Source organism: Sceloporus occidentalis, unplaced genomic scaffold (genome assembly GCF_023333645.1).
Source record: "Sceloporus occidentalis isolate IW3139 unplaced genomic scaffold, rSceOcc1.0.p SCAF_4, whole genome shotgun sequence".
NCBI classification, from domain to species: domain Eukaryota; kingdom Metazoa; phylum Chordata; class Lepidosauria; order Squamata; family Phrynosomatidae; genus Sceloporus; species Sceloporus occidentalis.
The window spans coordinates 17,706,176-17,778,264 of NW_028316984.1; positions in this window are offsets into that span (position 1 = coordinate 17,706,176).

Sequence of the window (72,089 nt, forward strand, 5' to 3'; positions counted from 1 at the left end):
TTGCACCATCCTCTATGCTGCACCAATGGTCTTCATATCATTGGCAATGACACCATGTCATTTCCTATTCTGGGGTCCAACCCAAGAACAGCTAATTTGTTTTCCCCCTAGGCTTGGGTGTAGTGGAGGGACAAAAAACCCCAACTGCCATATTTTTGTGCTGTTTTGAATCACTTGGGGACATTTTCCACAGGTCAAAGTTGGAGGGATAAAAAGGAGGTCTTAGAGCTGCACATGGTCCACAACATTTCCCTGAGTCTTAGCCTAAATGAACAAAATTATATATAACTGCCAGAGTTCCCATCTCTGCATAGCTGTTATAATCTGTAGTCCTTTTATCCTCTAGCTGTTTTTATATTGTTTTAAAAATAATTTTTAAAAGCCCTAAACAAGCAGGTCAGCAAATTAACAAGAAAATAGAAAATGGTGGTGATGTGACTGAAAGCTAAGAATTTTAGGCTATTATATGGATCACCAGTTGAAGACCAAGAGTTCATTGCTATTGTTGTTAAGAAACAATTTACCTTAGTCTTTTGCATTTTAGTAGGACACCCATCTGCTTGAGCCTATTAATATTCTTGAACTGTGCTGGCTGTGTGCCGTAATATATATATATATATATATATATATATATATATATATATATATTCTTGAATAGATCCCATTTTAGTTGGTTCTCTGCAGATTCTTAAGAGCAGTGGGTAACCTGCATACAGAAGAACACACTGAAATGCAGGTAATAAGCCGCTTTCCACATAGGACCCCTATGACATGGGGGCTTTGGGCACTGAGCAGCTACAGGATTGTGTTTTCAGTTCTATAGCCTCTAATTCAGTTATGACAAACATCCAGATGTGGATCTTGTACTTTCTCATCACAATGCACAACAACAGAGAATTAGTGTGATATTGTTATTTAATACTCAAAGTGGAAATGTACTTTGGCTTTCCCATTTCTGATGGCAAACTCTGGGTGATACAAAGTAATGATCTAGCTCACTTGGTTAGATTTTGAATGAGACAGTGGCTCGAGACCACCAGGGTTCAAATCCCTGTTCGGCCATGTAAGCCCACTGGATGACCTTTAGCAAGTCACTCTCTCTCAACCTCAGAGGATGGCAATGGCAAACCCCCCTGAAGAAACTTGCCAAGAATATCTCATGATCAGTTCACCTTAGGGTTACCATAAGTTGGAAATGACTTGAAGGCATACAACAATAACATTGCCAATGCAAATGATTGATAGCTTGCTAAATGTCAATGGGCAAGATTGCTTGTGTCTCTGCATTTCACTCATGAAAAAGGGAAATACACCATGTGCATTTTTTTCAGAATGGTCTTGGGGATTGATTATGAGGGAGTTGACTTTTGCTACTTAGAAGAAGTTTCACACCAGTGGGTTGTTCCTGCAGACATCTACAGGAGAAGTAATGCACCCACGGGGTATATTCCTTGTCTTTGATAAAGGGCACATTAACTTTTGGATTGTGCAAATTGCTTGCATAAGCTCCTTTACAATGCTCCCATGCATATCAGTTCAGATGTTCCATTTGCCTCTAAGCTGAGAACTCTCTCTGACAGTAGTTTCTGGATGTTAGATGTTTGTGTTAGAGCTAGGATGAAATGGGCAATCATCCAGGTAAAAACCTACCATCTGACAAGCCTATTCCAGTGTCACAGAGATCTTAAGGAAACCTAAAATTCAGAGGTGAATGACTGCCTTTGGGCAGTCACTGGAAGTGACAAGAATGGCAGAAGTTTTGGGTGGCCAGCAGAACCAGCTTCCAAGAGGCTCCATTCTCTGCCCCCCCCGCCCCACACACACACACACACTCAATCACACTGTTTCTCTCACTCTTTTTCTTTCACATGCTCACTCTTGCAAGGGTTTGTTCACAATAATTCTCCGGCCCACTGACCCATTTCTCTGGGAGGAATTTCTTTCAGTCTCAAAATAATAATGCTACACAGAATTACTTTGTCTCCTTGTCTGTGGCACACACAAGCCTCTCACTCACACTCACAACCACAACTGCTTTTTTTCTTTTAATTTTTACACACATACACTCAGTTCATGGTCTCCCTCCCTCCCTCCCAAAAACTGATTCACACACATTCTCAAACTCTCACACAAACGCTAATTCTCTCTCTCTCTCTCTCTCCCTCTCCCTCTCTCTCTCTCACACACACACACTGAAACTCTTTCTCTCACACAGTTGCACATATATTAGTTATTATTATTTACTTTATTTTTATCCCGTCTTTCTCCCAAGTTGGGACCCAAGGCGGCTTCTTTCTCTCACCCTCGAAGCCTCCCTTGCATGTGAATGACTTTGTCTCACACATTAATTCTCTCTCACACACACACTTAGTAATGTATTTTATGATACTCTCTCCCTCAGATGTGTTCATTCACAGTCTCACAAACAAATTTTCTCTCTCTCTCTCTCTCTAACACACATGCACATGTGCACTTGTGTATACTTGCACATACACAAGAAAATGAATGTTTCTGTGTGACTGTGTGTGTGGGAAAGTAAATGAATATGTGTGTGAGTGAAAGAAAGAGTGAAAGTGCATGAATGAGTGTGTACATATCTGTAAGCATTGTATATGTGAGGTGGCTATGTAGTTACATTACACATGTGCTAAGTACTGAATTTAAATAAAACTGTTCTAATTTCAATGATACTATTTCTTTATAAGTGTTAAAATAATAATCATCATCATCATCATCATCATCATCATCATCATCATCATCACCATCATCATCATCTTTATTTTTAGCCCGCCTTTCCAGAGATCAAGGCGGGTTACAGCATATCACAAAATATCAGTATATATAAATGTGTAAATGAAAATATACCTGCTAAACAAACAAAATGTTTTTATTCATGTACTACATCAAGGGGGGGTAGCTGTAATGTTTGCATGGAGGTGTAAAGTGGTCACAAGGCTAAAAAGTTTGAGAATCACTGCTATACAACTTTCAAAAGGATAATAGAACCATCCTAATTAATTCAGTATCTCTAAAAAGACTAAGGGTGGAAACAGACAGCCATACAGGGATGACCGCTGAATTGGGACCACAGCAACCACACGCTGCAGCCCCAATCTGACTTTTTGCCAGCTCAAAAAGAGACGGCAAATTGCCCTTTTTGAGCTGGCAAAAAGTCAGCTTTTCCATTTCTGCTGTGGCTTTGCAGCGCTCGGGCAGCATGCTGCATCCAAACACTATGCTGCCGGAGCACCATGAAGCCAGCCCATGTGTGGGTAGGGGGTGGCTTCTGGACTGCATTGGGACAGCACCGAAGCATGCATCATGCATACACCATGCCCCCACACCAACCACAAGGTGGCTTTTAGTGTTGATCTGTACCATCCCTCAGAAATTGAACCAAACCTCCTAAAAGCCAGAACTGAATGAGTTCGAAATAATTATTAAATCAGTCTACATGGAACATTTGTTAAAGTTGACAGATTTTTTTCATTGCTGTTTGTATTGTACAATAGCACAGCCCATAACCAAAGTATTTTGCATCCATTTTACCATACAGTATTTTTACCATAAGAGCCAGTGTGGTGTAGTTCCTTGAGCACTGGACTCTGAAGACTGAGGTTCACTTCCCCACTTGGCTATGGAAACCCACTGGGTAAATCTTGGGTAAATCACAAACTCTCAGTCCCAGAAAACCTCATATGATGACCTTAGGGTTGCCATAAATTGGAAATGACTTGAAGGCACACAACAACAATTTTTACAATAGTCCTCTGAGGTTAGATCGTTCTTTTCATTCCCATCCTCGGATGGGATATAACAGGATGGGATGGGATGAAGGGTGAAATTAAACATCACTTGGATAAGGCTACCTGGCACACAGATAGTAAAATCAAGTTTCAAATGGATTCATAGTGGTTTCTGAGCTGCCATGTGATGTCTTCATTGCTCTCAGGAAAGGAGGTGGAGAATCTGTAGGACTTTTGATCTGAAGCTTGAAAATGCTGATCCACACCTGCACTTTACTTCCTGGCTACCACAGCACTTACAAAGCAATTCCAGGTGAGTGTGGAAGAATCCTACCTAGCTAATGTTTTTCTCAAGCCAGGCCTCTAGTTTGGTGGCAACAAGCAGCATGAATACTGGGCAGGCAATACCTTAACAAAATTGTACTGAAACCTAATAACAGCTGCTTGTCAGAACAGGCACAGAAGAGAAATGGCTCATAATAGCTGCCACTTATATTATGAATGTTTCATAGTGCTTTGGCAAAGGCAGCTGCTTGGGTTCACTACATGTTTTGTGTTTTGCTTTGGTACCTAGTGTTGTGTGCTACAGGACAGTAGGCTGCTCAGAGCCTGTCTTAGTATATGAGCCTTACAAGTGAGTTATGTGTTAGGTTGCTTCTCTTAGAAACCATCAAATACCACTAAAACTGAAGTGCAGGGGTAATATTTGAAGGAATCTGAAAACTTTATCTAGTACAACATATCACTCTCCTCTTTTGATTTTCTAGCATGTCCATCAGCATGATTACTGTGTTTTTATGCCTTTTTCTCCCACTCCCCCACCAAAAAAAATATTGGTTGGGACTGCAGCAAGAAACAAAGGAGCTTAGTGCACAGGAAAATAAAGTGACTTACTACTCCCAAATTCAAGCCAAAATTGGGCTTACCCCTGGTTTTATCACATGGCTTTTGCCTCCAAAACTGCGATTCGGATACAGCCTGGCTCCAGTACTGGTCCCTGAACTTGCTTTGGCAGCCATTTTTCAAAGTTGGCGCAGACTGAATTTGGCTTGAATTCAGGAGCGGTAAATCGCTTTATTTTGCTGTGCACTAAGCTCCAAAGAGATGATGATGATGATGATGATGATGATGGTGATGATGATGATGATTATGCTTTATTTATATAGCACTGTAGATTTACTCAGCGCTGTATGTACAATAAATAAAATAGACTAAAAGAAACCTGCCTATGGCATACATTCTACAAAATGAGAACAAACGTCATCATAGAACTCCAGTAAAGGAAAGTCTAGGAACTGAAAATTTGTCAGGAAAAATCAGGGAAAATTGTCAAAATTCAGGATGATACTGGGAAAATTGTGTGAGTTGGAGGAGAATAGTAGAAGAATGCAAGTATAATTAGTAATATACACACATTCCATAATATAATTTGATTTTGAAAATGTTTACTGCCCAGAAAGTGCAAGCCTTTATTGGAATTGCATGATGAAATGTCAGTTCCCAAAACCACAATCTTATTATGCTAAAACAGAATAAAATGATTATTTATTGATTGATTCATTTATTCCATTCATACCCCACCTTTCTTTTGCCAAGGGGCCCAAGGTGGTTTATAAATTTAAAATAAACATTTGACTCAAATGTACTATTACCAAAAACTTTTTTTTAAAAACCCAAACATCCATTCTATTTTAAAACATTTTTTAAAATAGAATAGATGTTTGGTTTTTTAACTTTTTTTAATAATAGTACATTTTAGCCAAACTTTTATTTTAAATTTTATAAACCCCTTTGAATTATAATAGGTTTTCTCAGATTTTTAATTATGTTTAAAATATATTTTAAATAGCTTTTTCACCTTATTTTAAAACATTTTTAAAATAGGGTGAAAAAGCTGTTTAGGATTAAATGTTCTGCCTTGAACCTATTGATCTGTATCTACCCACAGATCCTCATAGTCAAACTCCAGGCTCCCCTGAGCTTGCCTAGTAGCAGACGATACTACAGTCTGGGTAAACATGTCAACAAGAAATTCCCATCAAATATTTCAAAGCAATTGGATTCAGGAAAAGTATCTGAATTGTATAACTATTTGGCATTTGGTAGGGATGTAGTGACTCAGGGGATGCAGTGGCTCAAGTGGTTAAGACACTGACTCTGTTGATTGCAAGATGGACAGGTTGGCAGTTTAAGGCCAAGGTGCTGCATGATGGGGTGAGCTCTTGTCACTTGTCCCTGTTTCTGTAAACCTAGCAGTTTAAAAGCATGCAAATGCTAGCAGATAAATAGGTAAAACTTCTCAATGGGAAGGTAAACAGTGTTCTGTGCAATCATGCTGGCCACACGATCACAGAGTAGTCCTTGACAATGCTGGCTTGTCAGCTTAGTAACAGAGATGAGCACCACCCTCTATGGTTGGACACAACTTGTTAACCTTGTCAGCAGGGAATACCTTTACCTTACCTTTACCTTGGTATTTGGTATTTATTTTTGTCAACTTAAGAAGTGATTATTATTCACCTATGCACAACACCATCTCTCTAGATCAAGGGTTTGCAAAGTGTGGTTCAGGGGCTATATCCAGCCTGAAACTGTTTTTATAGCCCTCAACACTCCAGAATTCCTGGACTGATCTTTTTCCAGTCAATAACAGAGGATGAAAGCCTCCAAGCGCAACAATTTACTTTTTAAGTTAATTCCAAGAGTTCCATGTGCTATTTTATACACCCACCACACGAACCAACACACACACATTTTTGACAACCAGAAGAGGAGTTCTAGGCATTTGGGAATTTTGTTTGTTTCACTGACTTTTTTTTTATAGGCCATGCAGCCTCCAGGAGGTCCCAGGACATAAAAATCATCCCCAAAGCTGTTGGAGTTGCCCACCCACCCTTGATCTAGATTGCCAGCTTTATGTTCAGTTTCGTATCTAATTTCTCACTGGATCTCTTCTAGGCATTTGGTCAATGGTTCTTTGCTACATATGTCTCTGTCTGTCTCTTTGTTATAGCTACTGTTTTGTGAACCTTAGAGCACCACTATCTCTTGGCCGAAACTGAAAGGATGCCCAGAAGCCTGTATATGCATTTGCTGTGTCCAAACTACTGAAATATAGGTTAGACAGGATCCAGACCACAAAATGCAAAATATTATATTGCTGTGTTGTATATACCATTACATTTCTGGGCAAGCTGACTGACTGGCTTCTCATGAGTTTAAAAAATTAGAATCAGTTTCAGTGCCTAGCTGGACTAAGTAATCAGCCAATATTGCATCCAGCCAGCTGTAACATCCCATTTTTATGTAGCGATTGAATCTCCTTTATCCAAAAGTGTGAAATCCAAAATATTCCAAAAACAAAACATTTTTCATGTGTGGCTGAGATAGTGACACTTTTTTTCTTTCTGATCCTTCAGTGTACACAAACTTTGTTTTATGCACAAAATTATTTAAAATATTGTATAAATTTACTTTCAGGTTATGAATATGTGTTGTATATGAAACATAAATGAATTTTATGTTGAGACTTGGGTCCCGTTTCCAAGATCTCATGTGCATATTTGTAAATACAATATTCCAAAATATTAATAATAAAACGTGAAATCCAAAACACTTCTGGCCCCTAGCATGTCAGATAAGAAATATTCAATTGGCAATACCATTATACCTTCAAGTACAGAGGAGTAAAATATAGAGATTGAATCTGAGAATAGGACCTATAATCTTTAATTATTTCAAGTATTTTGTAAATATTCAATTATTACGTAACTATGAAAAAAATCTTAAAAGTTTTCTTTCCAGTGGGCAAAATCCCAAGTAGTTTTGTGTGGTTGTTTTTTTTTTTAAAAGATGTATTTTTTGCAAAATTGTTACCAAATTTTTTTTGGTCCAAAAATGCATTTTGCTTTTTAACACAAAAAAGGATTTTGCACCCAAACAATGTTACAAAATCTTCTTGTGTAATTTTCACAGAAAGTTCCAATTGGTATGAAAATCTTGTGGCAGTTGACATTTTTCCAATAAGGTATCTCAATGTGTTTATGTATAGAGATCTTGTAGCTCCTTTGAGACCAGCAAAGAAAGAGGTTGACAGCACAAGCTTTCGCAGACCTAAAATCTACTTCCTGAGATACATTTGATTCGATATCTATATCTTTGAAATGTATCAATGTGTGTAAACATCCTTTCTAACCAAAGATCAGAATTAACATTCATGTTAATATACAGATTTCAATCTCTAAAAGAAATGCTTCACAAAATAATAATAATAATAATAATAATAATAATAATAATAATGTTTATTTATAGCCCGCTTTTCCAAAGGAGATCAAAGCGGGTTACAACAAGGATATAAAACAATTATACAATTTGAACAAACAGTATATAAGCATCATAAAAACATTCCAGAATTAAAACCACAATAAAACCACAGAGAATAAAAGGCATAACAAAAAACAAAGCTAAGCTGGAAACAGCATATATGATGGGGAGGAAACAGATGTCAAGACACATGGGGGAAAGCCTGTTGGAAGAGATAGGTCTTAAGTCTCTTCCTAAACAGGTCAAGGGAGGTAACAGAGCAGAGCTCATCGGGAAGAGAGTTCCAAACCTGCGGGGCCGAGACAGAAAATGCCCTTCGCAAGAACGAGGTGTATGTCATTTTAGGAACCCTTAATAATTGCTTCCCGACTGACCTGAGAGTGCGGGGCGGATTATATGGGGAGAGGCGGTCCTCTAAGTACCCTGGGCCCAAGCCATTTAGGGCTTTATAGGTAATAACCAACAACTTGTATTGCACCCAGAAGCAAATGGGCAGCCAGTGAAGATCTTGCAAAATAGGTGTTATGTGGCTAGTTCTGGAGCATCCAGTGACTAGCCTTGCTGCCATATTCTGTACTAGTTGAAGCTTCCGGGTTTGGTACAAGGGTTGCCCCATGTAGAGCGCATTACAGAAATCCAACCGAGAGGTCACCAGAGCATGTACCACCGTTTCAAGGTCCCCCCGGTCCAGATAGGGTCGCAGCTGGCGTATCAGCCGAAGCTGGTAGCAGGTGCTCCTGACTGTCGCATCCACCTGAGATGTGAGGTGGAGCGGCGAGTCCAGAAGCACCCCCAGACTGCGAACTGAGTCCTTCAGGGGAAGCGTGACCCCATTCAGGACAGGTGGACAAATCTCCTTTTCCGGGCCTGGAGAACCTATCACGAATACTTCCGTTTTCTCTGGATTCAGACTGAGTCTGTTTTCCATCATCCAGCCCATTACTGACTCCAGACAGGCATTTAGATGAGAGATGCCATCCCTGGTCACTGCATCAGTTGGAGACAAAGAGAAACATATTTGGGTGTCATCAGCGTACTGATAACACCACACCCCATGTCTCCGGATGATCTTTCCCAGCGGCTTCATGTAAATGTTAAATAGCATGGGGGACAAAATTGCTCCTTGAGGGATGCCAGATGTAAGCGCCCTCTTATCAGAACACATATAAATTTGTTGGTAGTGGGGTTTTTGTGTTTGTTTGTTTTGGGTTTGTTTTGGGTTTTTTGTAAAATAGGATTTTGGATTTATTTGCTACAAAAGGAAACAATAGCTTTAAAACAAGAATATGCAATCCTAACAAGTGTTAGCTATGATACCACTTCCATTGTCTCTGAGAGATCCTCCACCAGTGTCACCCTCCACTACTGCTGCTGTTTGGCACATTTAGTCTGAATCGTCAGCAAAAGCCTGTCTGACATGGGAGACCCTACCAGCCTCTTGCTCCCATAGCACCTTGCCTCACAGGAGCATGCAATCCCACCACCATGGAAAGAGAGTGCCATTGGTGGGATATAATTATTCCTAGAGATGAATTTCCTTCTTAATTTACATTGCGCAAATTATCTGGCACATGAGATTATTTCCTCCCCCCCCCCCCCCAATAATGTATTATGTTACAAGGGTACTTTTAGTTAGTGGCAGTGTTTGCCATTGTTGTTTAATACAATTGCAAATGCTGATCCCACAATATAGACTTTTTGACTTTCTGCCTAAGTCATGGAGGCAACATTTTGCAGTTATAATCAACTGTATGCCTCTCTTTCTGGCTATGGTATAGTAGTTAAGATGTGTGCAGTCAGTTTGCCTTCTTTTGAGCTTTATAGATTTTCACCTTGCTGGATGTGTTAGACTAATTGTTCTGTGCCTAGTCCTGTGTATAATTTTGTATGGCCCTGTGTATACTTTTCAAATGCTGCAGGAAATTACATTGCTGCTAATTAGTCTTGTTTTTTCCACAGCGTAGCTGACATAGATCAAGGATTGTTCACTCCTGAACAATCATGCTCCAAAATGAATAGGCTTATTCCTCAAGGGTTATTCTCATAATGTTTTGTTGTACATGTTGTTCTAGTGCTGGGAGTTCAATGGTTATTGGAACTGCAACAATGTAATCATGCTCAGTTTAGTTGCACCTTAGTTGTTCCCTGTAAAAAAGTTGTTAAATGTGGATTATTTACAGCCTGGACATGGTCATTGCATCAGACTTCCTATGTTTTTTAATAAAATAGCTTAAAGGTTCAAAGGGACTCAGAGGTAATCTTCTACGTTTCATATCCCTGCTGCATCAAGTATAGGACAGATAAAGTGACCAATAAAACAAATAATGTCTGCTGATTTAATATTTTGGCCTGGTCAGAAATGAGTTAAATTCAAGTACTTCGTAAAGTGACATGTGATCTATTTCAATTATTTTAAAAAAACCAAACTAAAGGGTCTATTTCAATTATACCATGTCTTCTTGTATCTATTGAATTCTTTGGTTAGATTGTCTATCTATATAAAGAAATGTATAATGCAGAATTGTGTAGGAATCACTAAAACCATTGCTTTCGGCTAGTGAGTGACAACCCATGAATAGGTCACAATATAAGGCAAGTGGGATACATCAGAGGGACACCACAATTTTTGTGCGGAGCTCCTAAAAATGAAGGGGAGAGAGAAAGATGATTTACAAAGGAGCACAAGCTTCTGTCTTCGATAGTTTAGATCAGTGGTGGCAAACCTATGGCACGCATGCCAGAAGTGGCACTCAGAGCCTTCTCTGTGGGCACACATGCAGTTGCCCCAGCACAGTTTGGCAGAGTTCATTACTAGAAAACCAGAGGGACATGGCACTTTGCAATAAATAAGTGGGGTTTGGGTTGCAGTTTGGGCACTTGGTCTACAAAAGGTTCACCATCACTGGTTTAGATCTTTCTCTTGTCTCAGGATCTGACCCATTTTTATTCCTTGGTGGTGAGAAGAGGAGAGGAGAAATCACAGGGCAATGGTGGTACCTTGAAAAGATCCCCCCCCCCTCCTCAGTGTGCTGCTATAGACTCTCCAAAGATTGACAAGGCCCTCCATCCCCATCAATTTTTCTCAAACTGCAGTTGGCACCAAGCCTCAGTGAACAGGAGTGGCCGGTTCTGAGAAATACTGAGGTGCCCTAGTATATGCTATCTCAGGAGTCAATGAATATGGCATTACATGATTGCCACTTTATGGCTTTTCTTAGAAAAGAAAAGAAAAGAAAAGAAAAGAAAAGAAGAAAAGGGAAGGGAAGGGAAGGGAAGGGAAGGGAAGGGAAGGGAAGGGAAGGGAAGGGAAGGGAAGGGAAGGGAAGGGAGAGAGGGGTGGAGGGTAGTACCAATGCTAATCCCCTTCATTATGCATAATCACTTGATTCCTCTCTCTTTTATTTCTTGATTTTACCTCTCTTCCTCTTTCTCTCCTTATCCCTATAATTCCTGTGTATACACATTTTCTCCCTCTTTCTTTACCCCCCCCCCCCCCATTTTTGTTCCCTTGATTCTCATTTTCTATTTCTCCCACCTCCATGAAACCTCTGGCTAATAGTTTCCCACTCCCCATGTGTTCTTCCTTTTCCACTTCTCTTTTTACCACAATCCTAGTTAAATGTCTTCTGTTTTTCTTTCTCCTCTCCCCATTCCAGTTACATTTGTCTTTTCCTTTCTGTCCCTATCCCAATCTCTCCTTCTGTTTTACTTCTCCAGCACTCATCATATTTTCCCCCAATCTCTCTCTCTCTGTTTCATGATCTCTTTGTCCCTACCCCAGGGAAAACCTTGAAACTATGAATGGGATATATTACCTTTTCAGTATATTGGAGTTGCAAGTTTAATTAAATTAAATAGGATGCCTTCTGAATAGATGTGTATAGATAGAATTCCCCTGCTGATTTGTCATCATAAACTTCTGCTCCCAAAAATTTTTGGCAATTATTGTAGCATTGTTATATAGTTGTGATTATTATTATTATTATTATTATTATTAAGGGTGAGAGAGGTTTTAACAACCTGATGGTAACAAAAAGAGAAATGTGATTATAATAATAATATAATAATAAAGTTTTTTTTATATTTCCTGCCTCTCCAAAGATCGAGGTGAGATTACAACAATAAAATAATACAAGATAATACAAATACTAATACAATCAATAAAACACTAATATTGAATTTACCAATTCCTATTAGTTCTCTAAAATCAATTTCAAAGGAATCAGTTATCATAGTCGAGAGTGGAATATTGTCATAGATTTTTTTATATAGCATTGGATGGGTAAGCCCGCTGGAAGAGATTAGTTCTGAGTGCCTTCTTAAAGGCCTCTAAGGTAGTGATACAACAGATCTCTTCCGGTAGGATATTCCATCAGTTTGGGATTGCTGCTGTAAACACCCTGTGGGAAGTTTGGAAAGCTTTGTCTTTGATTTGACTACTATTCTCGTGTGTTAAAACCTATGCTTCTAACGGTGTTTTAAAATTAGAGTTGGGGAAAGTTTGGATTTTTTAGTTCAAAGCAGTGAACTTGCTTTGGACAACTCCCAACTGGTTTTAAAACCAGTGCCTGGAAAATTGTTAAAGAGTGCTGGGGGAAGTTTGGATTTTTCTGTTCAGCACAGAGCTTAGAAACTTAATTTCCAAGCACAGGACTCTTTTCTCAATGTTAGGTATTGTGTTTTTTCTTTGAATTACATGCTCTGAGCAATTGTGTTTGATTTTTAATGCAGCGAGGGTAATGACATCACTGGGGCTGTTCCCAAGTCTCAGGTTTCGGCCATGACATCTCAGGGTCTGTGATGATCCTGACCTGCAACTATGCCAGATACAAAGTGCTCAGTTACTGTTGCTGAGAAATAATAATAATAAAAAAACTAGAGGGGAGGAAAGTGGAATGGGGTATCCTGGAAGAAGGCATGGTTGACTGGCACCATGGATAGTAGCATTTCACACAGCAACCGTTTGCTGGTTGCTTTTGAGTTTAGTAAAAGTAAACTTAGGTGCCAAGCTTTCTGACCACTCCATCGTCTAAAAGAGAGAGGTGTCAACATGCTCAAGGAAGTCAAGGTGCTTGCTGAAGTAAAATTAAAAAAAAAAACTTCCAGAAAAAGAATCTGTAAGGAAAATAGAACATTTTTCTTTGGGCACAGCATGTCTGAGTATCTGTTGGAGGGAAATCCAGAATAATGCAAAGCTTGGCCCTAGAACTTAAGAAATCACATAGGAGAGCATTGCTATACTAGATTTATAAGGAAGCATAAAAAAAATTGTGTCACCTCAAGTTCAACAGATGGTTTTCTGAATGGCTATTATCATAACTACATGAAAGCACACATATGAAAGCATGCAGCTTCTGAGATTCAAAAATGTCCTTGAATCATTAGCCTGGGAGAAAGCAAGATGGGTAATCAGAGACCATAAAAAAAATTAAATCAAGCTGTTCTATTTGTTCCTTCCCTGATGTATGCATTTCAGATGGATTAAAAAAATATGACGACAGCATACGAAGAGCTTGATGAGATAGAACACCAAGAAGATTAAACCCTTTGCTGTCTACAGCTCTTGCATGGATACACTGCTGTTCTTGTAACCACTCATGGGCCTGATGGAGGTTTCTGTAATTCAGCTATCTATTTCATAAAGCCATGGTTCTTCCCTTTTAATATAAATAAATTATGTCAGTGATGTTCCACAGTTGAAAGTGGTAGATCTATCATTATTATATGCAGAATATTATAGAGAACTGTGTGTTTGTGCACTGTAGACAGCCTGGAGTCAAAGAAAATTATGAATGGGAACATGATGGTCTGAACTTATTGTATCGGTCTTAAAATATCTGTCCAGTATATTGCCAAGCACCATCCAAGGTATTCCTTTTGATCTTAAAGCCTTAAATGGCATAGTGCTGAGATACCAACCTTTTCCCATGTGAACTTACTTTGCAGGCCTGTTTTATAGATTCAAAGTCATTTATTGATTCATTAATTAATTCATTTATTCATTCCCCCAATATGGAACCAAAAGTGGTTCACAATCTGAGTTTAAACAAAAGATGCTTGAAAAATGTATAATGCAAAAGTTTAAAGAATCATATTAAAATCATCACTTTCAGACAGTTTTTAGCCATTAAAATATAATAGATGATAAAAATGATAATGCTTTTTTAAAATCCCCATCTTCAATCATGTTATGAACAAGGAAAGTGTCTGCCAGTTGCATTTGGCTTGTGAGATACTTCCTCAGGCAGATCTGTGAGGAATCAACACTGCTTTCTTTTGCATGGCAAATTAAGACCATTTTATTCTAAAGCCCTATCTTCTGGAACACAATTTTGGCAGAGAAACTAAACATACAAATAAGAACTCCACAAGTGGGAAAGAAACAAAATCTTTCTATGCAATTTGGTTTCACTTTATGGAATATGTAAACCAAGCAGGGTGGAATGACAAATGACTAATTTCATATGGCCTGCCATAGAAGGACACTTGCATCTCCAAGTTGCAAAAAACAAAACTAATATATTTCATAAACTTACTTTTCTTTATATCATCTTGGATATTATTCTACACTAAGATCTGAACTATCAAAATGTTTGACTGAAAGAACTTTATTAATTTCACAGTTATTTATTTTTGTACTCCCAGTATTAATGAAAATGTGTGTGATGTGTGTCTGTGGCCCGGCGCTGATCCTAGAGTTCACAGAGGAGGCAGTTTTCGGGAGAGGAACACATCCCGAACGTGATGGGAATGTCCAGCAGCAGGGGCAGCATTCTCCCTGTGCTGTAAGATGCATTCTACGCCACCTCCCATCCCCATCATGTCCCCTTTTAGAATGCAACAGGCCCGTTCCAGGGCCTGTGCGATAAGGTTCCATGTTAGGTGAAGATGTGAGGTGATAGTTACTCTGAAAGCAGCACTGTGCAATAAAGTCCTGGGGCTGCTGCTCCCATTGTGCTCTTTTCTTGACTCCTCTTTAGCCCCATCTCCTTGCCCTATGCCCTACCCAGCATGCCTTTAACTTTAATTTAATTAGTTTCATTTTATTTTATGTCCCATTTTTTCACACAGTTCCAGAGCTCTGCCACCGCGAGTTAAGCTTTGAAAAAAGAAAAGAAATTTTAAAAAATAAAGGAAATCTGACTTCTTGGGAATAGTGGAGGGGGGACAGGAAGAGGGGGGACAGTGACACCACATGACTGCCAGTAATGCAGCTACCCCAGCAGCGAGATTTCATACCTTGGGGCAGGGGTAGGCAACCTGCGGCCCACGGGCCGGATGCGGCCCGGCAAGGCCTTGGGACCAGCCCCAGCCCCGTCCTGCCACCGATTGCCGCCAGAGCCTTTGGCCTCTTGCGTGAGAGTGTGGGGCCTTTGGCCTATCAGGAGGAGGCAGGCAAGGGGGGCAATTGTCTATAGAAGCCTCCGAAACATGCATTTATATTAATATTTTTTAAAAAATCAGCAAATTTTTTCGCGTGTCCTGCATGTTTTTAAAAAACTGTCCTCCATTTGAAAATTTTGTACTACATTTGTCCTGGTTTATTTATTTATTTAATTTTTTTTTTAATTATTTAGTTATTTATTTTTTTGCTTCGGCCCCCCAGTTGTCTGAGGGACAGCAACCCGGCCCACGGCTCAAAAAGGTTGCCTACCCCTGCCTTGGGGCTTGTGCAAGTGTGAGTTCATTGATGGGTTTCCCTCATCAGTGAAAAGGGACACAGCAACTATGACTGGGCACAGAGCAGCCATGAGTCAGAGTGCAGTAAGCATTGCCAAAGCACTTTTTTCCTGGTCTAATCATGATTTAAACACTGCATGAAATCTCCAAGCATTTTGTCTCAATCACTACGTATTTTTTTGTCTTTGTCTTCACAATCCCTTAATCCCCCTTGTGTTTCTGATGTTTGCCTTGTGGGTCCCTGCACTGCTCTCACTCATCCAAAACAAGCATTTTTGCTCGAAGAGATGTACCCTTTCTCCTCACTTCCAGCTCCTCCTTCCTAAACACTGTCTCACCTCTGCCATTCTCCCTAATCTTGTCTCACTTCTATTGCCCCTTTCCTCACCAGTTGCCACCTGGTCTTCCTCCTTATTTGCTCCCTTTGGAGGCACATAATGTTATGTCATCATGAGGGGGATGAGGATCAGTGACTGCCTCTGTCAATGGCTAGAAGAATAACATGTACTGGCAGGTCTTTCATGCTAGTATGTATTAGTTTTTTGTCCACTTGCTGCTGTCATCCTGCCATATCTGGGGAGCTACTTATATTTGTGTGTGTGTGTGTGTGCGCGCGCGCGCGCGCGCAGAGAGAGAGCTACACACACACATGGAGCACACCAAGGAATTCCAAAAGAAAAGGAGCATATGCTTTATAGGATATAGCAACGCCTTTGACTGCATAAATCATGAAAGTCTATGGAATGCTCTTAAAGACATGGGAGTGCCAATACCTCTAATAATCCTGATGAAGAAATTGTACTAATGACAAGAAGCAACAGTTAGAACAGAACACGGAGAAACAGAATGGTTCCCCATTGGCATAGTGGTCAGACAAGGATGCATCTTTTTACCCTATCTTTTCAACTTGTATGCAGAACATATTACATGAAGAGCAGGCTTGGACACAGAAGAAGGAGGAGTGAAAATAGGAGGAAGGATGACAATAAGGAATAAGAAGGAAGAATGTAAGATATGGAGATTACACCATATGATTAGCAGAAAACATTGGAGACCTATAGCAACTACCGAGAAAGGTCAAGGAAAAAAATGTAAAGGCAGGCTTACAGCTGAACATAAACAAAACAAAACTAATGACCATGTAAGATCTTCACAAATTCAATATAGACAATGAGGAAATAGAAATAATAAAACAGTTCCTATACCTGGGATCTAACATAGATCAGAATAGGGACTGCAGTCAAGAAATCAGAAGAAGATTAAGAAGGGGAAGGACACCTATGAAGGAACTAGAAAAGGTCCTAAAGAGCAAAGATATACAACTAAGCACAAAAGTCAGAATCATACAAGTAATTGTATTACCCATTACGATTTATGTATGCGAGAGCTGGACAATTAAGAAAATGGACAAAAAGAAAATCAATTCATTCGAGATGTGGTGCTGAAGAAGAGTGCTGAGGATACCATAACAGCAAAAAGAACAAATAGATGGGTCCTAGAACAGACCAACCCTGAAATTTCCCTGGAGGCAAAGATTACTAAACTGAGGCTGTCGTACTTTGGTCATATCATGAGAAGACGTGACTCATTAAAAAAAGACAATAATGTTTGGAAAAGTAGAAGGAATTAGGAAGAGGGGAATCCCACATGTTACTCACTAATTTTGTTATATGTTAAAGGGCAAGTCTTAAGAGATAGAATAATGGAAAAGCAAGCTGAAAACTGTACTTTATAATTTTGAAATCTGGAGATGTCTGTTGTCTCAACTGAAGAAGACCTTGATGTTGAAATGGCTGTACAACTCCAGAGGTAGCCATCTTGCCACCTGTGTTAGCCTTGGCTGAAGAGCGGGGTATAAATAAATAAGTATTATTATATTATTATTCCTGTCTTGAATTATTGCCATTTATTTGAATCATTGCCTCTTATTGACTGCCATTGATTAACAATTTGTCCCATAATCATATTTGATGACAAAGATTCCAAAAAACTATATGTACTCTTTGAGAAGAGGATTTTTTCTACATTGAGCTGCTACCATAATTAGCTTACAGCAGAACATTGAAAGACCTGGACTTATTGGACTTTTCATTAGCAATTTCTCTGGTAGCTATATGTATGGTGATTAAATATTTCTCTATCTATCTTTGGATGTTGATGTTAACACATATTAATATATTTGGATACATAAAAGTGTTTCTAGTATCTTCATTAGTTTTTAGTACATGTACTTTGGGATACATAGCGTTGAGACACTTCATCATTTCACCCTGTTTTGATCCTAGGACACTCATAGTGGAAGCAAAAGCTCTGTGATGGCTGGGATGCATTCCCCTCCAGGCAGGCATATCCCCACAGTTTAGTCTTTGCTCAAGTCACTACACACAATTTTACACCAAACATGTAGATAAACTATGCACAAGAGATCCAGAGGAACAGTCAGAAGGCAAAGTAACATAGTCCTACCAGCAAGCCAAGGAAAACAAGTGAGGAGGATCCAGCATCCTACTACAACAGCATTTTATGGCCCAAGACCAATGATTTTCAAGCACCAACTAGGGACAGGCAGCCCAATAGCCAAGGCAAACATAGTCCAACATTGGCACTAGCAAATCAGTCACAAATGCCAAAACATGCAGCATAGAACAGCTGCTAAAGTCTAGAGCTCAACAGGCAGCTTGCTTTCAGCTGCCTTACTCTTTAGGGACTATGGCTTGCGCCTCTGAGCTGCCTGCCTCCCTTCCTAGCTCAGCTACAAATGTTTCAGCAGCAAATCTTCCTGGGACAATATCCTTCCCCTGAGAAGACCCTTAATCAAAAAGAGTTACCTACTCCAGAGGAACCTGTCCTTGTAGGTGAACATTTCTCCTGGTAGCCTCAAGCCAAACCCAATCGTTCCTGTAGGGTCATTCTCATAGAACATGCGAGAAATATGGTCTCTTCTTCTCATCCCAGAGTTGTATTGCCCCTAGATGGGTGTGGAGCCCCCTGTACCCCAATGGTCTGGGGTCTGCAGGGACAGTCAGTGCATTGCCATCCTCAGGCTCTGGGGGGTTTGAACCTTCCTGGAAAAATCTGCCAGTGGAGGGCATGACATCCTCCTTGCCTTGCCTGCTGCCTTTCTGCCCACCTACTGATGCATACACATTCCAATGAAGAATGTATTGATGTTCCCTGATATCGCTACTACTCACCTCAGTAAAATAAAGACTGCCCATCTAAGTGGGCATAGACCATGTTCTCATGCTGCTTCTCTCTATTTCAGTGAGACTGGGAGACACAACAGCAGCTACTGCCTCAGGCAGACACCGGAAAATGTGCCTCTGTGCTGATGCTGTCTACTTGAAGATGAGAGGCTGGCATTGTGACCTCATGTTGATGCTGTTGGTCAGAAGGAAAGAAACTGGCCATTGTGACCTCTGATGCTGCACACCTTGAAGGGGGAGAAAACAGTACATATCCCATATCCAGTTTTCTGGTTGAAAAGTAGCCCTCTCCCATCACCACAGCTTGCCAATTACACAAGGGGAATATATTTGTTCATTTATTTAAAAAAAAAAACCCTTTGCAAAGCTGCATATTATCACCCTAGTTATTTAATTTATTCAATTTATTCTACATTCAGAGAATATCATATGTAAAGCGAGCTTGGACTCAGAGGCAGGAAGTAGGAACATTAACAACCTAAGATAAGCAGGTGACACAATACTACTAGCAGAAACAAAGAAAGACCTGGGGCAATTACTGAAAGTTAAGGAGGAAAGTGACATGTTTGGTTTTTTGTGGATTTTTAAGCAACATCAGAGTGTGCTCAAGATGACAAAAGTTATTAATGTGGAAGAAAACACAAGCTTGCAGCAGCTTGCTTCTGCCTGAACCTCCTGGGAAGAATAAGATTCTGCCTCCTCCTCTCTTCTTTCTCCTGCTGACTTAACAGAGTGCAAATTATTTTTGCACTTCAAACCCAGTTTGCAGCAATCGCAGTAAGATGAGGACAAAGGGGGGATGTGGGAGGGGAAAGATAATCTGAGACATTTTAAAAACAGCTGAAAAAGTGGGATGACAGAGGATTTATTGTGACTGTCCTTGTGAAATCAGGACAATTGGGAGGTATGCACATGCACTTTTTATCATTTTAAAATCTGCTATTGGATTCATTGCTGTTATGCTACCCTGACAGCCTTGTCAGCAGAACAGCAGAGGTAAACATGCCTATAAATAAATAAACAAATCCATGAGGAAGTTAGGACCGGAAAGTCCTGAAATGGGCTACTAGAGCAATTTAAAAACAACAACAACAACAACTTCAAGGTATTCAACCATGGAATCCTATGGGGTGAGGTTTGTAACAAAAGCAGTACTATTGCATATGCCCTGAAAAGTCATAAAAGCTTTATCACTATTTAAATCTTCATGGCTTCCAAAGAAGTGGCATCTATTTCACAAAACCTTGTGCCAGAAAAGATCTATTAGGTATCATGTAGGTCAGGTATGAAAATCATGCAGTCCTCCAGATGCTCTTGAAGTGCAAGGATAACTAATAATGGGGATACTAAAAGTTGCAGTCAGATACCATCTGGAGCAACACAAGATCCATTTTAAAAATTCTGGCTGTTATTCATTATTGCCATTACAGATTTGTAACCAAGAGCTTTATCCCATTATTAAACAAAACCGGCAGGCAAACAAAAAGACACTTTTTTTCTCCCTCCACATGACATCGTTCTCTTTCATTCTCTTCTGGCTGTAAAACCATGGGAAAGAGTCATGAAATGTCGTAAAGGTGTCCCATTTTCCAAGCTGAAATAATCCGTTTGGCAAAACTGACACTTTTACAACACTCTCATACACTTTTACAACCTGAAGAGAATGAGAGTCATGTGGAGGGAGGGGGGAGAAACAGGGGTCTTTTCATTTGCCTGCCGGGTTTGTTTAATAATGCCATAAGACTCTTAGACCTGCAGGCACATAAGTGCTTTCCATTCACTAACACTTACTATAAAACACCTTAAGAGCCAGCACCTGGATTGAGTGAAGGAAGTCCATTCAGCTTCCAAATGGAGTGAAAGAAAGATGGCTTTTCCACCCCTTCCCACCAGCAAGCAAGGCTGGGGCAATCGGAAGCATGAGCCCTGTCATCATTCCTTGTGGCAGTCTTACTCACTATAAAGGGGAGGGGTGGAAATGTCATCTTCATTGTGTTCCAGACAGATGCTGAATGAACCTCCTTGTTCTATCTGCCAGCTGGCTCTTAAGGTGGGCTAGGGAGGGGATTGAGCCAGGAGACGTTACATTGGCTGCATCCACACAGCAGAAATACTGCAGTTTGACACCTCTTTAACTGCCATGGTTCAATGCTGTGGAATTCTGGCATTGGTAGTTGTGTGAGATAGCTTTCTTTGTCAGAGAGCTCTGGCACCTGACCAAACTACAGATCCCAGGATTTCATAGCACTAAGCGGTGGCAGTTAAAGTGGTGTCAAACTGGATTATTTCTGTAGTGCCCATACACCCTAGTTATGTAAATGTAACTAAGACCTGGTACATACCAGCAGGAAGTGGCGTCCTGGCAGCGTTTCTAGGGTTAGGGAGCATGCACCAACCACACACTCCCTAACCCTAGCATGTCAAGGCAGCGGCGTAATGGCAGCCTCCCATCCACATGGGGGGTGCCATCATGACATAAGTGATGTGCAGTGTATAGACACCGCTGCGCAAAGCACTTGTGACATCCACATGCGTCCCAAGAAGAACTTGGTTTTCCCAGGTTCTTTTTGGCATGGAGGGATGCTGCGGTTTGGCTGCTGTGGCATCCCTCCAGAGGAAAACTGGGCTCCTCCATCCTGCTCTTTCCAGCAGTCTGGAGATCCCTTAAGTAGCCTATTTAGAATATCAGTACTAGTTAATAAAAGCCAATCAATATCGGTTGAATGGGTATCCTGGAAGTCTTTTGAAAAAATGTTGGTGACATATTCAGGACTCCTAGTTACACATTGCAAAAGATATATCTTATTTGTTGGAAGTATGCAGATCTTCTTTTCTCAGCCTGCCCCTTCTGCTTTCCCACTGCCTCCATGCCTTTGTGCTTCCCTAACAAGCTGATGCCTGTTAGCAGATACGTTATTGCTGTTCTTATTTGACCTTTCTTGTTTTCTTCTGAATTTTAAATCAATCCATTTCTCTCTTTTTCTTTTTTGACACTACACAGTATTCTTGTGGGCTGTGTGGAAAGGGGGGGGGGGGTTGGATTTGTGTAATCAGCTATGTTCCTAGCAAACTACATATCTATAATACAAAAGAAGCACTGTGGAATATTTGCTTTTAAAAAAGAAAAAAAATAGTCAATATAGCTCTCACTTAACAAGTGACCAACAGCAAGGCAGATATCTATCAATCTCTCTAGAGTAGGATCTAAGTAATAAAAGGGCCATAGCCATACCTTTGAGAAATGCTGTGTGTATATCTACATTCACACACATGTGCACACATGTGTATCCTGCGCTTCCAGATGTGTGTTACTGTAACCTTTCAAAGTATGCAAATATCAAATAGCAAAATGGGTTACTGTAACCTGAGATACGAACAATATTACACAATGATCTGGATTAATGTAATTATGTTATGAGATTCATTTGCCTCAAGAGTTGCAAAGGTGTTGAGCTAATTAGAACATTGTGCTGTTGTAAGCCCCATTTAAATAAATGGAGTTGCAACAGCAAAACTTTCTGAAGAAGGGAACATGGTGGTTTTGTGTTTGTGTATGTTTCCCACTTCAACTGATACTTCTGTCATGCTTCTGAAAGTTGCATGTTTTTAAGTTCACATATATGCTGATTTCCCTTCTTTTCTTCTTCTTTGCATTGAGCACTGGAGCACTCTCCATTGCTTGAAAAGCAGATGGAAGGCTACTGTAGCCTCACCTAATGGAAGAGTTAGTCTGGTCAAGATTATTTCTTTCTTGCTTTCTTTATTAAATTCATATCCTAGCTTTCTTCCAGTACAAGACAGAAAGAAAGATTATAATAAGTTAAGACAAAGTACAGCTCAAACAACTTTGAATACAAAAGATTTTTAAAAAAAAAATATAACAAGAAGTCTGTTTAAAACACAAATATGAAACAGTTTAAAATATATTTAAAACGGAATAAAAAAGATAAAAGAACAACAAGTAAAAAGGTCCTTCTGCCACAACATATTAAGAGCCAAAGGCCTGCCTAAGGAAAAAGATCTTGCCTGCTAACAGAAAGGGAGCAGAGAGGGGGACAACTGGATCGCCTATGGGAGATAGTTCCACAATTTTGGAGCAGCCACCAAGAAGGCTCTCTCCCATGCACTCATCTCAAATGTATGAACCCGGGTATTATGTTTAGCTGAAATTGGATAGCTGTCTCTAGATGCTGGAAAAGTTACCGCATATATTTGACTATAAATCAACCTCATGTATAAGGTGATGGCAGGTTTGGGGGCCAAAGTTATGGATTCTGATAAGATCTGTGGATATGTCAAGGGTGAAACTTAGAGGCATGCAACAAAGGATCTAGAAGACAAAGCAAAATAAACAATGCCAAAGAACTTACAAAATTCCATCAGTCATAACTGCTTTTGCTCACCCTAAAGGCTGGATGGATGAGAGAGTAAGGGGTGAAATTTGGTGCTTCTAGGACAGATTACACTCTTACCTTTCATCAAGGCATGGTTTCTTTTCAAATAAGAGTTAAAGAATTGTACTTACCATACATTGACTCATGGATAAGTCAACTCAGTTTTTTTAGGTTGATTTTTTTTACTAACATCTCTAGACTTATACATGAAACTATACAGTACTTTTTTGGACTACAACTCCCTGCATGCCTCTCTATCACTGTCTCCAGTATTGCCACTTGTAAAAACGAGAAATCAAAGGATTACTAAGGGGGAATATAGATGGGGGAAAGGGACGGTGAGACGGTGCCCCTTTTTGCCCCAGATGGAGGCCACAGCAACCAAACGGCACAGCCTCTGGGAGCCCTAAAAAGAACCCGCTCCCAGTGCTGTGCTGCACGTACATCATCATGTCAGCCCCTGTGTGGATGGGAGCAAGCCATTATGGCATGGTAGGGCTCAGGAGCATGGCGACACTCTGCTCTCCCGAGCCCTAAAATCGGCGCTAGGATGGTGCTTTTTGCCTCTCTTTATCGGGCCTTAGTTAGCCATGTAACTTGCCCCAGAACCTAACACACACTGGTGTGTTGTATACAGTGGTACCCCGGGTTACGAAATTAATCCGTTCCGCGGAGCCCTTCGTAACCCGAAAGATTTCGCAACCCGAAAAAGCCATAGGCGCTAGCGCTAAAAGCCGCGATTTCGTGTGAAATAGCGCCGAAAAGCACCAAAAAAAATTTTCGCAAGCCGAAAAAAAAAACGTAACCCGGAACAGTTTTTTCCTATGGGATTTTTTCGTATCCCGGGAATTTCGTAAGGCGGTGCTTTCGTATCCCGGGGTACCACTGTATATGTTTGCTGAGAGGAAACAAACCTGAGAGGAAACAAGGATATTGAGGGCATAAAAATAATTTAAAATGTCTGGGCAAATAAAACATCTTGATCTGGCATCAAAAAGACTGTAGTTTTTATGCCAGGCAAAGGGTGCCATAACAGAAAATATGCTCAGCAACCTGCATGCACAGCACACTTCATCAGTGAATGGCACTTGGAGAAGGACATGGCTTCGAAAATCAGCAAGGTAGGCAGATATGGGAGGAGGAACTCCTTTAAAGATGGATTGATGGGTGGATGGACAGATAACTGCATCATGATAGTGTCCCTCCTTGGACTAACTTCATTAGAAATTTTGTTCTTAGGCCTTTTTCAGGTGTTATGATTCTGGACTGGAGTGTGGTAAATACCCTTTTGAGTCCTTCTTCTCTGATGAAACAAGAAGGCATTGGAATTTGTTGGCGGTTTTGAGGTATGATCCCAGTGTTGCTGAGGAAACTGAAGGTGGTTCATTTACATGTGCTTCTGACTTTTTAATATCATAGGCAAACTATTTTTTTGTTGTTGTTGCTTTTGGCTTACTGCTACTTTTGCTTGTTTATTCTTCCTCTTTTTGTTTCTGGGTTTCCATGATTAGGCTGATGAGTGTGTAGTATACTGGTCTGATCAGTGGCGAATGACTGTGAAATTGAGGGTTTGAATCCCTGCTCAGCCATGGAAACCTACTGGATGATCTTGGGCAAGTCCCATTCTCTCGGCCTCAGAGGAAAACAAAGGCAAACCTGCTCTGAACAAATCTTTCATGAAAACCCTGTGATAGATTCACCTTAGAGTTGCCATAGGTTGTAAATGACTTGAAGGCATATAACAACAAATATGTCTTTAAAAATATTGCTATGCATGGGAAGAAAAGAAAGGCTGTTGTTGTTTTTTGCCAAGGAAATGCAAATCTTGGTAAAATTACTTTATTGTTACAGGTGATCTCAGCGACAACCCATCACATCCATATCTTCCTGTTTTGAGAAACTGCTTTCTTTTCAGCAGACACATTTGCATAGTCAACAGTGAAGTCACATTGGAACTGTAAAAATTACAATTTTTGATCAGATGGTTTGCACTCAGTACTAAGAGGGGCTTGGCTGAGACTTGGTGTTGCATGTCCACTGACAGGCGTGCCACAGAGGCCTCTGATTTCTGTAACTGTAATACTTTATGACAGGGGTGGGCAACTGCAGAGGGGGCAGAGAGCCATTCTCTCCTTGCGTCTGCCCAGTGAGCCACACAGTATATTTTGTCATGATTTTTAACAAGGAGAAGAGTGTGTTAGGAGATCAAAGAAGCTGGGCTTGGAAAAGAGAACAAGGGCCTGATAGGTTTTTCCACGTGGAAGAACAGTGATGTCAGATTAATGACATTTTCATGAGATGGCCATCCTTAAGTGCTTTAAAGTGGAATAAAGTTTGCCCCATTCCCAACACAAGTAAACACTGCAATTAAAAGAAGTTTTCACTGCATATTAATTGAAGATAAGTGCAAGCTAATGGCACAGCACTGAAGAATTATTTGGTCACAGAGCACTTTAATTAGGCTGTTAAAATTCTTACATGAATGTCATTTTGGAAATCACAAGGATCAAACAGGGTGAACAATCTGTATTTAAACATACATCCTAATCATGTGTACTTCCTGAATCTAAGAAGTTTCATAAATTTGGAAAATTTGTAGACAAGTTTCATGGTTTCTCTTTTCCCCAGAAAGAATGTTTGTGCATTTGTGGTGAGCAAAACAAATATTTCACAATTAATTTTTAAAAAATGAAACCTAGATCCGTTATCAGGAAAGAGTCTGTTAAAGATACGTATTTCTCAATTACTCTTGTCTGTCTGTTGCCGCAAAAACAATGAAGGTTCTGTATGCTTTAGTTATGATAAGTTCCCTGATCATAGTGCTGTACTTTCCATATTATTAGCATTTTAATTGTAATCTGACTAAATGATAAAATGCATATCACTGAAGACTTATAAATCTTATTATCACCTTTTCCTGAAGGTAGGTACTGTCATTTAGTCTGGTCCATTAACTGCTTTTTCTCATTGCAGTAATAAATTTATCAGGTATGTTTTTGTCTCCTCCTCTTGTTACAGTTTGTTTTGAGAACACAAAGTTGGTTGCTGGATTCTTATACACAAAGCTGGACTCTTTTATGGAATTATCTTTCTCCTCCTCCTCTTCCTCCTCTCCTTCCCTTGCTTTTCCTCCACCAATATAACCTAATGTTCTGAATAACATGTATATTTAATCCCAGTGCTGAACAACTGGGACTGCTGGTTGCCTAAGTTTGCATAAGTGCATTTGAGTGACAAGAGTATTGCAGCAGGTTCACACAATTAATTTAGTTGATGAATATGACACATTACCTCCCAGCTTGTCTCCCATTGTTAGATAACTGAGTAATACTGTATGCATGATCTATGAATGATAGATTTGCCATGCTCTAATCGAGTGATAGCCATAATTATCACATGAAGGATTTAAACAAATGTCCCTGTGCAATATTTCTCTGTTTTCTGAAGTTTGTCTGGTTTTTTTAAGCATTGGGGCAGATGCTTCACTCAAATTTCTTTTCCTCTTCTGAGAACACAGTCTAAGAAACATACACGGAAAATGGGGACTTTCCAGATTTTTTAAGAAATAATTTTCATGTCCTGTTCCAGCTGGAGGGACAATGTTGTGCAAGAGAAAGTAGCAGTATATATACGTGAGGAGATGGGTTCAAGGGATGGTACTCTTTTCTGAATCAGTCAGTATCAGTGGAACATACTGTACAGTACAAAGCTTCTAGAACACTCATACATGTTTCCAGAGAAGTTGTCTTTTTCCTGTGAATATGTGTAAGACAGAGAGAGGGAGGGAGGGAGAGAAATTTGAGGCAGAAAGAAGGCTTGGGGTTTTTTTCCTTGTGTTTTAATATTTGAGAGAGTGGGGGGAAGTCTTCCTGTGAGTGCTCCTAATGTAAAGGCAGTAAATCAGTGGGTGTGCCAACCCGCAGAGCTCAACTATAACTAAGCAGCAAATTGGAGTAAACATTTATGAATCCCTAGTTTATATAGAATGAACATGACCCCACCCACTCTTCTTGGCATTTTGCAGGCTGATGTGAGTCATGCAAAGTAGCCTCCCTTGGTACTGTACCTGGACGTGATCAGGCGCAACTGAAGAATCTGCTCCATTACAAGTGAGGACTAGCTCTTCTGGGAGGCTAAGCAAAGGTTCTATACAAAGGCAAAGGTTCGAAGATCTTCTTCTCCTTCACCTTCTTGGAAATCCACAGGCTCTCTTAGATGCTTCTCTTTGAACAGAGGCTTGTAGAGTACATTAGCAATATTTAAGATACATGTTTAAAACATAACATGCACACCTGGAGGAAGAAAAATGACAAGGCTGTAATGGGAAGTGAGTGGCCCCCATGTTCCTTAAGCATATTTCCGTAATACGCACTGGCAATATATTAATAAAAGCTCTATATCTTGTGTGTGGTGCTTCAGGCAAAATAATCAAAACTGTTCATAAACAGACCTGATTTTCATATTCATTGCAAAGCATACCACATAATAGATGTTCCTTGTTTCGAAATAGTGGAGTCTTGTAAGATCAACTGCACAATATCTCTCTCCAGCTCCCAGGAAAGCATAATGTGATGAGTTGGAGAGTTATTAAGTGCATGGTTTTGCTTATTATTATTTCTGTTCGTCATGCAGGTAGGAATCTGCTTGCTTCAAGGAAAAAGCTTGCACAGATTCATGCATCAGAAGGAACATGGTGAACCTGTACACTGATGAGGCTAGAGGCTAGACTGAGGGGGTGTTGAGCCCTAAAGCGAAACATTCCCCCCACGCATACACATACACAATGACTGCACATATATGAACATATATGTTCATTTTATTATTGTTAATATATATATATATATATACACACACACACACACACACACACACACACGTGCACACACACACATATAATTGTTATGTTATAAGCTAAAATTATTTGGTTATCACCCTCTTAGCATAGATCCAGATTATACAATCATAACCCAATTTTTTATCATTATGGAGATCACATTTCTTTAGTTCCCTTCTTAAACCCATCAGTTGAGCCATACAATTGCTCCCAGACAGCCATTTTCATGTTGCTGGAGTGCGGGACAGATCAATGGAAATGAAGTTAGCCATCTTCCTGTAGGTAGACATACTACAAGGCTATTATTATTATTCTGTACTGCCCCCATCCCACAGGGGCTCCCAAGGCAATGAACAAATTGAAAACAATTAAAACAATATAAAGATAACAGCATTTTAAAAGGCATTAAAATGTTCTTTAAAAACTCCTAAAAGTAGAATAAAAGCAATCCTAGAATCCAGTACTGAAAATGTTAAAACAGTAATTTCAAACATTAAATACTATGTGGAACAGTACTGTTTTGGCTGCCTGCTGGAAAGAGCTTAAAAGAGATGGGACCAGCCTAATTTGTTTGGATAGGGATTTCCATAGTTGAGGTGCTGCTACAAAGAAATCCCTGTTACATGTTACAAATACTGTTTCTTTTAGAAAGAGAGTTAAAAGTTACATGTACTCACAAACCTAACTTCACAAGTTGTTGGGACATGCAACAGGAACTCCTCTGAAGATCTCAGATTTCTGGCAGGCACATATGGGAAGAGGTGGTCTTCCAGATATTTTGGGGCCAAGTCATTTAGGACTTTGTACATCAATACCAGCACTTTGAAGTGAGATTGAAAGCAAATTGGAAGCCAATGCAGTTCTTGCAAGACCAATGTTACGTGGTGTCTAAAATGCACACCTGACACCAGACTGGATGTTTCATTTTGCACTAGCTGCAGCTTCCATACACTTTTTAAGGGCAGCCCCACATATAGTGCATTTCAGTAGTCTAATCAAGAGGTAACCAAGGCATGGGCCACTGTGGAAAGTTCTGCCTTCCTCAAGAAAGGGTGCAGCTGGCACTCCAGCTGGACAAAGACACTCCTAGGCCTGTTACAGACAGCCAAAATAAAGCTGCTTCGAGTCACTTTGGAGTTATGGTATTTCAATGATACGTGCGTCCTAAGAGTCCAAAGGCCGCACCAAAGCCATGCTCCAGTCCTAAGGACTGGAGTGCAGCTTTGGTGAAGCTTCCAGACTCTTAGGACTCATGCATCATTGAAATACCATACCTCCAAAGTGACTCAAAGCAGCTTTATTTTGGCTGTCTGTAACAGGCCCTAGACACCACAGCAACCTGGCTTTCTAGGAGTAGTGCTACGTCTAAGAGCAACCCCAAGCTATGAACCTGTTCTTTCAGAGGAAGAACAACCCCTGCTGTGACCCCAATTCTAGGCTAGCTTTTCTACTGACCAGCAGCATTTCCACCTCATCTGGTATCATCTGTAAAGAATTTCTGAGGATTCCAGGGTGTCCCAGTGGATGTTTGTTGCAGCGTTTCCAGGTACAAGAAAATAGCTGAGCACACCTCCACTGAGCCTTCTGCTCTTCAGTGATTTCGAAATGGCTGTGTTGGGGAGCTGCATCACTTAAAAAGTGGCATAATAATAATAATAATAGAATAGCACTTGGAGACAGAGCTACAGTGGCAGTTACATACCAGATGCATACCTCCCACAGCAGGATCACACACACACACACACACACACACAATTTTTAAAAAAGTGACCATCTAACAATGTGAATGTCATGATAGTGTGTATGAAGCAAGAACTTTGAAGTTTCACTGAGCAACAGTACAAAAATTATTCTCCTATTTCCAATTGTTTCTTGTTTTTTTTATCACTTCCACAAAAAGATCTTGGATTTTTCATGCCACAAGCAACATTTTTGCACAGAAGACTGTATATTTTGCAGACATGTCAAAATACCCTTTATCTCTAAAGGTCCTGTGACCCATTCACTAAAGTCATTCTCATTCTTCCTTAGGCTTTCAAACAAAGCCTGTTTTATATTTCTGTGGGCCAAGGCAAAGGATCTTGATGGGCCCTTCTTCTCACTGTGAAGTTCTGTCACACATACCATGAAGGGCTTGCTGCTTCTGCAAGTCACCATCACTTTCCCACTCTTTCCAGTTCCTGTACCTAGGTAATCTCTATAGCCATGGAGCATCTTCCAAAGAGTGGCCTTCAAGGACCTTCCAGGACATTTCAAGCAGAGTCTGCTGAGCTGTGCCCCTTGCCGGTCATTCTTATCAAAACACAGCAATAATTCAGATTTGTTAGGCACAGTGTTAGCAGGATCTCTGTTCTCTAGACCTGCACAGATGCCTAATGATACCAGACCATCACAGCAGTACAGATTCAAGTGTTATTTTTCAGTGAGAATAAACCCATTCCCTCAATGGTAAAACGGTAAATCGACTCTTGAAGAAGTTTTATTAATTCCAGGGTCTACTCTACTTGGAACTATCAGTTCAATTTAAGTCTATGCCCTCCCCCCTCCACTCCCCCCGATTAATCAGGACATTTTACCTTTGTATGTCTAACTTGCTTTTTAAACTAAGGTGATGACATGTCCATCTAGAGTTATACTGCTGGTCAGAGTTAATCTCTCACTCATCCTCAGATGTGCTAAAACCAGTTTTCTGGGCCTCAGTTCTCTGTTCACTGAGGACTCTGCAAAATTTGCCACTCAGATTTAGAGCCCTTAATAGATCAGCTGATAACTCACACATATTCTGATAAGTATCTATGATGTGGAAGTTAGTTACTGTTTCCCACAATTATTTCTTTTCCGTAACCTGTGGAGTTTAGTGCAGTGAGCAAACTGAGTAAGAACCTAGACTTCAGATGTCCCTGCCCCTAAACCTACTCTTCTTTCATATACTGTTTATTTAATACCAACATTTAGGATTACTCCATATTATATATGACCATGGCTGGGAGACTGTTCCCTTCAAGATGAACAGTAATCCACTCTTTTAAAAACCCAGCATTTATTATTATTATTATTATTATTATTATTATTATTATTATTATTATACAATACAATACAATATATATACAGGAGGAATGAAGTGATGGCTAATTTTTTAAATATATATATAATAATTTAAATCCCACATCTTCTCTGAAGATGCCAGCCACAGATGCTGGCGAAACATCAGGAATAAACTCTTCTAGAACATGACCACATAGCCCGAAAAACTCACAAAAAAGTATAAATCCCACAGCAGCACAGTGACCACCCAAATGATGGTTTGTGTGCAATGGCTTTGAATCCTAATCATCCTAATGCTTTCTGGCATGGCTGGCCACTGTCAATATGGCAGATTATGCAACTAGTAAATAGAAGCAAAAAAGACTTGGGACCTTTTCACACTACACAATTACAGCTCTATGATACTACTTTCATTGCTGAAGCTGCAGGCTATGGAATATGTAGGCATTTGAGTTGGTGAGAGCTCACAACAGACTATGGTTTGCACATCACGTGTTTTATTTTCGGCTTATCATTCCATACTTTCCATGGGTAATCATACTGGACAGCACTCTATGCATGAAGTATACTTTTGGCTGGCTGAGATTGTATGCCTTCACATAGAGGAAGCTCTTCTGGGTGTACAAATGTATGGTTTGGGGGTGGCACAAAACTGATGGGTGAGTTCAGATGACCAGCTCCTTTTTATTTTCTACCTATTCTGACTGCTGTTGGCAGAGAGTACCATGTTAGACATTGTCCAGCATGTACAGGTAGCCTTTAGCCAGAGAGGACTCAAAGTCATTACACAGAGGGTTCTCAAACTATTGTGGCAGGCCATTATATTTCCTCCTCATACTCCAGTGACTAGTATCATATTTGTGCCATATTATTATTATATTTGCATAGTTTCCTGGATACTCCCTGGGACCGACAGCTGATGGCAGACCTGCACTTTGAGTAGCATAGAGGATTCCTGGGTGTGAAGATAGATCATTTGTGGTAGCCCAAAGGATCCTATGATATACACACCTTCATTTCCATTCCCACAATTGCTATTTGAGGGTCATCATGAATTAATCTTCATTGTGCAAAAATGAAGTTTTGATAAGGGAGAATTATTGTTCATTTATGCTGAAGGCTCCTAATCACAGTGACATATGACATGGAGTAATGCAAATATTAGGCTGGGGTACACACAGGGACATACCTATTATGTTCTCTCTGTTTTGAAGATTTGTGAAAATAAGGAAGTGGAAACAAGTAACCAACTTCAGCACTGTTAAATATCTTACTGGCACAAGACACCATATACATGACTCTACTGACGGACCATGTAATGTTTGTAGGATTTTATAATCTTCCTAGATTGTAATCTTTGCTGGCACTGTCTGAAACAAATTAAAATGATAAGGAATTGCCAGTTTAATAACTTGTAAACTTCTAAACCAAATATATTCAAATATGTCCTAGACACTAGTCTTTGCATTCTTCAGAGCCAGCTATACCTGATTTATGAAAGTAGAAAGGAGTTCTCAGGCTTATAAATGCAGGGAAACTGGCAAAATCTGGCACAGGCATAAAAATGGGACTCCTTTATCAACACACCTGATCCACATTCTCAGCATTGCTGGCTGGGCTTCTCATGGATGTCTGGAGTAATTGCTTTGGAGCTTTGAACAATTAATTTAAACAGTGAATTGTTAAACAAAAATGTAAATGTTCACCTCTTTTGTTCTCACAGGTGAGAAAGAAAAAATTCAAAACTTTTCTCCCCACCAGGTTAAATGTTGAAAAAAAAGATGGGCCAAGCTTTCCAAAGTTTAAAAAAAATTCTGAGTATGTACAATTTAACATGAAAATTGGGTTCTTGTCATACCTTAATACTCTGGATGCAAAACAGAATTGCAAATTTTCTCATTTTCAGTGAGGAAGGATAACTCAGCACATTGTGGCAAGTTATAGCAGTTTTTGCAAACTTTTTGAGGACTTCAGAACATTTTTTGAAATAAAAAAATGTCAAAAACGTTTTGTACAAGACGTTTCTATGTAATTCTTTGGCAAAAAATAAATAAAACATCCAAATCTTTTTAAAATGTGTGGGCATCAATACAATGCTTTTTGCAAAAAATGCCCCTTGTAGAGCCAGTGTGGCATAGTGATTTGAGTGTTGAACTACAACTCTGGAGACCAGGGCTTGATCCCCAGTTGGCCTTGAAACCCACTGGGTAACTTTGCGCAAATCACATGCTCTCTGCCTCAGGAAAAGTCAAAGGCAAATCTCCTTAACAACTCGTGCCAAGAATACCCCATGATAGGTTTGCCTTAGGGTCACCATAAATCTGGAATGACTTGAAGGCACACAGCAGCAGCAACAACCCATTCTTTTTAAGTGCAAAAAAAAAAAAAAAATCAATAGATTGGTCAGGATTGTTTCCCCCCCCCCTTTTATGGGAGGGGGGGGTGTTGTTCAAAAAATTATGTGATAAGTGGCTTACATTTGGATGAACTGTTTACAACTGTGCACGTGAAAGTGTAGCAGAACTCCTAAATAGTACAATAGCAACAAAATGTAATGCTTGGGGACAAAAGTTTTCCACCCTAGTACATTAGTAGTAGGTTTCCCTCCCCACTGGTAGAGCCATCCACTGAAGGATTTGATAACAAGACATGTTAAATCTGTCAGCAGTAAAGTAATATATGATTTGTTAACTACTGTTTGAACCTCAGGCAGTAGAAGCTGGTTCAAAAACTTCATCTCCAAAGGTTTATCATTTCTTCTAGAAAATAGTTTCTGGAATATTCCTGCGAGCATGCTACCCATTTGATTGTTTAGCAATTGATCAGAATTTCAACATGCTACCTAATTATTCTGAGAGGTATAGGGGGAAATGTTTTAAAATTGCCCTCCATGAAGTTGTATATATGATAGTTTAGATGTCTGGAATGAATTACAGTTTTACATGACTTCCAGCGTATGCTAGAAGGAAGGGAGCCACATGCCAGAAGAAAACAATGTGTGCCACATTGTGTGCCACCGCTATGGGCACAATCCCCATTCATTTGAATGGGGATTGAGCATCCGTATTTTTTCCCTTACTGGGGGGGGGGGTGTCCGGTATGGATCACCCGCACAAGGGAAGGGACGACGTATCACAACACTGTAGTCATCCTGTAGAAGGCTATGGTCATTCTGTGTCAAAACGTTCCTTGGCACTTCATAGAATCATGGAATTGGAGACCATCCAGTCTAAACCTCTGCCATCTACTAGGGTTGGTTTCATCTACACAAGTGGGACCAACAATGAAATGCTTCAGGGTAGAACGTCCCATAAAGCCAAACCTGTGCTCCTTCAGGAATTCCCCCTTACCTGTTTTCCTCCCCTTCTCTTCCAGCAGCCTATGGCTACTGAGCATGCTTAGTCTTTTTTTGCACTGTTTTTGGACTTTTACCCATCCTTCTGGCATTTTTCTAAATATTCTGCACACTCCTAGTTCCCTCAAGCCTGCTAATATCAATGTCATTTTATCTATGTAAGCAATGCAGCTCACACTTGAGTGCAGTAAGTACAGAAATTGGAGACAGTGGTGACTGGTAGCTTCCATCTGTGGCATTACTAGGGTTGGCATCACCTGGTGTGGTAATAGTAACCACCATGGTGTAGTGGTTTGAGCACTGGACTACAACTATGGAGACCAGAATTCTAATCCTGGCTCAGCCATGTAAGCCCACTGAGTGACCTTGGGCAAGTCACACTCTCTCAGCCTCAGAGGATGGCAAGGGCAAACCCTCTCTTAAGAAACCTGCCATGCATAGGGTCACCACAGGGTTGCCATAAGTCAGAAATGATTTGAGGCACACAACAACAACAACAACAACAACAACAACAGCCATAGTAACATTGGCACAGAGCTTAGAAAACACCATGATGGCTAGGGGGTCCCAAAAATATTTTCAAGGCTCTGAAAACTTGGCAATGTGAATGTCACATACAGGTGGGAAGAGGATGTATAATGCTGCCAGTTTCTTTTTGCTAGCCATGAATGCTCCTATGAGTTTTAAAAATGGGCTGACATACATAAAACTTGCAGATGGTACTTAGGTGGTGGTCTTTGTGCAAGGCAACTGTTAAAAAGTCCAAGAGCAGAGTCAGTAACCCATTGGCAGTCTGACAGAGAGTTTGGGAGAGTGCATAGGTTCAAGCCATGTGGTGGCTTGATTGCTACATTCTTGTTTATATCAAGAATGAATTTTATATGGGGCTGTAAAAAGGGGAAACCATTTATTGGTTTGTGTACATCCTTGTTGGCAGTTGTCCATTTATGCAACTGAATGGATGTGACAACCTGCAGTTTGATGTTGGAAGTTTGAAAAATGTGTAAGAAATGTATGACAATGAAGAGAAGTTGGAGGTGGAGGCACAGAACTTTCTGGAAGATCTAATCAAAACCATATAGCTGGGGTAAGGGAGGATTTCCTGGGAGTGAGGTATTAATCTCTAATTTATGACAACACTGTCCTAGTATTTTTGTTTGCCATTGCCTTTCCCTTAGGCTGTAAAATTGTGACTTATCCAAGGTCACCCAATGGGTTTCCATGGCTAAATGGAAATTTGAACTCTGGTCTCCCCAGAGTCCTAATCCATTGCCCAGATCACTGCAACACAATGGCTCTCTTGTTGAAAATCTGCAAACCTGCAAAGAAGATGGAGGTACCGACGGAGGTACCGATCAAATGTAAATGTCTGTGGTTATACATAGTAATAGCAGTAGGGCAAAGAGAAGGTAGACTTTGCATAATTAGTTTATGGAATTCATTGCCAGAGGAAGTGATGATTAAGTCATTGGTTTAAAAGCCCTCCATCACTGGGTGTAAATCATGATTTACCAAATGAGACCTTCTCACTAAGAGGAGTAAATTCCAATTGCCAGGTGAGGTGAAGGCTGCGGGAAAAGGGGATTGGTTTTATTATATGTCATTTTGGATAAAAGGTGGGATATAGCAATTTTGATTAATAAATAGTAACTGTGGAGGGAGGACTGTGGTGATTTTAACCACTCTGTTCTGTGTGATTCCCAAAAGTAACTGATGAGATGCTTCAGTACTTTGACAGGTCACCAATATCTCACTCAAAAAAGATAACCCAGAGGATAACCTGTTCAGCAGCAGGACGGAGGTACAAGTTACTTACACAAAAACACACACACATCAACTGCTCTAAAGGGTTTCTTACTGCTCTGGAGTAGAATAAGCTCTGGAAGACAAGCTACTTGGAAGCCAGCAGCTTTCTTTCCAGATGGTGATGAGATGGTTTTCTCTGCCTCCTGCTCCACCCTTACATCTGCATCCCTTTTACTCCTACCATTGCCACACCTGCCATCTGTGCAAATGTACTTGCTTTAGCTAACAGAATCTCAGCCTTTGGACTGCTTTGCTAAGGGTTGACATCTGCTCTGTGGGAACTTCAGAAATGTCAAGCTGATGACTGAGCCTATAAAAACCCATGCCAGAGCTAAAATCATAGGTGCTTCATGCACCATAGAACTATTACTAGTTTTCCTAGAACTATTTTGTGTTGCAATATGTCTTGGATAGGAATGAAGAGAACAAGTTTTTTGGGGGAAGGGGGGAATCTCATTTCTCCCAACAGTTCACTTTGAAAGAAAGCTATAGCCATCCCCATTAGGTTTCACTAAGTGGACAGTGCTAATGCTACTTTATAGTGCCATCTAGTGAAAAAGGAGGCAGCTACATTATACCAGGAACTTACTAAGTGCCCTAGTAAAGGGCAGGAGATTAACATAAAAATATGTGTCTGGATAATGAGGAGGTAGGAGAGCTGATCAGAACAACAAAGTAGCAGAATAAAACAGAACAACAAAGTAGCAGAATAAAACAAGCAGGGAAAAGATTAAGGAATTAGCACCCGATAGAGAGGAAAAGAAGCTTGGCCATTAGTAATCAAGGCAAAAGAGAACAGAGAGGTGCCATAATGGAGCAGACTTTGACAGCTTGTGTGAGCGTGCTGGTGTGGTACTACCTACTTCTCTCAGGAAAGCTGCACTGCAAAACAACTCCAAGAAATTGCTTCCAACCTCCCCATCCTAGACTTTCCCTTTGAAATGCCCATGCAATCTTTTGGCTCTCCTCCCTTTTAGTATATACAAAAGGACACTGGATGATGCTGTGCAGAGTTCTCAGTTATATGAATGGCACCTACTCTGACCAGTTTTCTAACATTAGTGCTTACCCAACGTCTGGAGATAGTAGGGGACCAAATGCAGGAAGAACCGGATAAACCCTGACAAGTCTGTAATGCAGATAGCTTGCAAGTCCTGTCACTTGAAGAATAAGTGTATCTCAAGTGTTCTGCCCTACATCTTCCCCTCTCCTCTCCACAGTATCTCTCATGATCATAGTCCTGTGGTATTCGTGGATGCACAACTACATGTAAAAACCAAGTTTCTGTACAGGCCAGACAAGCTGGTATTCAGACATTCATCTTATGAAAAGCCTGCAACCTTTGGTAGCCACATGGCAATTTTCATCCATACTTTCGTATATATAAGGCTCGGTTACTGCACTGCACACAATGATGGGCAGCCCTTAAGGCACAGATGGACAATATTTGAAGACTTCAAGGAGGGCTTTGGTGGGCCATGGATTGCAGTCTCATCACCCCTGCCTCAAGTCTTCAGTTGACTCAGGACATGGAACTGCATTAAATAAACTTGAGTTGAAGAAACTATGTGCACACTTCAGAAACTGGGGGCAGTTGACTCCATGTTAGTCATCATTTTTAAATAGGTGTGTGTGAGAGAGAAATGTTACAAGTTAATGTCACAATATTACATTTTAAAATAAAAAAATAAATGAATATATTGGGAGTAGAAGAAAATAGCCCTAATCTAACCAATAGAGGTTTCCATATGGCCCACAGAGGGTTCTGTGGAAGCTCTGCTTGATCAATGGAATAAAAAATGACCCCAAACACATGAGATCACACAGCTATGGAGAATTATCTTTATCTGGGGCATTCAGAAGAGCTGCACCAAACACTGCCAGAGTCTTTTCTTCCATGTAGGATGAGTAGAAGTACTTCTTTATGAGGTACTTAAACTGTAGAATTCTACAGTACAAGATGTACTTGGACAGCTTTAAAAGGAGATGAGTTAAATTCATGGAAGATGGCTGCTTTTCTTGATAGGTATATGCTGTCAAAAGGCAGGATACTTCTAAATACCAGCTTCTAGGGAACACAATGAAAAGGTTATTATTGCATTCATGGCCTGCTTGTGGGCTTGCCAGTGGCACCTCATTGGACTACTGTAGAAAACTGGATAATGTACAAGATAAACTTTTGCTCTGATCCTGCAGACTATTCTTTATGTTCTGAACAGTTCTACAAATATTTAATGATTGTGAATTTTCTGTCCTCCTGTTGGTTCTTAGAGTAACAGATTTATGGCTCATACACACAAAAGAAAAATGCTGTCTTTCTTAAATATTTGTTGGTCAGCACACATCTGGTGTCCGAGGTCTCTGTAACTTGATTATATGAAAGCCACATCCTGTATGGGTATAAAATAGCACAATTTGGTCAAACCAGAGGGGGGGAGAGCTTTTAGAATGATATGTTATTGTTTCACATTTACTGCTGTTGGACATTTGAGTTCTTTTTTGGTTTATATCGTGGAATATACACTTTAAAAAAACATGTAAATGGCAGCATAAGAAATATTTTTATCTGTAAAATCTGGATCACACTCCAGCCCTAACGCATTGGAGATGAGTTCTTGGAAATGACACCCTGCCCCTTCTTTTAAAAAAAGTCGCAGCTACTGGCTGGATCCATTTCAAACAGGCTGAGATCAGATTCTTATGAGATCACAACGTTACCCAGCATTGCCCTTCACACAGCACAGAAAATGCTTTCATTTCCAAGATTTCATGCAGTAAGAAGCAAATCTCCCAAAACAGAATGTAATGGCACTGTTATTATTCATTTTCTGTCTTGCTTATGTTTCTAGCAAAATAAACAAGGTATGTTCTAGGATAACGAAACAGCACACTACAAATTTACTCAAACAGTTTTTTAAAAAAAAATTAAAGAAGGGAAAGAGCTATAAGATTTGCAATACTCAACACAGTTCAGCAGTGCTATAGACTATTCACTGAGTGAGACCAGTAAGGTAATAAATACCCACACTACCCCACTCCAGAATTAATGCATTTTGACAGTTTTAACTGCCATGGCTCCATCCTATGGAATGGTGGGACTTGTAGTTTGTTGTGGCACCCAAGCTTTCTGAAAAAGAGCTAAATAGATCGTAAACTATAAATCCCAGAATTCCATACCATTGAGCCATGACAATTAAAGTGATGTCAAACTGCATTAATTCTGCAAACTGCAGTGTAGATGTTGCATGGCTCCTCACAAGCTAAAATGAGGAGGGGAGGCTGCATTATCCTTCATAGAGAAAATGTGTGAAGGCCACGTGGAGAAGATGATCAATCTATTTGCGGATGGTTTTGTTTGTATTCATTCATAGAATTATATCCCAAGTTGGCCATCCAGTGACAGAATGTATTTTCCCTTTGCCTATACCTCAAATCTGATCTGTATTTTTTTAAAACTCCTACGCAAATATTGAATATGTGTGCATGTATACATTTCTTAAAGCGTACATTTCTAAACAGATTTTACTCTAAAGTTCACAATTTCTTTTTTTTTCTTCTTTTTTTGAGCCCAGCAATGTATTACAAAATTCAGAGAAATATGAAACTCGGAAGAATGACTACCTTCACACATTAGTACAGGAAATACAGATCATATTGCTTTACTTCAAAATATAGACTGAGTGAAATCTTGCTGTATTCATATGTACAAGTAAAGCAGCCCTGCAAAAGCTATTTAAGAAGTTTTTGTTAAAGGCTAACTAAAACTGCATCCATACTGCAGAAATAATCCAGGTTGACACCACTAACTGCCATAGCTCAATGTTATAGAATCCTGGGATTTCTAGTTTTGTGGGATATTTAGTCTTCTCTGTCAAAGAGCTCTGGTGTCACAACAAACTACAATTCCCAGGATTCCATAGCACTGAGCTGTGGCAGTTAAAGTGGTGTCAACATGGATTATTTCAACAGTGCAGATGCAACCTAAAAGTGTGCCCTGTTTTGTGTTTAGAGAATAAAATTGCCAATGAAAGAATTATTCCCTCATTATATCCAACCTACTGTATAAAAGACAGTTGGAACTAGTGACCATAGTAGCTTTGAGTTACTCCCCATATATGTTGCTCTGATTTTTTACCAGTGTCAGTTGATCCAACAGAGATCTCTGGCATTGGTTTTCAGAATATGTGAAGATTGAGCTTTCAGAGATATTACCCATACTCTGTTGTTGTTACTATGTGCCTTCAAGTCAATTCCAACTAATGGCAACTCTATTACAGGGTTTTCTTGGTAAGATTTATTCCTCTTACTGCTTTATCACACAAGGGGGCAAACAGGATTTAAATGAGAGTTAAACAAGAGTTAAACAGGAAATGCCTGATATTTATCACACAACATTTCCTGTTTAACTCTCATTTAAATCCTGTTTGCCCCCTAGTGTGAAAAAAGCAATAAGGGAGAGAGAGTATGACTTGCTAATAGTGGATTTCTGTGGCTGAGTGGAGGGAAATATGAATCCTAGTCTCCTGGAGAACTAGCCCAGCATTCAAACCACTATACCACGTTGGTCTTTGTAACCTACACCTATTTCTGCAAATGTTATGGCATAGTATTTCACCTGAAAAATTCAGGTGTAAATCTGTCCCATTTTTCCCAATCAGTTTAATTTCAAATGCTTTCCCTGGAGACAATGCACTGATGCAGTTGTCAATGGAGAAAATTTAGAGAAATAAAAAGGTTCTGTCAAACTGGTTAAGGAACCTTGCTTACAAAGGCAAATCTGTATTGCTTTCGGCCACCAGATGTCTGTATGTAGAAAAGCCATCAGATAGTAAAATTTCCCATCTGTATTTGGATTAGTCACCGAGATAGGGATGGCTCCATGTTTCATTAGCATTCTGCACAAGTCATCCACCCACTATAATAGGCTATAGCTGTTACCATAATTATCTATCTTAGCATACCTTATCACCACAAGCACAGCTTCAAGGATCAACTTTACAGAGTCAGCTCTTGTTCTTAGTTATAATTAGAGCTTGGGAAATATTGCAGAAGGCGGCTTTTGCATAGTCATTTAACCCTTTTTAATTAGTTTTCAATTGTGTTCAGGCCCCTTTTGGAATTTGCTTTCTATGAATATTCCATACACCACTGGGGCACTTAACAGTAAGTTTGTTTGTTTTTCAGGCTTTATTTCAGAAAGAATGCTTTAAAATTCATAAAGATAAACAATTTCACTACAATTTTGCACTGCAGAAAGACTTTTGCCAAACAGGTCTTGTAGGGAAAAACAAAAAATGTTGGCTCTACTATAGTTTTCATGTGACCTTTGGGCAGATGCCCTCATCTCACTGTGCCACAAGCTATCCAGAGTTGTGGCCAAACCACAGTCTAGCCTTAATGGCTGGAAACATCACCTATACTCAGCATCAAAGAAACTCTGTTTATATTAGATAATTAATGATGCCCAGGGCCTACCAAACAGGTTCATCCAAGCCACAGCTTTGGAACTCTGTCTCCCAATGTGCTAGGGGTGTGGCTTTGTGAATCTAGCTACAAAATTGAGTTGAAGGTCTGTGCCTGTTTTCTCATAGGCTGCAATCTCCGTGCAATACATCTCTCTTCAGGGTGGAGGAAACCCGTTGTTCCAGGACAGGGAGTCATTTAACACATATTGGCTGAGATCCTGCATGGGACATGTAGATACGATGTCATAGCTTCGCTCCATCCTCCAATTCTGAATATTTATTAATATCTCACCTCTCTCCCATTGTAGTACCTAATGTAAACCTTGTTGCTTTGTGGACCTTTGTTGTCAAGACTGAAAATGTGCATGTGGTTGGCAACTGGCAGAATTTTAAAATGAACTAGGAAAGAATGGGCAGAGTTCTAGTCCTGGTTGTTCTTTTGCTACATTTCTGGTTTTCTGCTTCTTCTTTCTTTCTTTTTTTTAATTCCATGGATGCTCTGTTCTGCATGTCTTCTAGGAGAAAGGAAGCTGACTCCTAAAACTCATCTTAAAAGCCCGGCGGCCATATCAAGTGAAGATGTTTTGCAGCTGACAAGTGGGGTGCTGAAAGATCCAGCCCCCACACATCCATCCCTCACCTACCAGTGATCTGCAATACAACTAGCAGAAGAAAGAATCCCTGCGGGCTCCTGTCACAACTCTACATTATAACATGGGTCACTGGCAGAAAAAGGCTGAATACATCATCCTTGAGCACCCTGATCACCAGTACCACAGGACTCCTCCTTTATTTGGTATGGCTATCTGGAGTTTAAGAAGTTTTTAGGGTTATTTGCAGTCAAGACAATATTATCATGATCATAAATGTGAATACAAAAACAGTTATGAATTTGTGAATCTAGTTTATGACACCATAATTGTATAACAGGCTGCCAGCCATCGTTACCTATATGTAGGCAATTTCATTTGAAATATTAGCATATGGGCAATTCCAGGTGATGAGTGAATGATATTTCAAGATATATTCAGTGCTGATTTCTAGAGGAGAAGGAGGCTTAAGATTTTAATAACAGACTCCCTCCACCATTGTCTAAGAAGTATTGTGATTGTCAAAAAGAACAGTATGAATGGAAGAATGTGTAGATACCTCCATTGACCAAGAGTTCTGCATGTTTGTGCAGTTCTACTATAATATTTTCCAAATGTTTTGGAGAACCTCTTCCTCCCCCTAAATCCACTGCCAGCCTCCTACTTAGACCTGAATTCCATGATACAAGAAAAGCATTAGCATTCAATTTAGAATCTCTTTATTTTTCATTTACCAAGAAACTAAGCAAAGGCTTTTTAAAAAAAAATTTTTAAGCTGGTGATAATGTGAGGAAAACAGTTTATGAGGAAGCTTTCTTGTTTTTGTTTTTGTTTTTATTCAGAAATTAGCTGGTCCTAATGCAGAGTGGGGCAGTATATGTATTTGAATTAAAAAGAAAAAAAGTCCTAACCAGTATGGCACAGAAGTAATGTTTCATGTATAGTGAGCCTTTGGTACCTGCTGGGGTTTGGTTCCAGGACCTCCCATGGATACCAAAATCCATGGATGCTAAAGTTCCATTTTATATAGTAGGGTAGTAAAATGCCATCCTTTATATAAAATGGCAATTTGGTTTTTTTTAAATATTTTCAATCCATGGTTGGTCAAATCCATAGATGCAGAATCTGTGGATGTGGTGGGCTAACTATAGCTTGCTATTAATGTGTGATCACTAGGGTTCCCAGCTCTGATGACTTGGCTCCTCTTCTCCAGTGCTCAGGATGAGAAGAAAGAACATCAGAGTGAGAGCATGGCCTTGCAAGTGTGTGTGCATTTCCTTAGTTATTGGACTGGGGGGGGGCAGTATTTGAATGACATAATATGTCCACTTGTGTGTAGCATGTTTAATGAAACTACAAGGGGCTGCCCCTTCTAACACCACCCTTGTAACATCTCCGGAGCATGTCCCCTTTAACATTGCAAGAGGTCATTCTTAGGTCTCAAGGTTTGGCCCTGAAAGTTCAGGTCCTAGGTATTAAGATCTGGCAACCTTGGTGAGCACACAAAAGGGGCTACTCTAACTGGGAGTTAGACTGTTTTCTAGGATGAGAGTATACTGTTGTATATATATAAACTGTTGCTCTACATCAAGGATGAGGAACATATGACTTACAGGCCGCTAATGTTGATGCCATCACATTTTCCATTGCCACTACAACCTAGCAATCCTTCTGGGAAACAAGGAGTAAAGGAAGCATGTGCCTTGTTTTCAAGAAAAATCATCCTCACAGAGTGCTGCCCAAATCATGTCTTTGCTCTGATTTCTGTAACAGCAGTAGTTACAAGGGAGGTAGACAGCTTCCAATGGGTTCTGAGCACTCTCCAGCCCCTGATGTTGCCTATTACATTTTAGATGAAGGATCTGTAGATAGACGTGCATTCACAATATTAAAATGTTTTTATATGAACACTTCCATTGTCCACTCAATCAAATTTGTTTCACCACCTAAAATATTTTGAAAAGCTTAGTCTAATAGACATTTAGGCCTGTTACAAACAGCCAAAATAAAGCTGCTTCGAGTCACAGTGGAGGTATGGTGTTTCAATGATACATGCGTCCTAAAAGTCCAGAAGTTCCACCAAAGCCACGCTCCAGCCCTAAGGACTGGAGTGTGGCTTTGGTGTGGCTTCTGGACTCTTAGGACGCATTCATCATTGAAACACCATACCTCCACTGTGACTCGAAGCAGCTTTATTTTGGCTGTCTGTAACAGGCCATAGATTCTTTCTCAGCAAGGTTTAAGCCGTTACATGATTAACAATTCTGTTTTTAATAAAGCTGTATTCTTCCAGTGAATCTGTTCAGTAACTCTTGCAGTAGCTTAGCATGTTGGTTAGAGTAGTCCTTCATATCCTTTAAGTCCTTGAGTTTAAAACATTTAAAAGGTTCCAATATAATTAATAGGCAATATTTGGAAATTTAAGGGAGATTGATTCCATTGTTATCTAAAATATAATCTTGTCATGCTAATTAAAAGGAAGTCCCATTAGCCTAGCCCAAATGTTGGCGCTTTGTAAACGGAAGTAAAACCTCCGTTTAACATTAATTTGTTTAATGTGGTTTTACTTATCTGCAAAGAGCTGTAGGATCCTCTTGCTGCATTGCAGAGCTTGCACTGTCTTATGATTCTGCATTATCTTGTGTTGATACACTGTACACTATCTTCCTCCTAGTCATATTTGCATGCTGTCCCAGTCAACGTCTGGCCCAAGCATATCATAGAATCATACTGGAACACCTCAAAAACCCTATAGAAATGTTCTCTCTAGGCATTTCTAGATTCTCCAGTGTGATTCTATGGTATGCTTCCACCACAGGTCCAAGACAGTGTTCATTTCAGGTAAGAAAAATAGCGTTTGTGATTTTCTGTGATTTTCATTATACACAAATAGTCCTGGAACATATCCCTCACATTAAATGTGGTCTTACTGTATGTAAGAAGAAGGTCAGGAGTACATTTCACAGACTGAAATGGCAATCACTACTAGGAAATAATTCTGATCACCACAAATTTTAATGTCTGATTTTAGTACATTGTAGTAAAGGGCAACATTTCCTACTCTGGGAAATGTGAACTTGTTGGATTCTGTGTCATGACATAATGCAGACTTCATCAGCCCGTTTGTTCAAAATAAATAGACAGGAAAGCTGGCTTGACAGCTAATTGTTAATTGCATCTCCACAAGATTAAAACTACCTGAATAATATATCTTAAACACAGAAACATCTTTCCATGACCTTTGTTTGCCCCAATACCAAATATAGTAGGGTACTTTGATTGTACAGTTCAGATGAATAGTCAAGAGTGTTGACTGTGTCAGGCAGACTGTGAAATGTACACTACAGTTTATAATAAGATTATGCAAGCTGCTTATGGTTTAAAAAACACAATATGAGTATTATCTTTTGTTCAGTTTGAATGTGTTTTCCCTCTGTATAGGTATTAGGAAGTCTCCATTAATAAAAGTATCAGTTTTCAATTCTAGCAATGACAATTCAGTCAGGCACTTATGTACATTATATTAAGGATGGGGGTGGGATTTGCCAAGAGAATTTGCAAAGCCGATGGAAACAGAAAGATCATATTATACCATGGCATGGTACCTCTAAGCACGTAGTTGTTTTTCTTATTACCATTTTAGGGCAGTGACTTAAAGCAAATGCCTTCAATGATGTCATTTTCAGCAGGCTGTACTAACACAGCGGATCATGTCTTCATTTTTTAAAAAGAAACCTTTCTTTTAAAGGAAAACCTTGAAATGCATACTTTGAGAATATGCTTTCAACATTCCAATGCTGTCACCAAGGCATTAGCCGCTGGCCAGGATTTATAATGATGGGCTACAAAGAGTCTGATATAAGCATGTACTTTAGTGAATCCTTAAATAAAGGTCACAATTTGTGTATGTATTTCAATAAGTACATATTTTCTGATGTGAATTCATTGTTATTGTTGAGAACTGTAAGGAACTATTTATTTGTGGTCAGGGCTGGAATCCACATGAACTATGCTGAGCAGTTTTCACATAGGTACTGGATATTTGGCTGCATCCTGTTGGTAAGTTGTTGTGTGCCTTCCAGTCATTTCTGACTTATGGTGATCCTAAGGCAAATTTATCACAGGGTTTACTTAGCAAGATTTGTTTGGTAGAGAGTTGCCTTTTGCCTTCCTCTGAAACTGAGAGTGTGACTTGCCCCATGGCCAAGTGGGGATTTGAACCCTGGTCTCCAGAGCTTTAGTCAAACTACTACATCATGCTGTTACAATGTTGTAAGTCAGACTTCTGCCCATGTAACTGTTCCCTATTCGTGTTTATGAGCGTTGAAATATTGTCATGATTGTAAGTGACCCTGAAACCCAAAACTCTAGCCATCTTCACTGAGCAACTGAGTTCTGTGACAATGGTGAGAGGGGTGCTGCAAGATAACATGACTCCCCCCCTCCTACCAGTGATCAATGGTGTTTGTAGCAAAAGCAAGGAACTCTATGGGGTCCTGCTACAACTCTTCATCACATTACTTGGAGGGAGAGAGCTCATCAGGTAGGAAAAGTATGTTTTGTTCAATGCAAAACATGGAAAACTTAATTTCTAACCAGATCTGTATTTTCTCATTTGTCACACTCTGTATTTATTATTCAAATTATATGCTCTGAGCAACTGTGGTTGATGCTGAATGTACCATGCTCACTGCATGAGTCATTTCTAAGGCTTTCTCTGCATGGACCAAGAGACTCCCCCCCCCCAGCCTTTTTCTAGAACCATCCTCTTCAAACAATGCACAGCCAAAACTCCAGTTCTGATGTTAGCAGTCTGAATTTCCTCCATCATGTTCCACATCAGAACCAGGGTATAACAGACTTAATCCATATTTTAAAAATTTACCACTCCCAAATTGAATTTTAATTCTAATCCAGGCTGCATCCGGATCCTATCACATGGACTTTTGCTGCCGATGCTGCCAGGTGGGTGCAACCCATGTAACTTCTGGTTAGAATCCAAGTTCAGATGGCAGATTGTTATAAACAAGGAAGACCACACAAGCTAGGAGAGGCTGCAGCAATTTGATTTTGCCTGAGTCTACAGGGAAGGGCTTGACTCAATTCCCTCCTCTCCCCCTTCCTAAGTTGATTGAATGAAAACTATTTTGCACTTTAAAGTTAGTTTGCAGCAATTTCTGTAAATTGGGGACAAAGGGGGGAGTGGAAAGAGGAACTGGGACATTTTAAAAACAACCGAAAAAGTGGAGCAAGAGAAAATTAATCAGAACTGTCCCTGCTAAATTGGAGCAGTTGGAGGATAAGGGTTTGGGACCTGAAATCTCGGAACCTGGGGTATGCCTGAGGTAGCAAATCTACAGTGAACAATCTAGTTTGAACCACCTACTTAAGGAGCACTTCTTGAGACTATTCTTTGTTAGGGGCTCTTCTTCCCCCTCTTGTTTCTCTAAGGGAGTGGGAGAACTTTTACTTCCCTGTTCAAGTTATCTTAATACATACTGTTCCCATTTCTTGAAAATGAGCTGCCTTTTGATAGCTGTATCTCAAATCCAACTTAACAATGAAAGATCTCTTCTCCTTCTTCCTTGAGCTTCCCTTTGCATGTGTGTCTGCTTGCACCTTGAATGTGGGAGCTAGTTATTTAGACAAGCCAGTTGTGTGTGATTTGAGCAGCCCAAATCTTCTGAGATCGAACTGTTATGAAACAGGAGGAAGAATGAATACCGGGCCAATGGCCATTTGTTGCCAAGGTCAGATGTGCAACACTAATAAGTTTAAGAGTAAGTCAATGAAGCAAATAAAGTGATAGCTGCATTCCCGTTTTTCATTTCTTTATAAAGGGAATGAGAAGGCCTGATAAGCAGATTTTTTCACCTCTAAAATTTACTGTGATAAGTGGTTCCTTTTTCTTGAAAGGGCCTATTGTTGAGTACAAATGGCAGTTGTTGAAAATGCATTTCACATCAGCCTCTAAGCAAATAAGAAGAAATCAAACCATTGAGTGAAAATGTCCCCAAAATGTAAGCTAGTAAACAAAATGCTTGCTTTTTAAAAATTACTTTCCTGTAAATATCTATAAAATCTGTAAAATCGTCTCTGTGACTCATACTAGGCATTTAAAAAAACTCAGCTTATTTTATATCTTCTAGAGTTTTTTTTAAAAAATTAATCTATTCTGATTACAAAATATTGCTTCATTAATTCTCCTTTTTTAAGAACAGTATCCTAGTAGGATAGTTCATATTTAAAATGTGTAAAGAAAAGATACTTTTGGTGGTCTAACTGAAAATATTTGGCCTTGGATGTTGTCCTTGACTAGCTTCACACTTTTTAAGCAGGCAGACTGCCTATGTAGGGATACGCATTCATGACCCAGGCAATTCACACTGAAAGTACTCTGGACAGAGAGGAAGGATATGGAAATCTGAGAGGCATTCCCATATCTTTTTTCTTTTATAATCTGCAAGCAAAATCCGTGGAGGAATGAGTTTTAAGAACTGGGATGTAGCTCAGATTAGCACAAAATGAGAGCCTGAGCAACAGGGAGCCTTGCTTCTCACAGGTTGGAGCCTCTTGACACTGGCTTTGCATCCACAAGAGCTTCTCATACAACTCCTGTAGGTGCCATCAGAATGCCAGCAAGTTGAAAAGAAGCTATATGACACTGTAGGCAATTGGCCAATAATCATTCAGATCTAATGACACTGTAGGCCGTTTAGCAAACCACGATTCAAATCTCTTCCGTGCCTTTGCTCACTATTGGCTTTGAACGTTGTGAGACCTGTATGGGCATGTTTTTTCTTTTAAAGGATCAGTGTTCTAAAATATCTTGGCACAGTATCAGGGAGGTCTCAGTTCCCTCCTCCTATCCTGTAAGAATAGCTAAGAAACCTGGTATGAATCACTGTTAACAATGCAAGTCTTTTGTATTGTTTGTTGGTTGCTGCAATATGTTGTGGATTTTTTTTAAATAAAGAAAACAACTCTGGATGGGAATAAAATGTTGCCGCTAGTGCTGGAAATTGCCACTGAATGTTCTAGGAGAACAGAAATGGTGTCTGATTATTTTAAAAAACAACAACACAGCTACACCAACAAATACAGAATCCAGGCAGATTGATTTGCTGTGGGGCAAATAGCAATATTACATCAGATGACATGTTAAATGTGAGGGAAATGGTTCAACAAGCACTGGGCTGCAATCCCAAACATATTAGGAAGCATCCTTTTAAACTCAGCAAGACTGCTTCTGAGTAAGCATGCTAATGCAATAGCAGAGCTGTCAAGATCATTGATTACCTATTGGGAATTGAGAAAATATATGTTACTTTAGGTTTTTTTGTGAGTTTTTCGGGCTATGTGGCCATGTTCTAGAAAATTTTCTTCCTGACATTTTGCCAGCATCTGTGGCTGGCATCTTCAGAGAATGCTTGCCTGGAAAAAGTGGGTGTATGTATGTGTGTGTGTGTGTGTATATGTGTGTGTGTGTGTGTGTGTGTAGACACACACACACACACTGTGTGAACCTGGGAATGCAGGAGTGATTTGCATGTGTATTACTCTATGCTGATGGCAGGCCTCAGGCTGGGAGGCTAATGCAAACGAGGATTAATGTCTGCTAATTGGTGATCAATTATCTGCTGGGAAAGCCCCTGACTCTGAGTGGTTTCCCATTTGCATTTGCTGAGTCCTTATTTTGCTATTCCTCAGGACTGGTAGCCAAATTTTGTTCACTTTAAGAGTTTCTTCTTTCCGGTTGAAATTATCCAGATGTTTATGGATTTCAATGGCTTTCCTGTGCATCCTGACATGGTAGTGGTTGATATGGTCCAGAATTTCAGTGTTTTCAAACAGTATTTTATGCCCAGGATGGTTTGTGGCATGTTCTGCTACTGCTGATTTTTCTGGCTGGCCCAGTCTGCAGTGCCTCTCGTGTTCCTTGATTCTTGTTTGCACACTGCATTTGGTGGTCCCTATGTAGACTTGTCCACGGCTGCATGGTATGCGGTAAACTCCTGCGGCTATGAGAGGGTCTCTCTGGTCCTTGGCTGAGCGAAGCATTTGCTGGATTTTCTTCATCAGTTTGTAAACCATTTGAAGATTGTGCTTCCTCACCACTTTGCCTATTCTGTCTATGACTCCTTTGATGTATGGTAAAAATACCTTCCCTTTGGGTGGCTGCTTGTCTTCACTTCTCTGGGTTTTCCTGGGCCGGGCAGCCCTTCTGATGAGCTGGAATAACCATTAGCCTGTAGAGCCCGGTACATGTTACTTTGCATCCTGTCCAGCAGCTGTAAGACTTGCTTGTGAATTTTTCCCCCCTACATAGAATGGCTAATAAGGCTCCCTCCAGTTCTCCCTTCCTTTAAGCAGGGGATCCATTCCAGAACCTCCCCCCCCCCCAATGTAAAGGGGAAATCGTGTATGCTCGTGCCCAACTGAAAATAATGGGACGTGTGCACACACCATTCATAACATTGTACCACAGCTTCAGCGTATGCTGAAAGCCGCAGAAGGGAAGCCCGCGTATGGTGCGGGCTCACTGTACTATTCAAAGCAATGTAATCAAGGAGCCCACAGAGGTGGTGAAATAAAGCAACATATTCATAGAGAAGTAAGTTTAGAAATGAGAGCCAGCATAGTGTAGTGGTTTGAGCATTGGACTGTGACTCTGGAGAGCAGAATTGAAATCTTCACTTGTCCAAAGAAACCCACTGAGTGACTTTGGGCAAGTCACACACTCTTGCCAAGAAAAACCCATGATAGGCTTGCCTTAGGATTGCCACAAGTCAGAAACAATCTGAAAGCAAACAAGAACAACAAACTTCAGCAATGCTCAGAAACAACAGATGGAGTGATCAATCTCCCTAGACTGTTCAACTTCAGACAGATGAGTGTTATGTTCACTTAAATGTTACTTTGTAATAATAATAATAATAATAATAATAATAATAATAATAATAATATCTGCATATAAACACCAGCCACAAAGCTATTTTAGAACCCTTTCTTCTGAGATACATGTCTTCTGTGTGCAGGGTTTCCCCCTCCTCTAGAGAAACATTCAGTCAAGTGGTCTGTCCCCACTGCCCCAAACCCCCAGTGTGAAGTGATACAAACAAGAAATAGGTTGGTCATAGGGCTTATAACAGAGCTTTAAAAATTGACTTACTGCTCCCAAATTGAATTCTAATTCCGGCTGCATCCGGATCCTATCACATGGATTTTTGCCGCCAATACCACTGGGTAGGTGCAGCCTGTGTAACTTCTGGATGGAATCCAAGTTCAGCTGGCTGATTTGCAAAGCCTGAATCTGAGTTCAGCTGGCCAATTTGCAAAGCTGGGAAGTTACATGGACTGCAAAATCCATGCAACAGGATCCAGATGCAGCCCGAATTAGAATTCAATTTGGGAGCAGTAAGTTGATTTTAAAAGCTGTGTGATAAGCTCCCATATCTCATCTCCTGTTTTTTTAAAAACTAGGGTGTACAGATAAACTGAATACAGCATTTAATTTACTGAACAACACATACTTTAAAGGAATAGTCTTCAGTCTCTGTGTTCTTATTCCTGTGCTCTTGCTGTTACATGATTTGTAAGAAAACTAGGGTTGGGTTTTGTAACTGAATAAGTAATATTTGTATTATTAGTATTACCTCAAAAGCATTTCCTTAATCAAGGAAAAATTCACATTACATAAAGTTACATCATCTCAGTATCACAAATTCCAAAAACTGGTGGCTAGAGAGTTTTTTTACAGGGGCTCTAAGTGTTTTTCTAAACTTCTCAAGCAATGCTGCTCAGTGACTTAATTGACTAGACATTGGTATTAGTTATTACTAAATTTAGCTTCTTTTCTACTGTAACCAGTGACCCCCAAAATTTGGGTGCAACTTTGGCTCAGTGTGTTTCATTTGCTTATGACAAAAAACCTCTTCACAGTTATGGCCATCTCTTTAACAAAAGTATATAGGAGGTTGTTCATGTATTGAGCAATTCATCTCAGTGATCTGCACTTGTGTGAACATGATTAAGGTGTCATTTCTCATCCAGAGTGAAAAAGCTATGATGTCACAACTTCTAGTCATCATCTCCATGTTATAATGTTTGCATGAGTAAATAACTAATTTAAGCAGACTTATCCTTCTCTGCTGATTAAATGAAAAAGCACCAGTGACTTGACACTTGCAGGCTCTGAGAGTGTAATAGTGTTTCCCCCAGCTCTATTACTCAGAAAAGAAGCTGCCAGTTTAAGATGACCAAAATAAGGAAAGTAAGAGGCTGTACAGACCAGCATCAAAGGCCAGGATGGGGGTGGAGTGGAGGCATGGCATCTGAACCACCCATGCCCTGACTCTGCCCCCATGGTGGCATGACACTGCATGCCCCACTATATGGTGGGTGGTGTCACAGTGCTCCTCTGGCACTGCATCCAGATGACACAGCAGTAAGGAGTGCTGAAAAACTGTAGTGCCAGCATTGATGGCAACATTTTCTGCAGCACAAAAAGGCCAGATTGGGACCATGGCATGTAGTTGCCGCAGCCCCAATTTGGCAAAGAAAGTGGCAGCTGCAGGCCACCCCTTAGGGGCAATCTGTTCAGCCCCTCAGAGTGCTAGCATAGTGTATTGGTTGAGCATTTAATTACAACACAAAGGAACTTAAACATGTTTCACTCTGGCTGGACTGCATCCAAAAGGATTATCTTCATTCTTCTGACCTTATTGACCCTCTTGTGTCCAAGATCAATTTACCTGAGATGTGCCTGCATATATTTTTCCTACCAGCACATTGCTGCTTCCTGAGTTTTTTATACAATGGGATTAAGCATGAGCAGAAGTTTGACCTGGCCCCAGCTGACCATGGCCCTGGTACCACATCTTAAGCATGCGAGGTGTACACATTTACCTATGATTGAATGACCTTCTAATCATTAGAGGCAAATTGAATACACAGTCAAATTGCCATATCTGAAGCATTATGGTTTTATTGATGATCAACCAAAGAATTCCCATCACCTGGTACTATATTGTCTGTCAGCACATGGAAGTGAAGTTTGTCATTTAATAGGTGATAATGATGTTCATAACCTCCAATATGTGGTCTGCCTGCCAGTCAGTTTAGATATGTTCAAGGCTTTATCTTGACCCAGTGTGATTCCACATATAGACATATAGGCCAAAGAATGATAACCAGAGGGCTGGTTATCAGATGTTCAGAAACCATGTCAAGAAAGAGCATATGATTCTCAGTCTACCACTAACAAAACATATAAGGTTATAGTAGAATGCCTTTCAAATATAATACTGATGCAAAGGGTCTTCTCCTATGTTAATCTCTGTTCTTTCCTCCAATCAGATCATGATTAGGGTTTTAGATACATATTAATGAGGTATTTCTGAGAGCTCAGATAGGATTTTCTGTATCCCAGCATCCATATGTTAAGCCTTTTCAGTTGGTACCTTCATTATATGCCCATTCATGAAGGAATTGGCTATCAATGGCTACTGTATACCTGCCTATATCAGACACATTGGTGGGATACAGACCACCCCTTTGGGGTGGCCTGCACTGCCCCTTTCCCTGCCAGATCGAGGCCTGAGCAGCCACAGCGGCAGCCCCGAAGGCCTCGATCAACCGCTTTTCCAGGACTCAGGGAAGAGGCAAAATGCCGCTTCCTCCCAGCCTGGAAAGGGGTGTTCATGGGACTTCATGCCCCAGGACACCTCAGGGAGCCACTGCAGTGAGAGAAAGGAGCCGCTTGGCCCCTTTCGCCCTGGCTTAATTCCTGCAGCCGTTTGGTGGCTGCGGGAACAAGGTGTTCCCCAGGAAGGAGCTCCTTCCGGCGCCGCAAATAGGGTGCCCTATCCACCCTGTAGTGGCGCGAGCACGTCACACCCACGCTGCACCATTTGGACACAATGCTTCAAAATGGCGGCACCCATCTGTACAGGGCTCCGCTATTTTGACGTACGGAGTACATGCTAGGGTTGTGGGGCATCTGTAAAGGATGCCCTGAGGCAACGATAGCATGTATTCCTTAAGTGCTAAAAGGCCCATCTGTCCAGGGCCCATTATGTCTTTTTGTACCATTCCTGGATAACTTAAGGGGGAAAGTGCAGCTGCATTCATGCCATACTTTGTTGTTTCCCATTAGTGTTTTGAAGAACAGAGATGGAACACTAAATTGACCTTTGGATTGATTCCAGTGGGGGGGGGGGGATATTCTTCTTCCTGCACACTGTTCATGATTTTTGTAAATGGGAGATTTCCCTGGAGTTACAAGGCCTTCATATGACTTACCTTTAATATAATTCCATCATCCCCCTCTAAAAATTTAACTGGGATCTACTTTATCTAGCCAGCCTTACCTCTGCGACATGAGGTATAGAGGATAATGGCACATTTAATCAGGGAATAAATGTGCATTTTACTAGATGACAGTCATTGTGCACATAGAGTGCTCAATTCTATTTTAATTCCTCATGACCACATCCAGAAAATATGGTTTAGGGAATTAATTACCTTAAAGAGATAGCATGGTATGTTTGTTTCACTGTTGGACTACAGCTCCAAGAAACTATGGTTGTAATACATGCTCTGCCATGGGAACCCACTGGCGACCTCGAGCAAGCCACAATCAGCCTAAGAGGGAAGGCAACGGCAAGCCTTCTCTGAATAAATTTTGCCAAGAAAATCCTAGGACAAGGGCGCTGTAAGTCAGATTTTTATTTGAAGATACTTAATAACAACAATGTAATATCCTAGCATATACGTTTAAGCAGTCCCCTCTGCTGGTTAACATCACCTATTACATTTGTGGAGCAGCTCCTTCAGACCTATGCAAAATATCTGTAAGGTTGCCACCTGGGCTGAACAGTCCTGTTTTGTTGGATGTGAAAAAATGAATTACTTGATAATCCAGAAGTTCCCTGTGTCTCTCCAGTAAGTTTGCTCAGGATTTCTCTATCTCTTCCTTTCCAGAAGGTTTGCTAAGGACACAGTAATATTTCTACAAAATCTGAATGTCTGGGCATTGCTCCTGGGTATTCCCTTGAATTTCTACTCACTGACTGATGGAACACTCAGGAGGTAGCCTTCTTGTGCGGTTCCTATCTGTTCTGCCAAGGGCGAGAACAGACAGCCTTCCCTCAGATTTCTTAAAGAATACTGTTGGGAAAGGGAGCAGCCATATTCTTACAGGTGGTTCAATTTAGAGACACCATGTAAGGAAATCCATTACATCTTGTACTTCTCTGATGAATTTTTCCATATTGTTTTCCCCTTTTATCTCATACTGGTAGTTTTATTTGCTATTTTGTCTATCTGGATATGTTGTAATGGACTCATAGAGTTGGAAGAGACCTCAAGGGCCATCACGTCCAACCTCTGCCATGCAGGAAGACACTATCAACACACCCCTAACAACTGTCCTCTGAGTAGAAGCAGTGTGGATAAAACAATGGACTTCTGATTAGTCTTTCTTTCACATATGTTCACCTGTAAGTCCATTCTATGCCATATACTAGTAGTGATGTACCTATGGCACATGTGCCAGAGGGGCACTCAGGCTTCTCTGTGGGTACACGCATCATCATCCCAGCATAGAGTTCACCTGTAGAAAAGACGAGAACACCTGAACCTCTTACAGGGCACCTGGTGAGCTTCTGCCTGCCATTTCACCCAGGGCCCCTGCCCCCCTCTCTCCCCCACAATGTCTGTGAAGGGACACTTCTGCTGGATCCCACAACCCACCAATGGTGATTCTGCCACCGAGGTGGGGCTTCAAGGGGCAGTCTTGCCTCCGCGTCTTCATGCCGGTCACATGTCTGGTGACCCAGCACTGATCCCACGTTAGGAGCCACCAGCCACACAGGCATCCATGTTTAGCCCATGGTTACCATGGCAATTGACAAAGGCCACTGTTTCCTTGGAGCTGGGGCAGTGACATCACATGCGGGCTCCTGTATTCTGAGATAGAGCTCTTAAAAGAGGTGAGCAGCAACTGACGAGTCATGTAATTGTTTTCTCTTAGTCCTGCCCTCCGTTCAAACTGGTATGGCCCATCTCTCCTTGGTATCAGTGGAGGCACCTGGACTGGCATATTTAGGGACGGGGGAAAACATAATAGGAAGAGCATGTGAGTGAGATAAGAATTTTCCCTGAGAAGGCAGGCACAGCCATCATTGGGGCCGAGCCTTCTGAACCCAGAGTCCGATGGAAGAAAGAAAGGGTGAGTGGAGGGGAGCCTCTGTGGCCTCAATCCCGTGAATCCTCCACCAGCCCACTCGCTTTTTCAGCTGCCTTTAAAGGGCCCCGGATCACCCTCCCTCTCCTCTCCTTTTGTCTGCAGTTTATTTCAGTTGCTGCCCGTGAGACCAGGAGGCAGGAAGAGTTTGCTCTTGGGGTGACAGTGAGTCCTGCCCTGCCATTCCTAGTCAGGATGTCTTCCTTTTCCAGGACATGTCCTACATTCCAATCTTCTCTCTGGGAGCAGTTGCATAATGTCCTCCATTTTGAGCATGACTAAGAAGCAGGAATTGACATTTCTGAGTGTTTTTAGCTTTTATTTGGCAATATCCCACATTTTTCTTGAATGCCCTACATTTTGCGGTGCCCTGTCCTGCTTTGCCATGAGGACATCTGATCACCTTGTTCCCAGTAGGCTTAGGCAAAAGCTAACTGTTGCAGCCCCTTCTAGCTTTTGTGTCCTTCCTCATTCATAATTCCTGCCACCCCAATCAGGCGTCCACATCTGGACCAATTTTCATCTGTGAAAGGTTGGAGAGTTTGCAAGAAGTGACTTTTACCTTTCTGGCCCACTGTCAGCCCTCCTGCACTGAACACTGAAGGCTGAGTCCTAGTATGAGGACTTCCAGGTAGTAGTGCTGGCAGAATTTCAAAATAGCAGTAAGGGACAGTGGAAATGGTGGCACCCACTTTACAATCAGGGAGTAGCTATGGACAGGTTTGTCCACTATATAACTGCCAAATAGAAGTATTAATTTCAGTCAACTAAGTGATGTTTTTCTCTATTAAACTAACACACTGCCCACATTCATAAACTACATGATACACACATTTCTATCTTTATAAAGGGCCTATACCCCAAAACGGGTTTAGAAAACTGAGTTTTTCTTTTGTTTTTTGCCCTCTTGCTCAGTCTATATAAAAGGACCTTGAGCTTGTTTGGAGGTTCTATCAGGGGAGCACAGCTATCATATACCCTTGACCGAAGAATGGTACACTCCTATCTGGGATGGTCATCCTCTTCCACTGAGCATGCAACTTTGGGAGGGACGCACATGGAGAGGTGAGGGAGGAAGGGGACACCTGTCTAGCCAGCCAGATCAGCCGAATCAACCCTGGTGATCTATGGGCTGACAGATATTGCAGCCAGATTGCTCTCACATCCAAATTAGCTAAAACTAGCAAAATTACCTCCCCCAATCTGTTAATAATAACAACATAAATTCTTGATGCTTTTCCAGCAGACTAACATTTATCATACTGTTATCTTTTGTGCATAACAGTTTACAAAGAATAGGTGTGATCAGGGTTTAAATTACTGTGCGCCTGCAAAATACGCAGGCGTGCCATAAGCGGCTTTCAGCTTATGCTGAAGCCTGCACTGGAAGAGGCAATGGCATGCACGCCTATTGCACAAGCACCACACCGTGCCACATGTATAAGCCCCATTATTTTCAATGGGGCTTGAGCATATGCGGCATTTCCCTTTTGCGGGGTGGTGGTGTCCAGATGGGATTCCCCGCATAAGTTAAGGGCCCACTGTATTTGAATTAATTCTCTGAACAACTTTGGCCTGAGACAAATGAGCTGAAAGGGGAGTGGTGATGGCGATACTAGGTTTCCAGACCGCACAGCAACCACATGGTTCAGAACCCTAGTCCATGGTCCAGAACCAATCTTGACGTAAGGGATGCACAGCGCCCACACATTGCTGCACATCCGTTATGTCATGAGTGCACCATTGTGACGTCCGCCTGGCAACCAAAAATGAACCCGGTTTTTCTGGGTTCTTTTTACTCTGGAGGGATGCCGCATGGTTTGGAACGGTCTGTCCCGGGCCTTAATTGTAATGGTGTAAACCACAGTTTAAATTACTAAGAGGAAATGTCTATTTAAACATGCTTTTTCATAATACTTGGAGATGTAAATTCTATTTTGAGTTAGGTGCACACTAAGCAATTATTCTGTGTTTTCAAATTAATATCAATTAATTGAAAAGTGAGATCCCTGTCATTTATATCCAGACTCTTTGTCCTCTTTCACATCTGTTCTACCTCCCTAAATTCAGTTTGTGTACTTTGTCTTTGCTCTTGAAGGCAAAACTGAGGGAGGCAAAACTATCTACAGAATAGAACAGATCAGATTATCTCCCATCTCCATAAACTGCTGTTAATATTATTCATAAACTATAATTAGAAGTTGACTATAAACTAGAATTAGAAGAAGTACTATCCATGACAATATATTTGGCCTTGGCTCTTTTTCATAGAATCATGGAATCATAGAGTTGGAAGAGACCACAAGGACCATCCAGTCCAACCCCCTGCCATGCAAGAATTCACAATCAAAGCATCCTTGACAGATGGCTATCCAGCTGCTGTTTAAGAAGGAGACTCCACTTCTCTCCAAGGGAGTGTGTTCCACTGTCCAACAGCTTTTACTGTCAGGAAGTTCCTCCTAATGCTCAGGTTCAGTCTTGTTTCCTGTAGTTTGAATCCATTGCTCTGGATCCTATTCTCTGGGCAGCAGACTTACAAAAGGCAACCTGTTACTCCATGTGCTTCAATGAAATCACAGATATAAATAATCATGCAAGGCTAGCAATAATTTTGTGTTATGCTGTTGGTGACATCATGAGATAATTGCTGGTGAAACTGGTGTCTTTGCATGCAAGAACACAAGGGATAGATTTCTACAATGCTGTGATGGAGGTTTTTTTGTCACAAGACATAAAACCAGGAAAAGTGGTTTCAATTATTAGTGATGGAGCACCTTCTATGGTGGGGGTAACATCTGGTTTCATACAGTTCTTTGTTAAAAAAACAAAACACCAAGTAATTCAGTTCCAGTGTATTATACATCAAGAAACTCTTTGTGCTAGGGATAGCAGCAAGATGATGATGATGATGATGATGATGATGATGATGATGATGATGATGATGATGATGTCCTCAAAGGTATCACAAAAATGGTGAATTACATCATGACCTGTCTTTGAATTTTTGACAGTTTCAAGCACTTCTTGAGGAGGTTCAGGCACAATATAATTGTTTACTTATGTACAATATTGTCTGGTGGCTGAGCAAAGGACAAGTCCTAGAGAGATTTGTAGTCTGCTTGGATGAAATTAGGCTGTTTATGAATGAAAAAGGGCAAGAATATCTACAGCTTTCTGATATAGCCTGACTTACCAACTTCATGTTTTGTACAGATTTTACACTACGCTTCAATGAATTGAACAAACATCTACAAGGTGTAGGGATAAAAGCAGAAAGGATGTTTTGTGATTTCAAAATGTTTCAGAGAAAACTGCAGGTTTTTGAAGGAGGCCTTGAAAGTGGGCAGCTGAAATGGTTTCCAAATCTAAAAATGCATTTAGAAAATTCTACCACATTTGCAGACAATCCTACAAGCCATCAGGAAATCTACAAGGAATTTTCTAGCATTGTAGCAGCTGCAAAGGTGAATTTTAGTAACAGATTTTTATAGTTCCATAAAATTGAGACAACTTTTTGTTGTTGTTTTTTACTTCTCCTGATAAAGCCAAATTTGAAGAACTTGATCTTTCCTGCTTACACTGGATAGATTTAGGAAATCTGGAAATGGAGCTATTGGAATTTCAAGAAACCTCTATGTGGAAAAATAAATTCTATGACCTGCATGAAACACTTGGGAGATAAAAGCGATGACAAAGGACAGCACAGTTAGTTCTGAAAATTAAATCCTTAAAGTGTGGTATTCTCTGCCAAGTAATTTTAAGTCAATGAAAGTACTTGAGAATACTTTCCTTACTTTGTTTGTGAGCAGCTGTTTCAGCTTTGAATTATATCAAATCTGACACCAGAAGCAGACTAACAGATGACTTGAGTGCTGCATGTGTTGCTCTCAAACTTACAAAGTATGAGCCAAGGTTAGACAAATTATCAGCATGCATACAACAGGGGGGGAAAATCACATTAATTGTTCATAAATATGCCAAATGCAAACTTTTACCTTTCAGTAAAAAATTGTTTATATCATTGAAAGCTGTGTTATTGTGTTTTTCTTTTAAGACAAAAGATGCTAATGTATGAGTTGTTTTTCCTAAACTAAAACCTCAGTATTCAGGTTAAATTGCCATGCTGGCACTTTGCAATAAATAAGTAGGTTTTGGGTTGCAGTTTAGGCACTCGGTTTCTAAAAGGTTCGCCACCACTGCCATATACCTAAACACCTAACCCTGTTAATAAGTAGGACTAGTGTTTGTACTTGGTGTTAGACTGTGAATTACTGGATCTATTTTTGATGCTGACAGTTTTGTGGAAAGCCTAGGCAAATCACCTAAGCAACTTGACACACCAAGAAAATAAACAGATGCTTGTTTCATCAAACTTTTAACAAGCCAGCAAGTTAATTAATGTATTATTATATAGGCTGTTCCATGTGTTAACTTTGGTATCTCCTTTGACCAAAGTACAAATGTTATGTTGTAATGCCAGGCCTGCTGTTGGCAAAGGTTAAGATTTAAGACTGAGAAAATTGTCCCTCTAGAATATTTATAGGAAGCTATTTACAACTCAGGCTTTGATCATTATTCTGTTCAAATGCATGTTCCTGGCAGTGAAGATACTGCTGAAGATTTCTGGAACACACCTGTATAAGTTCCTTTTTCCTGATTCCCCAGTGGGTTGGCATCTATATTAAGTCTTTGCTCACTTTGAAATTTAACTAAAATACCTTATATACATCTGAGGAAGTAGACTTCAGCCTACAAAAGCTTATGCTGTCAACTTCTTTCTTTCAGTTAGTCTCAAAGTTGCTGCTCAACATACAGTGGAGCCTCTCCTTACGCGGGGGATCCATTCCGGACCCGCCCCTCCACTGGCCGCATAAGGCAAATTCCACATAAGCACATTAGAATGGGGCTTGTGGTTGCAGCAGTGCAGCACATGTGCCAGAGGTGCTCATCCCATTCATTCGATTGCAGGGCGGCTTCCATGTAAAGTGGAAGCCGCGTATGGTGCACCCACGTATGGAGCAGGCGCACTGTACTAAAATACCTTTGTGTGACTTCTGAAGTAACATCTGAAGAGGTCACTAGATATACTGAAAAAGGGGAGCTGTTTTCTGTCACTTTGCCAATATTCCTAGTTTGTAGGTATTGTGTGTGACAGCTTACATTATTCTGGTTGAGAGAAATGTTGGCCTGGGCAGGTCACTGTCAGAATGATGTAATGGTTAGTGTATTAAACTAGGCCTGGAGAAACTACAACCCAACCCAGCCACAAATCTCTCGCTGAATGTGTTTGTAATTCCTATGAGTTATTGGTTTGGTCCAAAGGGTGGAGAAACCCTGAAGAAGGGGTAGGCCTATTAGTACAGTTCAGAAAGAGTGAGCGAGTTGGAGAGGAAAGGAGCAGTAATCACTAGAAGTAAGAATTAGATCCTTGTCACCTTGAATAGGTAGTAGGATTTTTAGTTCTGTATTTAGAAGAGGATAAAAGGGTAAATTTCTTATAATGGGATTTCTGTTATGTAATTGAACCTATTTTGTATTTTTATTTAGAACTTTAAGGCTTGTGTCGAGGATTGCAGTACTGCTGAGCAGCATATGCAGAAGGGTTCTAGAATCACGTCCTCCACTGGGAACCTCATTGGACACATGGAACTTTGGGGACATTGAATATGGCGGGTTACAGACCGCCCGTTTGGGGCGGCCTGCACCTGCCCCTTTCCCCAGTGTATCGGGGCCTCAGCTGCCAGAACGGCAGCCTCTGAGGCCCCGATCCACCGCTTTTCAGGCTGCGGGGAAGTGGCAAAAGGCCGCTTCACCGCGGCCTGGAAAGGGGTGTCCTTGGGGCTTCAAGCCCCAAAGACACCCGGCAGCGACAGGGAGGAAGAGAAAGGGGCCATTTCGGAGCTCCTTCTGCGGCCGGGGAAAGGGCGCACTATGCGCCCTGGTGCGGCGTGACGATGTCATGTCCGCCCCGCCCCTATAGAGGCAGTGCGCTCGTGATGCCGTAATGGCGGTGCCGTCTACATAGGGCGCCGCCATTTTGTACGGACTTGGTACATATTAGAGTGATGGGCGTCCAGAAGGGACGCCCCTTCCTAACCCTAATACGCACCGAGGCAACCCTACCATGCACTATCGGCGCGTCTGTAACGCACCAATGTGTCCAGTTTAATATATATTGGGAAATATGAGCAATTGTAGTGGATCTCTCAAGCAGAGCATCTGATGTACTAGGCAGAAGTCTGGACAGTTCACCATCCTACTCTGTCCCAATAACTAGCAGAGAAAGAAGCCAAGCTATGGCTGCATCTACACTACAGAAATAATGCAATTTGACACCATTTTAACTGCCATAGCTCAATGCTATGGAGTTCTTGGATTTGTAGTTTTGTGAGATATTTAGAATTCTCTGTCAGAGAGCTCTAGTGCTGCAACAGACTACAAATCCCAGAATTCCACTGGATGGAGCCATGCCAGTTAACATGGCATCAAATTGCATTAATTCTGCAGTGTGACAGTATTCTGCATTGAAGTAAAATTCAACTATCATTCCAGGTTGCTTCTGGATATAGATTGTGGATAGGGGTGGAATCTTGTCATTTGTCTCAGGTGGCAAAACATCTTGCTCAGCTCTGTGGCTTCAAAAGCCACATTTGAACAGATGAAGGAGTGGATCCCATAAAGTTAAGGATCCATTTAAATATATTCAGTATAATACTTACCAAAACGTGGTGTGGTTTTCTGAGCCGTGAATTAACAGCCACAGGGACAGTAAACATAGACTACATCTTGAGAACACAAAATTCCTGTTACAATACTTTTTATCATCTTCGCTGTCTGGTGAATGTAAAACACTTTGCACAAATTTGTAACAAGTGTTTCTTCCTTTCTCTTCTCTTTTGAAAAGCTCAATGGTGTGATCAGCTTAAAGAACAGATTGCTAAATATATCAAGTAAGGATTATTAGTGCAATCCTATAGATTTTATTATAAGTAAGTAAGTAAGTAAGTAAGTAAGAAGCTCTATTACATTTAATGTAGTTTATTACCATGTAATGGGATAACCCACATTATTGCCTTTTTAGATGTTAGAAGAATTATCTCTATAGCTTTCTAAAAGTGTGAAGATTGCACTGTGTTTCTGTTTAGTTTTATTTTGCTTTAAGACTGGCCTTTTGTCATGCAGAGAAAGTCGGAAAGAACCAAAGACAGATTATATGAACCATAAACCAAAATATGAAAATCACTCCACTAGCTGCCAGTTAGTTGCTGAGCAAAGGTTACAAACTGTTGGTTATTACCTTTAAAGCCCTGTATGGTTTGGATCTAGGCTATCTATGGGATCACCTCCTCCCATATAGTCCATCTTTAACACTCAGGTCCTGTGGGGGACATTTACTTCCACTAGCCAGAACTAGACTGGCAACTGTCACTGGCCATTTTCATCAGTCACCCCTCAGTTCTGGAATGACCTGCCAAGACAGATTTGATAATTAAACATGCTGTCTGAATTTAAAACACTATTAAAAACTTATCTCTTCCAGCAGGCCTACCCAGTTGATTTTAAAGTATGAATTTTAAATTGGGACGTTTTAATTTTATGCTGGATGATTTTAATGTGTCCTATGTTTATGTGTTTTAATTTACACATAAATCCAGGACCAGCCACATAACACCTGTCTTGAAAGATCTACATTGGCTGCCTATTCGCTTCCGGGTGCAATACAAGGTGTTGGTTATAACCTATAAAGCCCTAAATGGCTTGGGCCCAGGGTACTTGGAGGACCACCTCTCCCCATACAATCCGCCCCGCGCTCTCAGATCAGCCGGGAAGCAACTGTTGAGGGTTCCAGACACAAAATATGCTGCAACTGCTCAGAGGGCGTATTCTATCTCGGCCCCGCAGCTCTGGAACTCTCTTCCTGGCGAGCTCCGCTCAGTCACCTCCCTTGACCAATTTAGGAAGAGGTTAAAAACCTTCCTCTTCAAACAAGCCTTTCCCCAGACATTGTAACATCTGTTATCTCCCCACTGCACACTGCACATGCACTTTTGAGTCAGCTAGTCTGTATGTTTTAGCTTGTATTTTTAACCTTGTTTTAATTGTTTTTATATTGATGTATTGATTGATTGTTGTTACAATTTGTATATTGTATACAACCATGTTACCCTCTTTGATCTACCCAGGAAAAGCGGGCTACAAATAAATGATTTATTTATTTATTTTATTATTAATGTGTTTAAATGGTTTTGTGTATTTTAATCTGTGTTATATCTCAGCTTGAGCCTTATTATTATCATTATCATTATTATTACTACAGTAGGTTTGCAACAATAGAAAATGTGGAGTGAAATCACTCAGAGTTGGCCTCCAGCTATCCAAACTGACAAGGTGGGCACCAATTCTCAGTATGCCTCTCTGAATTCAATGGCCCTCTCTGACTCCCCCCTCTTTAATATTCCCAAGTGTTCTTAGAGCTACCTATGTTTCTCTGTCCAAGTCAAGAGGAAACCTTCCTAGTCTGAGAACAGTAATTCTTTACACCAGGCTGATGTACTTATGAAGCTTTGGGAAATCTACCCAAAGCAAATATACCCCTTTAGGCATCATATTGTACCCATTGTCACCAAAACCTAAACATGATGGATGAGGATCCTAGAACTGTCTTCCTACAAAAATATTTATTAAAATGGCAAATCCATTCCTACTGCAAACATGTTGGTGGTTCCCAAATGTTGGTTCTTCAGATGTCTTGGATTACTGCTCCCAGAATTCCTGACCTTTGGCCAAGCTGGCTGGGGCCTCTGGGAGTTGAAGTCCAAAACACCCAGAGGACTAAAGTTTAGGAATCATAGTGCTAAATTAATCATATAAAGGAGGGATGGATGAAAATAGATTTTTTGTCTTTTTAAAATTTTAACACTACCTCGAAGAAGCAGATATAGGTTTCAGCGACATCAATAGCTCATAAAACAAACATTTCTCTTCATTAGCAAAGCCATGGCCTACACAAGAAGCTCCAGAGCTCTCCGATCTTAAATTAATTAATGTATTTACATTTATTAAAATATTTATATCCTGTCCTATATAAAACAAAAAAAATCTAAGGACAGGATACAATACAATCAACTTCACTGATTTAAAACAATTAGAGATAATTGACACAGATAAAAACATATTAAACAATTTAAGAGGCTAAAACAGTTTTAAGCCAGTTAACAGAATTTAAGGCAATGGTCACATACAGATTTGCATAAAATCAGTTAGGTCCCAGAGGCTTAAATAAAAAGCTATGGTTGCTATTCTGTAACCGCTACTTAGTAAAGTATATGCTTAACTAAGTAATCTCTCCTAGCCTGACTCTCCTCTCCAAACCTAATGGAAATGTCATTCAACCATGTGCCAATTGCTGGCAGAATGGACCTCCTTCTCCCCATGCAGATGATGCCCAATAAAGGGGGTGAAGTTATGATTCTAGTAATACTGTCGCAAGTGTGACTATGTAGTGAATGTAAATACAGAACAAGTTACATAAAGTTACTCATCTATAGCAGATCCATAGTCAGAATTGTAATATGAGAGTGTGGTCAAGATGGGGAAAGTTATTAATGAAGAAGAACACATAAACTAGGACCACTTTGACCATGTTTCTCCTTTATTATCATCCCTTCACTGGCTCCCCTTTCTCTTCCATATTCAGTATAAGCTTCTGTTGTTGACCTTTAAAGCCCTGCATGGGCTGGCCCTTCTTTATTTATCTGAACTTCTTTCTCTGTACATTCCCACTTGTACCCTCCATTCTAGTAGTCAAGGTCTGCTGTCCCATCCTAGGATCTCTACTGCCCCATCTCGGATTTGTCCCTTCTCAATTGCTGCCCCTCACTCCTGGCACCTTCCTCCCCCCCAAACACGGGTCACCACTTCTATGACCACTTGTAAATCTGAGTTGAAGACTATCCTGTTCAGGGAAGCGTTCCCAGGCACTGTGTGATTATCTATCTGATTTTTGATTGAATAGTTGGTGTTGTTTTTAATTGTTGCCTGCTTATTTTAACCAATTCTATTTATATTACTACCTATTATTTTATACGTATTTTGTAGATTGTACTCCATTGACAGGTTTTATTTTTATTGATTTGATCATTTCTATGTACAGTGTTGTGTACATTTACAGTGCTCTAGGAATAAACTATAATAATAATAATAATAATAATAATAATAATAACTAGGAGAATCCACAGCAGTTTACTGTTGCCTGTGCCTACTGGGAAGACCAAGATTTTGCCTCTGTTCTCCTCTCTTCTCTCCTCTCACCTCTGCTAATTAACTGAGCACTATTTTTGTGCTATGAACTCAGTTTGCAGCAATTAAAGCAAATTGCTGACAAATGGGGAAGATGGAAAGAGGAGAGAAAAACTGGGACATTTTAAAACTAGCTAAAAAAGTAGGATGGCAGAGGATTTATTAGGACTGTGCCTGTCAAAGTGAGACAGTTGGAGGGTATGCTACTGCACCTTAGACAGCTCAAAGTATAAAATGACTAATCAGCTAACTTCGGATCTTAAAAATGAAAATAAGTTCTTACAAATTCCTTATCTAGAACTACTGAGCCAATTCTGTTGAAGCCCTATAGGAAGATGCAGCCTTTTAGCCCATGCAGTTTTGGGAAGCTGCTGTATTTTTATAACCCTTGCTGTTTCTGTTTATGTTTCCACTCTAACATTTCCCCCCATCCTTTCCAATTAGTGTGCTTCTGAAAAATAGCATCTCAATGTAGGGAACAAATTATTCATGTTATTTAGGTGGAGAGTAAAGGTGCAGTGGAATTCTCACTACCAAGAATATAAAACTAATGAAAGTATGTCAGCGTAGAGTCATGCTTTTGAAGTGGCATTGTTTGAAAATTGGCTCCTATACAGTAGTTTCATTATATGACTTTTGGGGCAGGAGGTAAAAAGAGAGGCATGGTTAGGAAGAACTGCTCTCATCAGACCAGGACTGAGATCAGGTAAAGTAAACTTATTGCTTCAGGCAGCGGATGCTGGTGGACACTGCTGTTAACCACTTGGCTGTTCTTTACTGTTGTTGTTGCTGTTTTAAAAAAAACTTTTATTAAGGTAACAAGTTACAAACACAGTACAAAGTAGGACTGTGAAAAACAACAACAAAAACAAGTAATTACAATAGCAAGGAAGGTGCACCTCATCTGTTGAAGGGCACTAGGAAAGAGGCAGTGTGGTGTAGTGGTTTGAGCGTTGGACAGTGGAAAATCAGGGTTCAAATCTCCGCTTGGCCATGGAAACCCACTTGTTAACCTTGAGCAGATCTCATGTTCTTATCTTCAGAGGAAGGCAAACCCCTGCTGAGCAAATGTTGCCAATAAAACTCCACGAGCAGCATGAGTCAGAAATGACTTGAAGGCACACAACAACAGTGGGGAAAGAGAACAGTAAGTAAACCAAATGCTGCACAGTATGCAAAATAAATAAAATTCAGCCATGTTTCCACAAAAGGATCTGATGCTGAATCATTCTGAATTCAGTTTTGTTATACCTAACACAATGATCCAACTGATTCAGAGACAACTTTCCAGCTGTCCTTCTGCACAGGAAGCCTGGCCAGAATTCACTTGTGTAGTTATGAATGTGTACCCATCATAATTACATAGCAACGCAGTGACTCCCAGCACCGCCCCCCATCCCCACTTAATGGGCAACAAGCACTGTAGTCAATGGTTGTCTGTTCCCCTGTTGATGGGGAAGCAGCTGACTGATGTCCCCCCTCCCATGAGTGATTTCCAGTGTGACAACTAGACAGGGCCCTGTCACAATCCCCCCTCGCACTGGTTTTGGAATTTTTTTGAAACTCAGTTTTGGAAGGAATGTTGGAATCTGAAAGTATCATCTATTGGAGGCTTGGTGACCTCTTTAAATTTATTTAGGGCTAACCCCTGTCCACTGATTAAAGCTTTAGTTTTTAAAAAGTAAATGAAGCTAATTGCCTATGGGCAGTTTTGCACAGCTCAGTCACATGCATCTTGATTCACCAAGGCCAATTGGTTCACAGACGGGCCCAAAGTGCTGTGGTGGCGCTGATACTAGGGTTCAGGAGTGCACAACAACTGCACACTCCCTAATCCTAGTAAATATGAGCGCCACCATTTTTGTATGCACATGTTTAGACAGCGCATATACCAATGATGTGTCTTGTGCAATGCATCCAAACGGTGCAGTGAACAAGACACGTCACCATGAATCCCCAGGGTGCAAATGGTGCCTTGCTGGCATTGAGGGAAGAAGCTCCATTTCGGAGCACCTTTTTGCAACAGATCATTGTTGCGGCCATGAGTTTGCTGCGGCAATGATCCAAAGGAGAAAAGGATGGCCTCTGGCCGCCCCTTTCTTCTAATCTGTACCAGGCCCAAGACAGTCCACTGGTGCTTACTATCAGGTTGATGTGCATTGGAATTGGCAACTTTCAGAATCTCACTGGTGCTGGCACTGGCTCCCTCCACCCAATGGGGCTCTGAAGCCAAACAACACCTCTGAAGCCAAGCCCCACCGGCCGGAGGGAGCCAGTGCCAATACCATCCCAAGAGCAGGAACTTGGATCTCAGAGTCCAGAGGCTCTGTTCTAGATGTTGGGCCTGGGGACAGAGGCTCCAAGACTCAAGCCCTGGCCCTGTCTCTGGCTCCCTCTGCCTCAGAGAGGGAGGGAGGGAAGGGGAGGAGGAAAGAGGAGGGAGAGGGGACTTCAGTCCCATTCTCCCTAATGGTGGCATGGCAGACCTGTTGGAGGGGGCAGCAGAAGAGGAGGAGAAGGAAAGAAGGAAGAAGAGGAGGTGATGAATGTAAAAGGAGAAAGGAGCATGAGGAAGGAAGAGGCAGATGAAGCGGGAGAAAGGAAAAGGAAGGAAGGGGCAGTGAGGGGAATAGAGGAAGAGGAGGCAGTCAGTGTGCCCACAGAGAGGGCTTTGCATGCCCCCACCCTGTGGCACACATGCCATAGGCTTGCCACCACTGTTCTCGGTATCATGGTCCTTTTCCAAACTGATTTCACCCTGACATATCAGACTTCTTTTGAATAAACATTATCAGCCTGCAAGTCTTTTCCATTGTTCCAAAACCTGACTTCACAAATGTTTGAATTTTCTTTAATCCATTGTTTGGGGGGGGGGGGGTGTGTGCATGCTCTTTAAATTTTCCAGCTTAGGAAAAGTAGTAAAGTTAATTATTAATAATGAAGATAAAAGAACCAGCCAGCATAGTGGGACTGGACTGGCATATGGTGAATGAGTGGCCACTTCTGCTCAATATTCGTGTTTCCAAAATATGAATGAGATTAGAGTGACTTTCAGTCCTTCAAATGTCCCAGTGTTAAAAATGATCCAGTCCAGGTTTCAAATACAGCACCACAGCTTGCTGGCTTTTCTATGATAAGATATTGGTGAGGATCCTATTCATACTGTCTGGGGATTCTAGGAGTTGTGATCCAAAAAGGCAACTTCCCCAGTCTTTGTGGGAATATTTATGTTATAAATGTGTAAGATACAAAATATCTCAGGAATGCATTAAGTGAGGCTCCTGATGACCATGAGCTTACTCCATAATTTCAGGTTTAACCTGAACCTGTTTATTTCTGTAGAACATTGTTTACTCTGATTTGTCACTGTTTCTGTTCCAAGGCCCCTTCTCTTGTTTTCTTTCAGAATGGTCATCAGACATATTTGGTCTGATTCACTGCAAATGGATGAAAGAGTGATTTCCACCCCAAGCAGTAAAGCAGCATTCCTCTTTGGATCTTTTTTACCATGTGCCACTTTTTTTTTTCAGAGCTAGGAATGAGCAGTATACAGTCAGACTTCTATATCCATTGATTCATCATCATCATCATCATCATCATCATCATCATCATCATCATCATCATCATCCTATTGAATTTATACTCCACACTTTAGAAGTGCTCTCAGAGCAGCTTACAAATTATTAATTAGACAGTTCCCTGCCCTCAGGCTTACAGTCAAAAAAGACATGATACAAAAGGAGAAGAGAATGGTAGTGGGGAAGGGGATCAAGTCCATTGGTTCTTCTCTCCTTCCAAGGCCATAATGATGGCAGTTGGAATGGGCCTATCTTCTGTCTCTGGGCTAGACCTGGTGGATCTGTGTTGCTCTTCTCTCCCTCTGAGGCCAGGGATTTTATCCACAAATTCAACCATTCATGGTTTGAAGATATATTTTTTTAAAAGATATGCATTCCAAAAAGCAAGCCTTGATTCCCCACCCCACCCCACCCCCCATTATATATAAGGGACGTCATTTTACTGTGCCACTGTATTTAATGGGACTTGAGCATCCACAGATTTTGGTATCCACAGGGAGTCCAAGAAGTAAATCCTAGGAGATACCAAGGACCCAATGTACAACCTTCTTCTGCTGCTTGAAGCTGTTACAAGAGAAGAGGAAGGAGGTCCTGTATGACCAATTTATTTCCAACATTCCTGAAGAACCCTAGGCAGAATTTATTTGATGGTCCATGGTCCAGCATGCAAGCTCTGACAAATGTCTCCCACACACACATGTGCAAAGCACAATGAGTCAAATGGAGAGCAAGTGAGTCCCCATCAAGTGAAAAGCTGCTCAAAAACAGTAACATATTAATAAGTCCCTTGCTGTTACAGCTCCCCAAACCTTTCCCATACAATCTCTGTTGTGTGGTTCTTTCCAAAGACAAACTATCAGGGAACACCAGCTACTGTCTGTCATCAGTATCCCATTCTTAGTGGACTATTGAACCCTCCATCCAGAAATGGTGAATTGTCAAATAGACTCAATCTGAGACAGTGAGCTAAAAGGAACCAGGTGGCAGATGACAAGATTTTCTTCTGTGCCTGGGTGCTTTGTGATAAAATATTTCTGAGCCTGTGTCAGTTCCCTTCCAGTCAGAAAACTATTCTTAGTGCTTTATGCTAAATCAGAGCCGACTGTGGATCTTAGCTAATCTCAAGATATGCCATATCTTTAGAGGAAGAGGACCAGCTGAGTAACACTACTTAGCTAGGAGGTAATTGAACTAGAAGATTGTAGGGTACTGAGAGTGTGATTAATTGGTTGCCAGAATCCTGATACTCTGAAGAAAATGCTATTAACCATGTGCTCCATGTGTCAGAAGGTCCCCTGCTCAAAGGGTCACTTAACTAAATGCTACACTTCAAGGTCAGACAGAGCTTTCCAAGAATTATTTCCAAAGTAGTTGCTTTCTCTCATGATCAGCCAGTGTATCACCATATAGTTGTGTTTTTTTTAATAATGATGTGTAAATACAGTGTGACATCAAGTGAATCTCTTCTACAGCCTTGCTTTTGCCACACTGAATACCCTCCAAAGAGCCAACTTATACCT